General features: G+C 40.6%; 4 protein-coding genes across 5 annotated transcripts; 1 reads left to right on the top strand and 3 right to left on the bottom strand.

The window, feature by feature from the left end:
• The first annotated feature begins 11763 nt into the window (after nt 1-11763).
• Nucleotides 11764-45642, top strand: smarcad1a (SWI/SNF-related, matrix-associated actin-dependent regulator of chromatin, subfamily a, containing DEAD/H box 1 a). 2 transcript variants are annotated; one of them, XM_061901020.1, is made up of 23 exons: nt 11764-12179; nt 17543-17669; nt 17745-17859; nt 20171-20237; nt 20384-20469; nt 21363-21467; nt 22188-22266; nt 23775-24424; nt 26204-26400; nt 27725-27815; nt 29799-29898; nt 31115-31174; nt 31298-31373; nt 31458-31593; nt 31665-31796; nt 32571-32666; nt 32813-32930; nt 33018-33133; nt 33246-33434; nt 33510-33628; nt 38049-38231; nt 38331-38440; nt 44767-45642. In XM_061901020.1, the coding sequence occupies exons 1-23, from the start codon at nt 12077-12079 to the stop codon at nt 44826-44828; spliced, it is 3117 nt and encodes a 1038-aa protein (XP_061757004.1). In that variant the 5' UTR covers nt 11764-12076; the 3' UTR covers nt 44829-45642. The 2 variants fall into 2 exon arrangements, with proteins under 2 accessions (XP_061757004.1, XP_061756998.1); XM_061901014.1 differs by having other exon boundaries at nt 21360-21467.
• Nucleotides 45643-45683: 41 nt separating this feature from the next.
• Nucleotides 45684-48303, bottom strand: prf1.5 (perforin 1.5). The gene is made up of 5 exons (XM_061901040.1): nt 47984-48303; nt 47539-47802; nt 47190-47461; nt 46922-47063; nt 45684-46846 (listed from the first exon to the last, which is right to left on the bottom strand). The coding sequence occupies exons 2-5, from the start codon at nt 47794-47796 to the stop codon at nt 45959-45961; spliced, it is 1560 nt and encodes a 519-aa protein (XP_061757024.1). The 5' UTR covers nt 47797-47802; nt 47984-48303; the 3' UTR covers nt 45684-45958.
• Nucleotides 48304-48704: 401 nt separating this feature from the next.
• On the bottom strand, nt 48705-51347 carry LOC133553151 (macrophage-expressed gene 1 protein-like). Its single transcript, XM_061901027.1, has 2 exons — nt 50850-51347; nt 48705-50742 (listed from the first exon to the last, which is right to left on the bottom strand). The coding sequence occupies exons 1-2, from the start codon at nt 51306-51308 to the stop codon at nt 49066-49068; spliced, it is 2136 nt and encodes a 711-aa protein (XP_061757011.1). The 5' UTR covers nt 51309-51347; the 3' UTR covers nt 48705-49065.
• Nucleotides 51348-64525: 13178 nt separating this feature from the next.
• Nucleotides 64526-65406, bottom strand: LOC133568516 (protamine-like protein). The gene has a single exon (XM_061920538.1). It carries the CDS (start codon nt 65204-65206, stop codon nt 64637-64639), a length of 570 nt encoding a protein of 189 aa, XP_061776522.1. The 5' UTR covers nt 65207-65406; the 3' UTR covers nt 64526-64636.
• Nucleotides 65407-72089: the final 6683 nt, after the last annotated feature.

Raw genomic sequence — 72089 nt, 5'->3', positions numbered from 1 at the left:
GTCCACCAAACTATTTATGCCGTGTGTGAATGCACAAATGTGAGCTTTGTTGATGTTATTGACTTGTGTGGAGTGCATGACTTCAAGCGAATCAATGCTAACATGCTATTTAGGATAGCTTCATGTACATATTGCATCATTATGCCTCACTTGTATGTATATTTGAGCTCATTTAATTTCCTTTGTCCTCAGTTTATTTATTTTATATCTGCATTTCTCGTGACACATTGTCAGTATGTAATATTGGCTGCATTTCTTACAGTTGTTTGTGTGCCATTTTGTTCCAGACCACAGCAAACGTTACCCAGCTTGTGTAGATTTTTATAAATCCATTCAAAGAAGACAGCCCGCCATTTTCTTTAACTTGGACCTTTGGCCAGTCTAAGCCGGTAATATCTAAACATTACCTCACCTTTTAAGAAGCCTCTGTTTTACTAATGTTTTCCAATTTTGTAAAAATAGGTTGAATAAATATTATATTTCAACATTTCTGTCAGCCTGCGACACAGTCATTTTGACAGTAGGTTAACATAGCTAATATAGACACTTACGTAATGTGTTGCCTTCATTATAACACTTACAAACGGCTTTTCATTTTTTGCGGCTCCAGACAGATTTTTTTTATTTTTTTATTTTTGGTCCAATATGGCTCTTTCAACATTTTGGGTTGCCGACCCCTGTCCTATGTTGTACATAACAGAATAGACTAACACTATTCTACTCGCAATTAAGTAACACTTTAAAGAAAGTTGCACCCATCGGACATCCGTTCATCGTTTTTTGTTTTTGTTTGTTTGTTTGTTTGTTTGTTTGTTTGTTTGTTTTACCATAAACGTTATCGCTCATTTTTGGTATGTGTGCATGTGTGTATATTCCTCAGTGCGGGTGAAGGGTGTTACATCCCAGACAGGTTGCTGTGGTGACAAGGTGCTCCCTGCCGCCGTCGGGTCTCGGCCAAGTTGGGCGCCATGGTGACTGGATGGTGACAGACTTTCTGACGAGTTTGCAAGGGGGGGGACGCGCTACGTACATGTGAATACACGTTGAATACGAGGTACGGTCTCAGTCTACTGTACTTCGACGTAGCGACATATTCACATACTAATAATGTGTGTCCTTACAAGGCTTCTGCAAAAACACACACAAATATGCAAATACAAAAAGCCTATTTCCTTGCAGTCTGTGTGCAATAACCAGAAAACCTTGACCAAGAGCACTGGAGAAGAAGGCAAGGAGCCACAGTTTAAGCACCCTGTTGTGTCGGGTCACGACCCCTATCAGATTCATTGTCACTCTGCCTATTGTTGCTGGAATACACACACACAACTTATAGGGTCTCCATGACGATGACGGGGCGACAGTAAGGCGTCACGGTGGGTCCTGCACTGGATGCTCACATCATCATAAAACATATGTACTGTATGTCAAGTGTGTCTGTAGGTACATCTACTGTATGTACACCTCCAGATGTATGTACAACAAACTTCTGATTGTATCTATGTGTGATATTGACTTTGACCATCAAAAGACATAAATTAAGATTATTTATTGCCTTTGACTCAGAGCGGTCATTTGCGACTCGTTTTCAAATTCCTCAAACACTTCATTATTTAAAAGTCATATCGGGAAATTCCAATTTTTAACCCCAGAAAAAATGTAGTTCATACCTGCCAGCTCAAAAAGTGTTTGTTTGCTATTTGGAGGTTTAAGTAGAGTTTACAAAACAAAACAAAAAAAAACGATTTATTTTACTGAAATCAGGATGTGGCTGCCCCCTATTGTTCACTTGAAGTGTTACACTGGTTTTCGCTCACATCTAGGGTAGCGGTTCTCAACCTTTTTTCAGTGATGTACCCCCTGTTGAACATTTTTTTCTCATTCAAGTACCCCCTAATCAAAGCAAAGCATTTTTGGTTGAAAAAAAGAGATAAAGAAGTAAAATACAGCACTATGTCATCAGTTTCGGATTTGTTAAATTGTATAACAGTGCAAAATATTGCTCATTTGTAGTGGTCTTTCTTGAACAATTTAGAAAAAAAAAGAAATAAAAATAACTAAAAACTTGTTGAAAAACAAACAAGTGATTCAAGTAATCAACTTAAAGTGCCCTCTTTGGGGATTGTAATAGAGATCCATCTGGATTCATGAACTTAATTCTAAAAAAAATGTTCACAAAAAAAGAAATATTTAACATCAATATTTATGGAACATGTCCACAAAAAATCTAGCTGTCAACACTGAATATTGCCTTGTTGCATTTATTTTCACTGTTTATAAACTTACATTCATATTTTGTTGAAGTATCATTCAATAAATATATTTATAAAGGATTTTTGAATTGTTGCTATTTTTAGAATATTTAGAAGAAATCTCACGTACCCCTTGGCATACCTTCAAGTACCCCCAAGGGTACGCGTACCCCCATTTGAGAACCACTGATCTAGGGGAAATTACAATAGACATAAACAATACACATTAAATAAAGGAGACCTCAGACCCTGAGGTTTCCATTTAGCGAGTGATCAAAATATTTATACTGCATCGCTGAATACTGATATATTTATAAACACTTGTCACTAATATTAATTACCAAAATGTGTCATATAGGTTTGTGTGGCGTGTTATGTTTTGCATATGTTTTATAAATACTACTATGAACAATGCATTTAGTGCGACTATTTTATTTTCGGATGCAAACCACGACGAACCCGGAAGTGAATGGCAGAGAGTCATCTTGACTGATTTTCAAAGATCCCGCCTGCTCTTCATCTTTGTGGCCAATGACAGAGCTCAACCGTCAACCTGGCAGCCAAAGTTCACAGCGTTCAAGCAGAAACATACAACTCGAAATTTATTTTTTTACTAAACTGCCAAGAAAAAAAGGGAAAACGTCTCAAAGTTGTGGATGGGAAACCGAAGATCTAATAAAGGTAATAAACATCTAAAATACCACAGTAAACCCAAGAAGTTCAATTTCTAGTTTTCCAGGTGACCTGTGGAAATCCAAATAGTATTAAAAAAAAAAATTGAAAATGTTATTAATCATCAGATTGCTAGACATATGGAGGGGAAATATTTACATTATATATAGTGATCATTTATCACTATATATCAAAAGCAAATTACTCAACAGTTAATTGGATCGAAGTAAGTACGCTAAATAAAACCATGTTGTATGAATGGATTCGTTAATCATTCTAAAATATATATACAGAGTAGAATCTCAATTTACCAGCTTAATTGGTTTTGTGACACTTGTATCACAAATCAACATCTCCCATTAAAATGTTTTTAATTGGTGCTTAGACACCCCAAAACAGTCAATCAATCAATCAATTACGATTTACTTATATAGCCCTAAATCACAAGTGTCTCAAAGGGCTGCACTAGCCACAACAACATCCTCGATTCAGATCCCACATACGGGCAAGGAAAAACTCAACCCAGTGGGATGACATTGAGAAACCTTGGAGAGGACTGCAGATGTGGGTAAGCATTCTTTAACATGTACAAGACACATAAAAACTGAAATTACATTTGAAATTACATACCCTTTAAAAATAAAAACTGTCTTTAAGATAAGAAATAGTGTAATAAAATAAGACAATGTAATGTACTACTAACAACAACATTAGTTTTACAGTCTTCCAGCTGCTTCGCCGTCAAACACACCATCATCATCTTCTCCAGATTTTCATGGATAAATGTGCGGCGTTTAGATAATATTTTTACGTCTTTGGCTAGTGTCGGAGTCGTTCTGCTTTATTATGGCGCAGACGTGATACGCTGAAATTATTTCGCCAAGTTGTCATGTTGTTGATGAATTCTCACTGTCTTTTACTCTCACGTCTTCCTTCTCATGCTTGGAGAAGCAAAGTTGTGTCCATCTTTAGCTATAAGCCAATGCTAGCGAGAAAGACCAGATTTTTTGTGTGGCTCTTACGGGGTTTACTAGGGCATTTGGAATGGTGGGGATTGTTGCAACTCCAATTTTTGCTGGTACCCTATAAGGGAAATATTATGCCAAACCAATCTTTTTTATCTATTGGTACATGTTTTTTATGTATTTGGTATCTGCATATCCATCCATCCATCCATCTTCTTCCGATTATCCGAGGTCGGGTCGCGGGGGCAGCAGCCTAAGCAGGGAAGCCCAGACTTCCCTCTCCCCAGCCCTTTCTTCCAGCTCCTAAAGTCGGATCCCGAGGCGTTCCCAGGCCAGCCAGGAGACATAAACTTCCCAACGTGTCCTGGGTCTTCCCCGTGGCCTCCTACCGGTCAGACGTGCCCCTAAACACCTCCGTAGGGAGTTGTTCAGGTGGCATTCTGACCAGATGCCCGAACCACCTCATATGTACCGTAAATTTGATATCAAAGCATGGAAGCATGGCGCAGATATGTATATATTTTGCCTTCCGTAAAACAAACCCCGTTTCCATATGAGAAATTGTGATACAATGATTTGCAAATCCTTTTTGACCCATATTCAGTGGAATATGCTACAAAGACCAGATATTTGATGTTAAAACTCAAAAACTTTTTTTTTTTTTTTGCAAATAGTAGAATAATAGAATTTCATGGCTGCAACACGTGCCAAAATAGTTGGGAAAGGGCATGATCACCACTGTGTTACATCACCTTTTCTTTTAACAACACTCAATAAACGTTTGGGAACTGAGGACACTAATTGTTGAAGCTTTGAAAGTGGAATTATTTCCCATTCTTGTTTTATGTAGAGCTTCAGTCGTTCAACAGTCTGGGGTCTCCGCTGTCATAATTTATGGTTGATATTGCGCCACACATTTTCGATGGGAGAAAAGTCTGGACTGCAGGCAGGCCAGTCTAGTACCCGCATATTTTTACTACAAAGCCACACTGTTGTAACACGTAGCTTGGCATTTTCTTGCTGAAATAAGCAGGGGCGTTCATGATAACGTTGCTTGGACGGAAACATATGTTGCTCCATAACCTGTATGTACCTTTCAGGATTAATGGTGCCTTCACAGATGTGCAAGTTACCCATGCCTTGGCCACTAATCCACCCCCATACTGTACCATCACAGGTGCTGGCTTTTCATCTTTGTGACTACAACAATATGGATGGTTCTTTTCCTCTTTGATCCAGAGGACACAACGTCCACAATTTCCCCCAAAAAATTGAAATGTGGACTCGTCAGACCACAGAACACTTTTCCACTTTGCATCAGTCCATCTTAGATGAGCTTAGGCCCAGCGAAGCCGGCGGCGTTTCTGGGTGTTGTTGATAAATGGCCTTCACTTTGCATAGTAAAGCTTTACCTTGCACTTACAGATGTAGCGACCAACTGTATTTAGTGACAGTGGTTTTCTGACGTGTTCCTGAGCCCATGTGGTGTTATCCTGAAGAGATTGATGTCGGTTTTTGATACAGTGTTGTCTGAGGGATCGAAGGTCACGGTCATTCAATGTTGGTGTCCGGCCATGCCGCTTACGTTGAGTGATTTCTCCAGATTCTCTGAACCTTTTGAATATATTATGGACCGTAGATGTTGCAATCCCTAAATTTCTTGCAATTGCACTTTAAGAAACGTTGTTCTTAAACTGTTTGACTATTTGCTCATTCAGTTGTGGACAAAGGGGTGTACCTCGCCCTATCATTTCTTGTGAAAGACTGAGCATTTTCTGGGAAGCTGTTTTTATGTTCCCAATTAGGCTGCACACCTGTGGGACGTTCCAAATAAGTGTTTGATGAGCATTCCTCAACTTTATCATTATTTATTGCCACCTTTCCCAACTTCTTTGTCACGTGTTGCTGGCATCAAATTCTAAAGTTAATGATTATTTGCAAAAAGATAAATATTTATCAGTTTCAACATCAAAAATGTTGTCTTTGTATAATATGAATATGGGTTGAAAATGATTTGCAAATCATTGTATTCCTTTTATTTGTACATCCAAACACAATTTCTCAACTCATATGGAAATGGGGTTTGTACTTCCTCTAACTGAGCTGTTTGGAATTTGCCCAAATTATGACATTTTTCCCATGTGTGACGTCAGTAGATATTTCCTTATATAGTAGAAATATACCCAAAGTGCTTGACGTATTGTAATCCGGGCTGTAGTGAATAAGTTCTTAATTTTCTCTATCCTAGTGTTACGGGACAGACTGGTTACTGCTTGCACATGCATCCTCCGCTGTTGCCTTTTTTAATACAAAGTGCCGTATATATAACTTACATTTGCCAGTACACACGCTACAGAAGCACCAAAAACTACAACATTGATGATAGGGAAAAGACGCTGTCGAATTGGAGGCACATAAATAAGAAGGAAGCTTGAAGAAGGTCTGTAAAACATAATCTATGGCACATTTTGACCAAAGAACCAACGTTACATGTAACAGTGCATCCGGAAAGTATGTACGGGGCTTCACTTTTTCCACATTTTGTTGTGTTACAGCAGGGGTGTCAAACTCATTTTAGATCGGTGGCCACGTGGAGACAAATCTACTCCCAAGTGGGCCGGACTGGTAAAATCATGGCACAATAACTTAAAAATTAAGACAACTGCAGATTGTTCTCTTTGTTTAAAAATAGAACAAGCACATTCTGAAAGTGTACAAATCATAATGTTGTTGGGGTCTTCTTTACACTTACATGTTGCGGTTAATAGTATTCTATCTTTATTTGATTTTATTTATATTTTCAGAATAAATTAAATAAATGATGTGATAATCAGTCAACTCATTGGTGTTAATTTTCAATCCATCAAAATTAAAAAAAAATATATCCAAATCAAATTACAGGATGTTATTTATTTCATTTGATCATTTTCCTCGACTGATGTACATGTGGCATATTTTCTATATATTTAGCATCATCTACAAAGATACAAAGAATTGCTATTTTGAAATCCAGTGGACATATTTAGAAAACCTGTTTCTTTCATACAAAAATTTCAGGTACATTTTTATACTTAGCAAACTCCTCCTGCAGGATGAATAAAACCTGTTTGCGGGCCTGATTCAGTCCACGGGCCGCATGTTTCACACACCCCTGTGTTAATGTGCTGAATATATATATATATATATATATATATATATATATATATATATATATAATTCATATTCTCTTCATGTCATATTATGTTCCTTCCAGTGCTGTTTTTTTTTTTGTTTTAGTTTGTATCCAATCAGAATTCAGCTAGCTTATGTTGCCATGCTCAACCAAAATCTGCCAGAAGCCTTCAGAATAATCAATGCGGGCACCGGTGCACTGTAAGTGCAAGGGCACATACAGTTGATAGACAATTGCTATAACCAATCAGATCACAAGTTGTTGACAGTTGCTGTTCTGTTACAACTAAAAGTTGTAAACTCTTGTAGTTAAAGTGTGTCATGCTTGTCATTTAATTAACATTGTTACATGAGTATTTGTCGCCATCATGAGGTCAGGACAGTCAATATGTATTTGAGAAGTGTGTACTTTGAATTAAACTTTATTGGTGTGAATGTGAGTGTGAATGTTGTCTGTCTATCTGTGTTGGCCCTGCGATGAGGTGGCGACTTGTCCAGGGTGTACCCTGCCTTCCGCCCGATTGTAGCTGAGATAGGCGCCAGCGCCCCCCGTGACCCCGAAAGGGAATAAGCAGTAGAAAATGGATGGATGGATGATGGGAGGTTGCTTAAGCCACGCAGAGAAATTTACAGTATATGTTTTAATTGTTGATGCATTTTAATTTATTTAAAATGTGCCAGAAAATAACCTGTTTTGTATACTGTTGATGTGATTCAATGCACAAAAGTCTTTTTTTGTTTATGTGTTTTTTGTATTTTCATTTTTTTCCCAAGATGGTGCCGCTGAAGTGGCTGCTGGTGCCAGGAGCTCTCTCCTCTTGTGTCATCCTTTTGGGCTCCTAATGTTTACCTTATCTTTTCAAGTGTTTTTTTTTTTTGTTTTTTTTTTACTTTTTGATTCGGGACCCTTAGGGACTGTGTGACAAGGGGTGGGTGGCACTTTCGTGACTTCTACGGTGCTTTTTTGTGAACTTCTGGATCTGCCTCCCGGGAGCCTTTTGGCCATGTAGACCAGCTGCTGGATCTCTGCCACACCAGAGTCCGTTTGGAGAGACTGGAGGAAACGCGGAGCTGGCACTGAGCGCTGGGACGTAAATGCTTCACAGTGGTTTGGCTGAATGAGCAGGTATCGGACACCTCGGGTGTTTTGGACGTATCCTCCCTCTTCCATGCGGACTGGACGGTGGCCGAGAATTGGTGGACGGCCGTTGGTGGAGTCGGCGCTCTTGGTTGCTTTGTTGGGTCTGCTTCTGTCTCTGGCCATGCTCACCTCACCCCAGCAGACAATGTCGTGGAACACCGCAGAGGCCACCACAGTAAATTTATTGTTTTAGGTTTTTTGTTGTTGTTGTTTTACTTTTGTGGCTGTATGTAGAAGTGGCTGGTTGCATTAGCTCTGCTCTTTTAATGTCTTTGATGTCCTTTTTTTTCTTTGATGTTTGATGTTTCCCTCTTACACACATCTTTGATGGTTCCCTCTTACACACATGCGTATGTGCGCGATGGCTATGAGTTTTTTCCCCTTGGCCTCAGTCTGGACCTCCTCTCTAGGGGCCCAGGCTCGGACTGAATTATTTTTTTTACTCCCCCCTGGCACCCAGTGTTTACCTGTTTCTCACCTTTTTTTGTAAGGGCCGCCGGAAGTTGGCAGACCCGTCAGCGATCCTGTTCTGTCTCCCTGTAATGTTTGTCTGCTTTTGAATGGGATTGTGATGAAAATGTTAATTTCCCCTCGGGGATTATTTAAGTATTTCTGATCCTGATTGTGATTCTGAAATGTGTCCCTGTATAGTATTTCTCCAGCAATAGTTATGTGGTGACATCAATGATGGTATTTTGAGAGGTAACCGTTGGAAGTCGGAGATCTCTGAAGGCCTAGTTGGGAAACGCACGGCCCGCCACTGGCAATAACATAAATACATATGAGGAAATGCATTATAATAAAGTATTGATTGATTTATTGAAACTTTTATTAGTAGATTGCACAGTACAGTACATATTCCGTAAAATTGACCACTAAACAGCATGCCGCAGTGGGAGAGTGGCCGTGCGCAACCCGAGGGTCCCTGGTTCAATCCCCACCTAGTACCAACCTCGTCACGTCCGTTGTGTCCTGAGCAAGACACTTCACCCTTGCTCCTGATGGGTGCTGGTTAGCGCCTTGCATTGCAGCTCCCTCCATCAGTGTGTGAATGTGTGTGTGAATGGGTAAATGTGGAAGTAGTGTCAAAGCGCTTTGAGTACCTCAGAGGTAGAAAAGCGCTATACAAGTACAACCCATTTATCATTTATCATTTAAATGGTAACACCACAAATACTTTTTTCAATTTGTTTAAGTCGGGGTCCATGTTAATCAATTCATGGTAAAGTAGAAGTCAGACGTATAATTAATTAAGAACTCATAAAGTCGACTGACCATATCTCCTCTTTTCCCCGGACATTTCCTCTTTCTCGAGCCTGTCCGGGCGGGGTTTCTTAAATGCCTCAAATGTCCAGCATTTTGAATTTGGGTTGCATGTATTTTCAATGTATGTCCAGGGTTAAGAAGGGGTTAGAAACAAAATAAATTGTGAAGGTGTGCAGCATTTGTGAGGGAGGAGCAGAAACATAGAGAGTGAGGGAGTGGATTGATTGATTGATTGAAACTTTTATTAGTAGATTACACAGTACAGTGCAGTTTACAAATGCATACAAATGTGTTTTGTTTTTTTATATATATTTTTTTGAATGAATTAAGTCACATTTATGACAACCTTTTTCCAAAACACAATATAGAATGTGAGATATATAACACGATAATGCATACGTTTATCATTTGTTTTCAAAACGCTTGCAAAAAAGTGGAAACCCAAAAATTTACTGTGGGACCCCATTTTTATTACTTGATGGCCATTTTGAAAATTCCTAGCGCTAACACTGCTGTCAACAGAGGACAAAAAAATGCTTTATTTAAATACACCATATTTCCTTTAATTGCCGCCGGGGCGCTTAGTTATTTAAAACCTCTTCTCACTCCTGTGCTTACCAAAGGCATGCGGTAAAAGTAAGCATGCGCTATTTATTTTAAAACCTCTTCTCACTCCGGCACCTACCAAAGCCATGCAGTAAAAAATTGAGTGTGATGTAAGGATACCATCATGAAAAGCACATTTAATAAAAGAAACGTTATTATGGTCTTACCTTTACTTATAAATATAGTCCATGCCAGCTCCTTCTGATCAAAGGCATCGATAACTTGTTTATAGAAGTCTTCCTTATCTTTTTCTTCAGTTTTAAAAGTCTCTCTGTCTCGATGGAGATCTTCCTTTATTACCTCTTGCTTCAATTGAAATTCCAGTTTAGAGAACTGTTTTATTTTAATAAACACACGCAGCTCACTCTTGCTGGTCCAGTTCATGGTCGGTCGGTGTGTAGCCATAGCGCGCTCTTGTTTGGGTTGCTCCCGACGTGCAGACAGCTGCTATCAGTTAGCTCGGCTCCTCACAGGGCGACGAGAAAATTATCTTCAGAGAACTACCCCTCTCGTTCTGCTCCGTGGGTGATCTCTTTATCCCACTGCTGCCACCAGGAAGTGTTATTGTATAAATAATACACTGGGTATTTAGGACTGTAACATGCTTTATTTGAGCCTGGTTGTTTCCATAGCCAACATACGAGTGTTACATCCTAAAAGGTCCGTCATATCCGTCCCAGCACATAGCACGTCACTCATTGTAACTTCTTCTGCAGCCGAGTAGTCACAAGAAGGATCACTAGCGCCCTCTACCACCAGGAGGCGGGAGTCATTTAATGACTCATATTTGACACACGCAGCTACGGTATTGTGACGGTCTCAAACCGTCGTCTTGCGGGTTCCCAGGACCAGCAAGAAAGGACATGGCTTGAGCAGTTTGACTTTATTTATTTTTCAATAAAACCTCAGTCGAAGTCACTCTTCCGCTCCTCCTCTCCGCTTTCTTGCCGCCATCTTGCCTGTCTGTTGGACCGTCGGCTCCACCTCTCCACAGGTATATTAATAAAACATAGCTGCTTACTGTTCTTTTTAGCATACCGGTATTCAATAGCTTGGACCTTAAATCCTATTGAATAGCTCTTAATCTTCTTCCCTTTATGCGATTTCAAATTACCGGTATTGAAATTAGCCTCTTCCATTTTGAAAATGATGACAGGGGAAGTGTCACTGGTGACATCACGAGTTTGACCCGGCGGTAATACTCTAAGCATTGATTGATTGATTGATACTTTTATTAGTAGATTGCACAGTTCAGTACATATTCCGTACAATTGACCACTAAATGGTAACACCCGAATAAGTTTTTCAACTTGTTTAAGTCGGAGTTGACGTTAATCAATTCATGCGCTAATTATTTTGCGAAGCGAGTTTGACCCGCCAGTAATTCAAGGCAGGCGCAGACTATACGAAATACGGTATATTATTTATAAAGCAAGTTTGAGTATCATTGGAAAATGTTCCCCTAGTCCCGGCCTTGGCGTGCTGCCCGCCTTGGCACGCATATATGTGTCCTCTTTTTGTGATTTAAGAATATGGTCAGCCTATCATAAAGCATAAAAAGCGAGCACATTTGAGACGGACATTAGATTCAGAAAAAAACCGCGTGGTAATCATTATCCATATTCCTAACAAAGAAGAATGATTACCACTCCACTCCAGTTGGTGGCGGTAATGTGCATTAAATGTGGTTTGCCAACTGCCAAAAAGCAACAGAAGAAGAAATACACAAGTCTCAGCACTGTGACTTCATTCGCGGGAAACCGGCTGCCGTCTTTGGCCTCCTACCGCCCCACTTCGAATTAAACACGACGGTTCTTGTCGTGGAATTCAGTTTGAAATCTTACCAGCGTGTTTTAACGGCGTCCGCCATTGCTGTCTTTCTTGCACAGCCGTCTGGTTGAGCTGTCGTCGGTGTTACGTCGAGCCTCACGACACCTGGGCTAACGCCGCCGCTAGCCGGGACAAAAGGCTTTTTACGCTGTCAGAGAATGAGATAGCGAGGCACCATGAGCCACATAGACTTGGAACGTTTCCGTTTTCACAAGACAGCCGTCCAATTACCAACAAACGGCTCCAAAAGCCCGGAGTCCGAGAAAGAAAACAAGCCAGGTAAGTAAGGTAGCATGCCCGAGTCGTTAGCCGGATGTGTAAACCGGTACTATTGTTGGTCTCCGACATTAACATAATTCTTCGTGGCAATGTTCACTGACTCCATTTTGCCACAGTAATATTGATCATATTATTTACTACGTACGACGAACCACGTAACTTTGTGTTGTTTCTATATCAATAGAATTTGACACGTGACGTAACAGTTGAATAACTTCTGTAGCTTGGTTGCGACTTGTCCTGGGTGTACCCCGCCTTCCGCCCAAATGCAGCTGACATAGGCTCCAGTACCCCCCGCCAACCCAAAAGGGACAAGTGGTAGAAAATGGATTGATGGATACAGGACTGAGCGATTTTTAATATCTCTATTTTTAGGCCATATCGCGATACATGATATATGTCTTGATATTTTGCCTTGATACATATAATCACAGCAGTATGATGATTCCATGTGTCTACATTAAAACATCCTTGTTCATGCTGCATTAATATATGCTCACTTTAAACTTTCATGCACAGAGGGAAATCACAACTAAGTCATTTGACCAAAACTGTATCAAAACGAAGGTCCTGAGTAGTCCTGAGTTCAATCCCGGGCTCGGGATCTTTCTGTGTGGAGTTTGCATGTCCTCCTGCGACTGCGTGGGTTCCCTCCGGGTACTCCGGCTTCCTCCCACTTCCAAAGACATGCACCTGGGGATAGGTTGATTGGCAAAACTCAAATGGGCCCTAGTGTGTGAATGTGAGTGTGAATGTTGTCCATCTGTGTTGGTCCTGCGATGAGGTAGCGACTTGTCCAGGGTGTACCCCGCCTTTCGCCCGATTGTAGTCTGAGATAGGCACCAACGCCCCCGGCTACCCCAAAGGGAATAAGCGGTATAAAATGGATGGATGGGCTCCAAAAGCCCGGAGTCCGAGAATGAAAACAAGCCAGGTAAGTAAGGTAGCATGTACGAGTCCTTAGCCTTGTCGGTCTCTCCGACATTAATAGCATTCTTCGTGGCAATGTTCACTAACTCCATTTTGCCACAGTAATATTGGTCATATTATTTACCATGTACGACGAACCACGTAACTTTGTGTTGTTTCTATATCAATAGAATTTGACACATGTGGCGTAACAGTTGAATATCTTCTATAGCTAGGTGGCGACTTGTCCAGGGTGTACATCGCCTTCCGCCCGAATGCAGCTGAGATAGTCTCCAGTATCCCCCGCCACCCCAAAAGGGACAAGCGGTAGAAAATGGATGGATGGATGGACATAAGGCTGGGCGATTTTTAATATCTCTATTTTTAGGCCATATCGCGATACATGATATATGCCTCGATATTTTGCCTTGATGCATATAATCACAGCAGTATGATGATTGTATGTGTCTACATTAAAACATCCTTGTTCATACTGCATTAATATATGGTCACTTTAAACTTTCATGCACAGAGGGAAATCACAACTAAGTCAATTGACCAAATCTGTATCAAAACGAAGGTTCTGAGTAGTCCTGAGTTCAATCCCGGGCTCTGGATCTTTCTGTGTGGAGTTTGCATGTCCTCCCTGTGACTGCGTGAGTTCCCTCTGGGTACTCCGACTCCTCCCACTTCCAAAGACATGCACATGGGGATGGGTTGAATGGCAACACTAAAATGGGCCCTAGTGTGTGAATGTGAGTGTGAATGTTGTCTATCTGTGTTGGCCCTGCGATGAGGTCGCGACTGGTCCAGGGTGTAGTCCGCCTTCCGCCCGATTGTAATTGAGATAGGCACCAGCGACTCCAAAGGGAATAAAATGGATGGATGGGCTCCAAAAGCCCGGAGTCCGAGAAAGAAAACAAGGCAGGTAAGTAAGGTAGCATGCCCGAGTCCTTAGCCTTGTTGGTCTCTCCGACATTTATAGCATTCTTCGTGGCAATGTTCACTAACTCCATTTTGCCACAGTAATATTGATCATGTTGTTTACTACTTACGACGAACCACGTAATGTTCTATTGTTTCTAAAACAATAGAATTTGACACACGTGACGTAACAGTTGAATATCTTCTATAGCTTGGTGGCGACTTGTCCAGGGTGTACGCCGCCTTCAGCCCGAATGCAGCTGAGATAGGCTCCAGTACCCCCCGCCACTCCAAAAGGGACAAGCGGTAGAAAATGGATGGATGGACATAGGGCTGGGCGATTTTTAATATCTCTATTTTTGGGCCATATCGCGATACATGATATATGTCTCGATATTTTGCCTTGATGCATATAATCGTCTACATTAAAACATCCCTGTTCATACTGCATTAATATATGCTCACTTTAAACTTTCATGCACAGGGGAAATCACAACTAAGTCAATTGACCCAATCTGTATCAAAACGAAGGTTCTGAGTAGTCCTGAGTTCAATCCCGGGCTCTGGATCTTTCTGTGTGGAGTTTGCATGTCCTCCCTGTGACTGCGTGGGTTCCCTCCGGGTACTCCGGCTTCCTCCCACTTCCAAAGACATGCACCTGGGGATGGGTTGATTGGCAACACTAAAATGGGCCCTAGTGTGTGAATGTTGTCTGTCTGTGTTGGCCCTGTGATGAGGTGGCGACTTGTCCAGGGTGTACTCCGCCTTCCGCCCGATTGTAGCTGAGATAGGCACCAGCGCCCCCTGCAACCCCGAAGGGAATAAGCGGTAGAAAATGGATGGATGGAACCACATAACTTTGTGTTGTTTCTATGTCAACGAGTCATACGTAGAATTTGACACGTGACGTAACAGTTGAATATTTTCTATAGCTCGGTGGTAAATTGTCCAGGGTGTACCCCGCCTTCCGCCCGAATGCAGCTGAGATAGGCTCCAGCACCCCCCGCCACCCCAAAAGGGACAGGCGGTAAAAAAATGGATGTAGGGCTGGGCTATATATCGATATACGCGATATATCGCGGGTTTGTCTCTCTGCGATATAGAAAATGACTAAATCGTAATATTCGAGTATACGTTCTCACACAGTTGTTTTTAGCTGCGGGCATTACACTACAGGCTCTTCCCACTACTTCTTGTCTCTCATTCTCACAGACAGCAAGCGCACAAACTTACATACTTCACATACTGTCACGTCATACGTCACATACGTATACGCCCTCGTGGAGCAGGGAGGTAGCAGCGTGGCTAACAGTAGCTGTGATGCTAGCGGAGTGTTGCGGGCGGGAATATGAGAGAAAGAAGGTGCGAATGAAGGAAGAATTAATTCCCAAGAAAAACAGCAAGGGGTTCAAAGTCTGGCGGTGATTCTGCTTCAAGTGGGAATATGTCGAATAGACAACTTTAATTTGTCAAGTGTGGGGCACAAGCGTTGCTACGAAAAGTAGCATTACTGCTAATATGTAGCATCATCTGAAAAGTCACCTGCTAATAACGTTAATAAATACGGTTTTGATAAATTGGCTTAGTTGTGATTTCCTTCTCTGCATGAAAGTTTAAAATGAGCATATATTAATGCAGTATGAAGAAGAATGTTTTAATGTAGACACATACTATCACCATACTGCTGTGATTATATGTATCAAGTGTTAATCCAAGGCTAAGGCAAAATACTGCAATATATATCGTATATCGCCTAATGGCCTAAAACTACCGAGATAGTAAAAAAAGGCCATATCGCCCAACCCTGGATGGATGTCCCCATATACAGTCATGGTCAAAAGTTTGTAAAGAAAATAATGTCATGGCTGACTTTAGTTTCCAATCATTTCTAAAGCTCTTATTTTTTTTTTTTGTGATAGAGAGATTGGAGCACATACTTGTTGGTCACAAATAAACATTCATGAAGTTTGGTTCTTTTATGAATTTATTATGGGTCTACTGAAAAGATGACCAAATCTGCTGGGTCAGAAGTATACATACAGCAATGTTAATATTTAGTTGCATGTCCCTTGGCAAGTTTCACTGCAATAAGGCACTTTTGGTAGCCATCCACAAGATTCTGCTTGGATTTTTGACCACGCCTCTTCACAATTGGTGCAGTTCTGCTAAATGTGTTGGTTTTTTTGACATGGAATTGTTTCTTCAGCGTTGTCCACACATTTAAGTCAGGACTTTGTGAAGGCCATTCTAAAACCTTAATTCTAGCCTGATCTGACCACAGAACTTTCCTCCTTAAGGTCTTATCTTTGCCCATGTGATATCAGATGAAACAAAAATTGAGCTGTTTGGCCACAATACCCAGCAATATGTTTGGAGGAGAAAAGGAAAGGCCTTTAATCCCAGGAACACCACCCTACCGTCAAGCAGGGTGGTGGTAGTATTATGCTCTGGGCCTGTTTTCCTGCCATTGGAACTGGTGCTTTACAGAGATTAAATGGGACAATGTAAAAGGAGGATTACCTCAAAATTCTTCAGGATAACCTAAAATCATCAGCCCGGAGGTTGGGTCTTGGGCGCAATTGAGTGTTCCAACAGCACAATGACCCCAAACACACGTTTAAAGTGGTAAAGAAATGGCTAAATCAGGCTAGATTTAAGGTTTTAGAATGGCCTACCCAAAGTCCTGACTTAAACGTGGGGACAGGGCTGAAGAAACATGTCCATGTCAGAAAACAACACTTTTAGCTGAACTGCACCAGTTTTGTCAAGAGGAGTGGTTCAGAACACATCCAAACACCTCCATTAAGGTTTTATATACATGTTGTAAGCATTTACTGTATATTATGTAGTAACAGGCACATTTATAATATGTATGGGAATATTTACCTATTTTGCTCATTTAAAGCATACACGGCACATTCATTTAAAACATGCATCAGAACATTTGCTTTTTTTCAACTCCATCACTGATTACTGCTTACTGCAGACTTTGAGGGCCAACAAACATAAGAAAACAGGACTTACTGTACAGGGTCTGCTGTCATTAGGATGCAGACTGCTACAATGTTCATATACCCCCATGTATAATCCTTGCAAAGAAAAGGGGGGAGAACCAAGCGTCTTTTCGTGTTGTTCTCGCCGATCCCGGTTATAAATTGGCTAGTCGAAATACATCCGCCTTCTATTATCCAGGTGAGAGGCATGATTGATGAAGTTATTTTGGTAAAAAAACAATTCCTCTTATCAACTATGAGGTGGGACCCAATAGTGGAACACATATCACATTTCTCTCTCCTTCATTGCACTACAAGCCCCCACAATGCAGTCAGTGCTGTGCAAAGGATTCTGGGAGATGTAGTTTATTTTCAGATCCGCCAAGGCAAAGGTGCCAAAAAAAACTACTCGCCAACTTTTGTTTGATACCATATCACGTCATGGCATATTGATACTGTTACAGCCCTAATGTTCATGTATGGTGACATATTTTATTCAGTTTCAGTGTTGTCATTTGACTTACCTTTTCCCTACAGCCCATATGAAACCTGCCAAAGCATCATCAAAGTCCCATACCCGAGGGGTGGTCTTTGATGAGGTTATCGTTCTATCTGATGAAGAAGATGACCCAGTAACAAAAAATGTGTTATCAAGACACTCCAGGTTGGCGTCAACCCAAATAATGAATCTATTTGTTTTTACATTCCTTTATTTACTTCTGCTGTGTGTATTCTTCAGGGCTCCCGTGGAGAAATTGTCTAAAATTGTCACAAATGATGACGAAGAAATGGAAGAAAAAATGTCTGAACTGGCTGATATGTTCCCTCAGTTGTCGAGGCAGAAGCTCTTAGAGGTGAGATCAAAGATGCTCAGTTTTTATTAGGGGTGCACGATAAATATTGGGTCGATATTAAGAAAATATGACATTACAGAGATAAATCCGATAATAAAAAGTAGCTTTGACAACTACCGATTAAAAAAAAAATAATAATAATTAAATGAAAGACTTTAAGGTTCAGCTCCCGCGCCCTTCTATGCTGGAGTTCCACAGTCAACATCACTGAGGCCGCATTTAAAAGCAGTGGTCACATATATTATGCAAAGCAGGTCCAGGACGCACAATACGTGACGGAATTTGCTGGGGCCTTGGGATTTAGCCTTGTCTCTGCTTCGTCTGCGTGCTGTCGTCTTATCTGTGTTGAGGTCCTTGAAGTCCTTGGCTGTTAGCGGGCTAAAACAAAGATAACATCTGCGGCTGAGGCCACTCCTCAGACAAGAAGTTTTTCTCCTTGCACAAACAGAAAAAGGACAGCTTAAGCACAATAGCTAATAACTATAGCAACGGACTTTAAGCATACTAAAGTTGTGTGTTAATATATATACATGATTATTCTACTGACCTTGCTTGGTCACCAAACGCGAATTGAGTGTGGACTGTCGAGTGGCTGTTACAAGTGGGCGTTTTAAAGTCTCTTTTCCACTGCACAACACCTACAGTACTTCCGTATGTCTACTAGCTAGTCCCTCGTTTATTGCTTATGGGGGGGCCATCTGTTGTCCGTGACTCATTTGTCATTGGCCCTAGCCATATTTCATAAAACAAAACACCAGCAAAAATTGCGAAAACAGCAAGAAGCACAATGAGGGGAAAAAAAGATTGACAGCCAATAACGACACAACGCTTTGTCTTTAAAAAGAAACAAAAAAAAAAACACAAAATGTTGTGTGCGTGTGTGCGCGTGCATACCGCCAAAAGTTTACATACACTTGTGAAGAACATAATGTCATGGCTGTCTTGAGTTTCCAATAATTTCTACAACTCTTATATTTTTGTGATAGAGTGATTGGAGCACATACTGGTTGGTTACAAAAAACATTAATGAATTTTGGTTCTTTTTATAAATGTATTATTTGTCTACTGAAAATATGACCAAATCTGCAGGGTACATACGTACAACAATGTTAATATTTGGTTACATGTCCCTTGGCAAGTTTCACTGCAATAAGGTGCTTTTGGTAGCCATCCACAAGCTTCTGCTTGAATTTTTGACCACTCCTCTTGACAAAATTGGTACAATCCAGCTAAATGTGTTGGTTTTCTGACATGGACTTGTTTCTCCAGCATTGTCCACACGTTTAGGTTCTAGCCTGATTTAGCCACTCCTTTACCACTTTTGACGTGTGTTTGGGATCATTTTCCTGTTGGAACACCCAACTGCGCCCAAGACCCAACCTCCGGAATGATGATTTTAAGTTGTCCTGAAGAATTTGGAGGTAATCCTCCTTTTTCATTGTACCATTTACACTCTGTAAAGCACCAGTTCCATTGGGAGCAAAACAGGCCTAGAGCACAATGCTACAACCACCTCCATGTTTGATTAGATTAGATTAGATTAGATTAGAAAGTACTTTATTTATTCCTTCAGGAGAGTTCCTTCAGAAAAATTAAAATTTTCAGCACAATCCCATTCAAGATCAGACAAACATTACAGGGAGACAGAACAGGATCGCTGACGGGTCTGCCGGCTTCCAGCGCCCCTTACAAAAAGGTGAGATAAAGATAAAGGTGTACACCGCCTTCCGCCCGATTGTAGCTGAGATAGGCGCCAGCGCCCCCCGCGACCCCAAAAGGGAATACGCGGTAGAAAATGGATAGATGGATGGAGTGGCCAAACAGCTCAATTTTAGTTTCATCTGACATCACATGAACAAAACTAAGACTTTCTGGAGGAAAGTTATGTGGTCCGAAGTAGTAAAAATGCCCGTGCCAACTTTTTTGCAACGTGTTGCTGCTATTAAATTCTAAGTTAATGATTATTTGCAAAAAAAAAATGTTCTCAGTTCGAACACTAAATATCTTGTCTTTGCAGTTTATTCAATTGAATATACGTTTAAAGGGACGTGCAAATTATCGTGTTCTGTTTTTATTTACGAATTACACAACGTGCCAAGTTCACTGGTTTTGGGTTTTTACATATGACACACAAATATGACTTGTTTCAAGAAAAAAAATCTAAAATCTGCAATGTGGTGAAACCACGCTATTTGGAGCGCGAGGTCTCCTCTTGGATCAAATGTGTCGACTTGAAGCGAATGCTGAGAAGTCATATTTGCCTCCATTTGATTTCTGATTAATGTATGATAATACATCCCTGGGTTTTTAGGTTGTTGGTAGTACAAGCACATTGGATGGAGCTGTTGCTGCATGTCTGCTAATGCCTGGTTATAAAGGTATGAACCCAATTGTTAGAAATGTAACCTGATACACACACTTCCACTACACTTACTGTATCCATGATCTGTACATTTTAGAGTCAGCAAATAAAGTGTTTAATATGTGTAATCAGTGGATCAAATTTGGAATGTTGCTTTTTTAGACCCAGATTGTGGAAAGAAGAGAAAGCAGGATGGCTCCCTCAGCTCACAGGACATAACGCAACCCAACAAAAGAAGAAAATCAGCAGTGAGATATTTAAACAAAAAAACATATCAGGCATGTGAAATGTCCGCATTTTTAAAGATACATTTTTCACGTCAAAATATCACTTCCACATTTTTTAAAATAAAAAAAAATACAAACGCTCGCCTTAGACGCAGGGCCTTTCTGTTCTTCTTGCCTAAACGCCGCACTGTTAGTTGCAGGACGTTAAGACGATCAGGAGCACCGAAACAAGCTTGCTAGTTAGCTAGCGTGTTGTTGCCTCCGTTTGCTCTCAGTCACAACGTTGACGGGTGTCTACATTGCTACTAATCACATCTGTTTGATTAGAATCCGAACACTACCAGTTCTGAACCAGTCATAGTTCTACAGTATTTATTACTAGCCAGCGAGCGAGAAGGAATATTTTTGATATGACGGGTGTAAACATAGGTCGCAACACTGGAGGTATATTACCGAAGGGGGCGTGGCCACAGGATAGCGCTGCCAAATAGGAATCTTTCTGAGTTATTTGCATACATATTATATAATTTTACATTACATTTTCAATGATAATAATGTTAGTAAATGATATACTAAAAATAATTTGGTACATTGCATGGGACAACATGAAAGTGTCAAAAAGACAGCCTAAAAAGGTTGACAATAAATATATACGTAAAATATAGTGACAAAATGTACCCAATTGCAGGGAATGTAGTTTTGTATTTTCTGAATTTTCTTCCAGGGCTTGCGGGGCAGTACTTCAAGTCGATATAAATATTCCTCTTTTTTTTTTTTATCAAAGGGTGCTCACATGCCTGATATGTAGTTAACTTTGTTTTTTTTTTTTTTTAAATTTTAAGATCCCCAAAATTGGGATAGAGATTTACTGTATAATTTCTTTGCATTTGTCTTTCTGCTATTGAAACGAGGAGGTGTCTGAAGATGAATCTGACAATGAAGAGGATGAACCCAGTTGGGAGAAGAAGGAGTCAATGGTCAAAAAGCTGCAGAGAAATTTTCCGGATCAGGACAAAGAGGTACACACATAATTCTCATATAATTAATCAGTTCCAGAGTCAAACTACCGGTTTTCATCCTAAAACTGTATAAACAATAAAGTAACATATTACACAAGTGTAAAAAGAAGTTAACCACGATAAGTCGTAGGGACTTTTAACACAATATGCATGTTGAAAAAAAGAGACATAATGACTGTTTATGTATTTGTTTACTTATGGTATATGTATTATTGATTTATTCACTGTTCTGTTACAAACATCATACTAAGAAATGGGCTAAAACTGCTATGATGTGAAAAGAGGTAGGATTAGATGAGCTCTGCTTCTTCCTGCTCCTTTTCGGACGTGCTGTAAAGAAAAAAACTGGAAATATGTGATGCATTACATACATTGTAATTGAATTGTATGCATGTTTGAAATAAACCGAACTGACATCGGACAAAAGTATTGGGTCACTGCTGGAGTCCTATTGCTTTCATTGTGAATATTCTTTAACAGTTCCTGTCTATATTTTTCACTTCTGGAATTTAAAGCCACTTGTGGAAACGGCACAATCATTAATAATATGTGTCACAAATTAAAAACAGAACTCACTGAGTAGATCCATTTGATGATTGCAAAGCCGCGTAATAGCAGATCAAATTTTTGTTTAAATGTGTGCCGTCGACTTAAGAAGTTCCTGCTTAAAAGTACTGCCCAGACCTTAGTTATCTCAATAATCTTCTGTTGTTAATGCAGGAACTACGCATGGTGCTGAAGGAACATGACTGGAATGTTGATGACGCTCTCCAGGTTCTACAAATATTCTCCGATCCAGGTCCGGACCCATTTTCTCCCAGATGTTTCTCCTGGTGTCTACATATGTCATTAGGGCTGCACGATTTTGAGAAAAAAAGTAATTGCTTTGATTCCCTCAAAAATTGCGACTGCAAAATGTTTTGCGATTTTTATGTTTTATACATAAAAAATGCATAAAACTGAGAAAATAACGAGGGAAGGAAGACATGTTACTTTTAGACTGTCAACATATTTTCGTCTCACATTAGAAGTATATGCATTCATTTACTTTTAAAAATGTTTGGCTTTATGCAGACACTCAGCTCTTGTGTCTATATCATTTTCTTAAACTGAACAAATAACCAATAAAAAGTGATCGTAGTCCATCCATCCATTTTATACCGCTTATTCCCTTTGCGGTCGTAGTAATCATAATATATAATATTGCAAGTAATCATTTTAAAGCGTATAAACTTTTATTTATCATTACTGAATAATTTTTTATCATTATACTGTATTTGGAAAGTAACTTTCTCTGTAAGTAAAAATGTTACTTAGATAAACACTGAACATCTTAAAGTGCATTTTTCCAGTTGGAAAAAATAGGGGTAGTCTTTAATTTTTTTTGCCCTCACTGCAGTCTCACTTGCTAGACCGTGTTGATGGTCTCATGTTGCCTGTCCAGGTTGAAGCTAAAATATTCCCACAACAGTATTTTTGGCTTTGTAATCATATTGTTACCTCTTAATTTTTGTTACTTTGCGGAACTTCCTACTAGCGAGTCACAAGAAGGGAGGCGTGCATCCTGTCTGTAAACTAGAAGTCTTGCCCCGCGCCCACCGAAACAAAGATTGTGAATGACTGAAAAGAGAGCTCACTGCATTCAGTTACTTCTACTGTTAAATAAACACGCACAGGTGCTGAGCGATGCACAGAGTAAGACCTCTTGTTCCCTGTTTGAAGCGCAAGATGAAGGAACAAACACGCACAGACATAGCAATTTGTCAATGCGGGCAAAGTATTCATCATCATTTTCATTTATTCTGCGATGAGGTCGCGACTTGTCCAGAGTGTACATCGCCTTCCGCCTGATTGTAGCTGAGATAGGCACCAGCGACCCCGAACGGGAATAAGCGGTAGACAATAGATGGATGGATTTTCATTTATTGTTCAATTAATTTACTGCATTGTATTGGCTCAAACCTAGTCACCATCAAAACTTTTTTAAAGGTGCAAGTACAGTGTTTGTTATTGGCGTACTGGCTGCCTCCACTGCAGCTTACACAAACATGCTCTTTCCTTAAAACAGTTTTGATTGACCAGCAGACAATTCTGATTGGCTAACTTTACTGTCACTCAAATGCCAGTGACGGCAAAGAAAAAAAATGCCTGTGAATGCAGAGAAATTCAATAACCTCGCCTCTTGCTGTCTGGTAATCGCACCAATTAAAATATCAATGTCGATTTGATGTCAATTAATCGTGAAGCCCTTTTTGTCATTTTTGTTCACTCTCATGCTGATTGTCATTTTTGTTAAACAACATGTAGGTAGCACCAGCTCACCTGACTGCACACCACAGAAATCCCAACAAGCAAAGAGCAGCAGAGATAAGTCGCAAACCAAGTTGCACCGACTCAGTGGTTCGGACAAGAGTAAAAGCAAAATACATGCTAAGAAGTCCAAAGACCTCAATGATGTTAATGAATTGGAGGACGATTCCGACGCTACAGTAGATAGTGATGACTTTTTAGAGGACCAAAACATAGAGTCCAAAAAAGAATTGGATAATTCTACTATGTCCACATGGATTAGCAAGGATTTATCTTCCTCTTTGACAAGAACAGCTACCTCCGTCAACCAGCAACCATCCTCTTCTTCCTCGTCCTCTGCCGCCCAAATGCTATCTAGGTTTGCCAGCGTGACTAGCATTGCCCAAAAGCAGGCGGCCGAGAGGAAGAAAAAAGCCCGCGCTTCTGATGAGCGCTTCAGTTCCGACGACGAGGACTCAATGAGCAGTGACTACGATGACTCAGATGAAGAGTTGAAAACGTCGAAACCCTCAGGAACCGTGATGGATCAGGTTGTCCAGTTTTTCCAGGAAGCCACTATTGATGAGCTGGCTTTGATTTCTGGTTGCTCTATTACAAAAGCCAAGAAGATAGTGGCGCTCCGACCCTTTGAAAATTGGACCAGCCTGGTGAGAAACCTAATGGTTGTCATTTTAATGTTGGTTAAGGCTGCACTAGAATTATTGAGTATGTATGACTATTTGAGAGTTAACATAACCTAACAGATAGGTCTAAACGATTACGGCAAATATAATAATCATGATCATTTAGATTTTTTATTGTAATGAAGATTGATTACACGATTATTCTTTAATTTGAAAACGTGAGTATTTATTGCACCACCAAAACTCAACTTTAAATATATCCTCACATTTATTGGTGTAATACATCTTGGACAATTTTGACCAGTATTTAAGGTCAAAGCTTAATAATTTTGTAAATGTATAAGTAAGGGCTTCAAGTACATTATGCTTATGCAAGGTACCGTACTTTTTTGAAACCGTCAAAACATCAGTCAGACGGGATGTGGCCCACTGAGCTATATTGTGAAGGGGGGGAATTTTGCTGTGCTTATGTTTTCAGCTTAACAAGTAAAGAGGCGACTCACTTGAGGCTGTTAAAAAAAGAGTGGGCTTCTGAAGTCGCGACCACTGTTTGTAAATTGATCTTACATCGATGATGTCGTTCACAACAATACAAGCAGTGTTGAGATGTGTTGTGGGTGTATAGATTCGATGTTTCAAAGTGACTGTTTCAACATTGTTTAGTTCAGGAAAAGGCGGTTGAGTGTGTCGGGCATAAATGAGCGCTACCAGACATATTATTTTCCCAAATAAATGTTTTTTTTCCTCACAATGACAACATTTATGTAGAATTAACTGATATTATTATTGCGTTTATCAGAAGATTCTGTTTTACTGGCCAATTATATGACTTTGTCCACGGTTATGAGAACGCGGAACTCATATGGCCTCTTTTTTTTTTTTAAGTTTCGTGGTTATTGATTAGGCATACTAGCGACGTGTCAAATAAAAAGTAACAACCATGGTGATATCCCAAACTTCTCATAGACATGCTCTTTTTTTTCACTCATTAGCTCATCTGTTTCACCGTCACAAGCTGCGCAATTAGCATGTACGTTTCGGGGCCCATTAAGTTTTGTTTTTTTCCGATTTTTATATTTTCATAATTGTGAAAAGCCATATTTAAAATCTACATCAAAATTTGATGACTTGTCCAGACCTACTCATAGAGCATCCTTTGTCTACAATAAGTCATGTGCATCAGTTCGTTGTGTGCACGCTAGAATTCTTAAAGGACCCCTCTTATGCAAAACCAACTTTTATTACCTGTTCGTACCTGTTTTGGTGTATATGGGATCCCCATAATTTATGGGGATCCCATATACAAGACTTATGGGCCATAAGTCTTAACAAAATTGAAATCAAACCATGGAGTTTTGGTCGACATATTTAATAAAAATAATATTGCCTTTTTCCAAATGGGCTCCAAACAAGCCGTTTCTCTATCCTTCTTTGTGGGGCAATACAACATCAACGCAACATTTTGACCAGAGCACCACCCTTGGATGTTATGTAGGCCACAAGGAAGGGTTTTAAATTTACACTTTTAAACCATTTTAGAAAAGTGTTTTGCTTAGACTATTTAACCCAGATTTGAAGATTATTCCTATTCATTTCCCCCCAAAAAAATACATTTTGTAAAAATTGGCCCCACATTTTTTTATATCCAATTTCCGTTACATCACGTTAAACATTCCATCTGGCTTGAAAACCTTCTCTTGCACTGTATCGTAATTTTTTCTGTATAGACAGCACAGCTGTCTTATTCTCCAATTATTTTAGCGCAAATGTTTTTCATCAATCAACTTTTCCTTCATGTCTTAGACAGAACTCATCCACAAGAACAACGGGCTGCAGGAGGACCTGCTTCTGGGTTGCAAAGTGGTTCTCAAGGAGCGTGCGATCGTGAGGCGACTCATGTCCAGTTGCGAGACTATTTCCTCCAAAATGGTCAAGCAGGTCACGGCGGTGATGAGGAGCGGCATGGGGTCCATGAAACAACCCAGTTTGCTCAATAGCCAGTGAGTGGCATGTTTCCCTACTATTGTTAATCCTAGTGTTCCCTCACCACGTTGCTGTGTACTCACTGCGGTCTCAGTGCATCGCAGATTTTAAAGTACCATTAATAGTTGAAAGTAGTTGCGACCAGCGCACCCTGGGCAGCTAATAGTTTACTAATTGTTGTCACAATCTTGAATCCCACTAGAACACAAGGTACAATAATAGTGCAAAAACAAAAATTACAGCACAACACAAAGAGCAATGTCCGTTAAGCAAGCGGAAGTGTCTCTATCTCCTAGGAAACTCTACAGTGTCAAAATTAGTTCCGTCAAATAATTACGTTTTTTAATCAAATTAACTACACTTTTGAATTTGGTATAATTGGGACTAACGCGTTATTACTCGCTTGCATAATATAAATCAACTTAAAAAAGCCCCCCGAAAATTGAACCCTGTTGCAATTTTGTTGTCAGAATGTCATATAGGAACATTTTTTAAATGTTTTTGTTGAATGCTTGTCAATTATTTGTTCAAAACTCCATCCATCCATTTTGTACCGCTTATTCCCTTTGGGGTCGCGATGAGCGCTGGTGCCTATCTCAGCTACAATCGGGCGGAAGGCGGGGTGCACCCTGGACAAGTCGCCACCTAATCACAGTAGTTTAAAATTCGTTAACAGTTTGGGGTGTATTTTGTAGGATATTTTGGCAACGAGCACAACAGTTAGTCGCCTCACTCATCTTAGCACTGATTTATGCATTGACCTGATCATATAACAACAAATGCCACCTTTTTAAGTACCGGTAACCATCCATGTTTGAGGTAAAGGAGCAAGTGAACACATAATAAATTGCATTATTATGAGTATACATGATTAATGTGATATTTTTTATTTAGTTTTTAGTTAATGTCATTTTGACTGCTCTTGTCAAAATACATAATTATTACAGTTTCAATAACTTTAGCCCTACCATAGCTCAGGGCCATTATAGCTGCTAGTAGAAGTAGTCAACACATTTAGTCACATGGTTACAATTTCTAAAGCTGAGGCTCACCACCCCGAATCTAGCTCCACCCGCCCCACTTCAATTGAGTTTAAAACCCCTAATTTAAAGTGTAATAATTGTTTTAAGAGCATAGTAAATGTTTGTGAAAACTGTGTGGAATGTGTTGACTTGTAAAAAAGTATTTAAATGTATATCGTATTCATAAAAATCTTACAATAAATATTGTCCCAACTTGTGAAAATTCCCTAGAATGTAATCCCCTCTATAATCGAGGAAACGCATTAATTAGATATTTAGGGTTGTGATTGTTGTTTGTAACTTGTCTCTTGTCGTTTAGGCTCCACCTTAAACCTTATCAGCTCATTGGTCTAAAGTGGCTGCTCCTTCTGCACGATCATGATCTGAGTGGCATCCTCGCTGATGAGATGGTGAGACTTTACGTCAGTCTACTTTTTGGCCATCATTTTGGCATAATAAGAAAGCCTTTTATCTCTGATGGGTATATGATAAAATAATGTATTATAGCGATTAATTCCCTCCTTACTGTATGAAGTTTTTCATTGAGATGAACAAGATTCATAACCACATTATAATCCGAAGTCATTACATCTTGGAACTATGGGGGTTTAGTGACCTGGATTATTGACAGCAAACAGCAACAATCCAGGCCCAACGTTTTTGGGCCTGGATTGGGCCTAAAACTGCTGCCCAAAATCTAAACAAAAATGCATAAAATAAAAAAGATCATAATGGTATTATTAGATAACTATTAAAATGTGTACACTGAGCCGTTGTCTGTAAAAGTCTAGTCATTTTAAACATTTTCTAAAGTGCAAATCGCAGACTTGGCACATTTTCTGATCAAATACAGTGCAGATCTATATATGTAAGGGATTACCCATATGGAGGTGATGCTCAGCTCGCTACCAATTCATCTTTAGATGTGCAATCATCACAAACCATGATAGGGCTGGATGACTACGGCAAAAGTAATAATCATAATTGTTTTGATTGATATTGAATTTTACGATTAATAACACGATTTGAAAACATCAGTATTTATTGTACCACCAAAACTCATCTTAAAATATAATTTAAAAGAACAATCAGATAAAAATGAGTAATTATTAAACAATAGGTTAAATAATACTACTAATAATATTAACAACAATAAATTAAAATAACAATAGCAATATGAATAAAAAAACAATATTAGATTTATTTTTTTAATTGTATTTTTGTTGAATTTTGTTTTTTACTTTACTCTTATTTTACCACCATCAAGTGTCTGCTTTTTCTGTCATAAATTTAATTTGATAAAATCTTCACATTCGTTGGTGCAATACATCTTTGGACATTTTTGACCAATATTATAAGCCAAGGCATAATCATTGTATAAATGTCTCTGTAAGTGTTTTACGTATATTATGCTTGTGTAAGATACTTTTTTTAAAACCTTTATCATGTTAGCACAGTCTGCATGGAAGTTACACACATCGCTGTTATTGTGAAGGGGGGGGAAGTGCATTGTTGTTCTGAGCTTGAAGGGGAAAAAAGATAGCCTCAAGTTTCGACTGCTGTCCTGTTCGAATGTTACATAGACAATGTTGTTACAACAATACAAGCAGATGTGTTGTGTGTATATGAATTGCTCCTGCTAGCTTTAGCTTCATAGTTTAGTCGATGTTTCAAGTGGTTTAGTTCAGGACGGGGCAGTTGAGTGTTTCAGGGACTAATGAGCGGTCCGGGACACATAATTTTCCAAACAAATGTTCCTTCTCCTCACAATGACAGCATTTCACTCATTTATGTCAATTTCTGTGATATTGGGCATTGGTCAGCGTATTCCATTTTATTGCCCAATTCTGTAGTACGGTCCACGGTTATGTTAGGCCATACAATTTCTGCATTAACATGTTTTTGCAGAGTTTAGTTTTTTATTATTGATTAGGCTTGTTAGGTCTTTGTCAAATGAAAAGTAGCAACCATGGTGAGATCCTAACTTCTAGTAGACATATCTTTTTCATTCATATGCTCACTCTTGTGTTTTACTATTACAAGCTCAGGAATTTTCATGCACGTGATGCAGGCCATTTTTTTTAAATAATATTTTTAGATAAGTGAAAAGCCCAAATCTAAATTAAGATCAAAACTATAAATTTCCCAGCCCTAACCTGTGCAATGTATTTCATATAAGTGTATGACAGTTATTCTTGCAGATTCGAATAAAAATCTGCAGAGAAAAGTCATAAGGTGAGGCAGCCAGCACTGCACCTGTGTGCACCTGAAGGCAGCCTGAACCTCATTGCACTGTCACTGGTTTCAACTCCCTAAAAGTCTTTGTTTTTGACTTGTTCCTATTATAATCTGGCTGACTCGCTCAGTAATCCCCTACCCCTTTATCTGCTCAGGGTTTGGGGAAAACGATCCAGGCTATTGCCTTCCTCGCCCATTTATTTGAGAATGGAATAGAGGGTCCTCACCTCATCACTGTGCCTGCTTCTACACTTGGTAAAACCCGTCACACTCACAAAACATGCACACGTTGATTATTTGGAAGTTTTCTGGGGTTTGTTATGAGTCATAATCAGTGTTAGGACTAACACCTTTTCATACTAATTACTTTTTTTGGTAGCGAGTAATATGTTACATCACTTTATAGTTGCATTTTATGTAACTTGATTTGTACTACTATTGCTACTACTTTTGAGGTGGGTGTATGTCAACAAGGCAATATCAAAAGGACAGCAACTGCACAAATAGAAGCACACTTTTCTTCTGCAAGCAACAGCCACAACCAAACTCCAAATTAATGTGATACAGTATATAGGGAGAGTCAAAATTACACCACAATATTTAAATACACGGTCACAACATGTAAGTACACACAAACTACTACGTGGACGGCGTGGCAAAGGTGGGCGAGTGGCCGTGCCAGCAATCTGAAGGTTACTGGTTCAATCCCCACCTTCTACCATCCTAGTCACGTCCGTTGTTTCCTTGAGCAAGATACGTCCTCCTTGCTCCTGATGGGTCCTGGTTAGCGCCGTGCAACGATCATAAAACTATGAACATACTATATATATTTTATAATAATACTAATTCCAGGCAATTGCGTGCTTCTAGCTTACGTCATCACAACATCCTGTTTCGGTAGTGCTGTTTCAGTGATAAAAGTATTTTGCCCGAGAGTCAAAAATGCAGTTAGGGACATTTTCAGACGAAAATTTTCGGTGGCCTAAACAGAGCCACTGAATCACATTCAATAAGTTTTAACTACCACCACTTACAGCAGGTGCTGCTGGTCAGAGACATCTCCTTCCAGTCAGTCACTCCCCACAAAATGTCATTGCTAAGCTAACACAGCTAATGTTGCTCTGACTGCGCCCTAACTGATGTCACACGTCACTTGGCAACAGGCACCGCCTTTTAAAGACACGCACTAATGTACTTTGAGTACATGAAAGTAACGCATTTTTTTACCTAGTAATTAATTACTAGGTAAAGAAGCTAATTAGTAATATAGTTTAAGTAAACTATTTTTTTGGTAAAGTAATGAATAACTATAATTAATATTTTTTCAGTTATTTATTAACACTGGTCCAATGCAACCAAATGGGCAAAGAGTGAGCTCTAAAATAAACCATCGGCTTGATTTGTCTCGTTTCGAATCCATCATTAAACAAAAAACAAGTTTGCATAACGCAGATATTTTTCTCTTCTACAGATAACTGGGGCAGAGAGCTGAAACTGTGGTGTCCGAGTCTGAAAGTCATAGTTTATTGTGGTAGGGTGGTTGAATCCTTTTTCCTTTTTTCTTCTATCAATGAACTACTTCAACAAGTTTGTGCACCTGTTCTCACTAAACCGGTGACACCAATTTTGAAAACATGTCTTGTGTTGTGTGTAGGATCTGTGGAAGACCGTCGTTACCTCAAGTATGACATCCTCAACGGAGAGCTTGAATTTAACGTTATTGTTACCACGTGAGCATCTCAAAGAGCACATTTGACACCCACCTTGGCGCTTCAACTCCATCTCACACTTTCTGTTCGCATTACGCTCTACAGGTACAACTTTGTCACAGGGAATGATAGCGACCGAGGTCTGTTCCGCAAGCTCCGCCTCAAGTACGCAATCTTTGATGAAGGCCACATGCTGAAGAACATGAAAACACTGCGCTACCGTCACCTCATGGCTGTTAACGTGAGTTCAGTGGTGCTCTTTGATACCTTAACCACATCTGACCATCATCACATATTCTCTTTTCTGTTCAGGCTAAACATCGCTTGCTGCTTACTGGCACTCCTTTACAAAACAACCTCTTGGAGCTGATGTCACTCCTCAACTTCATCATGCCTTCACTGTTCTCCAGTTCCACCACAGAGCTCTCCAAAATGTTTTCTATGGTATGTTATTTTTTTCATACCGGGGGGGGGTGTTAGTTAAAGACCAGAAAATAAACTCCATAGCAAAGCAATTATAAATATTACAACATGCTGCTTGAGACTTGCTAATATATTGAGCTTTGGATAGGACAGCGTTACGGTTTTGACATCATCAGATGAGTACAGGCTGCATTTAAACCGTTTACACACATACGCTAAGAAGAGAGTTTTGGAACTCTTCATCTTGGCCAATTGAAAAGTGTGCATTTTTGGGGACAAAATGTTGCGTTTGCGTGTGGACAAGAGGCCTAAACGCAGAGATAACTGCGTTTATTGCCTAAATTACTAGCTTTCAAAGTGGTGCTTCTCATGCTCGCTCCCCGCACCATGAAATGAACTGCCGCTGTAGCTATGGACCAACGTAAAATCAACTGCACCGCGGCCGTATGAAGTAAATCCTGTACGTTGTATAATATTACTTTATAAAACTACTGTCTACTAGTTTTTGAGGTTTTTTGGAAGGTATGTTGCACTTTAAAATTTTAGGGGGCCAATCACAGTTTAAAATTGGTTATTGTTAATTTCAGTGGGGGTGACGTTGATTTAAGATACGTGTTTTGACTTCCAAGCTCCGTCATTGAACCTATTAAGCTTGACAATTGGGGTACCACTGTATAAAAATTAAACAAATTTACAAAGTTGCTGAATGACAGCAAATTTAGAAAAGATGAAGCCTGAAAACTTAGTGATAAATGACTATATGCTTTCTGCCTCATCTAACCATATTCTCTGTAGAAATCTCACGAGGAGCAAAGTCGTTTTGAGAAAGATCGCATCTCTCAGGCCAAACGCATCATGAAACCCTTCATCCTCAGAAGAGTCAAGAATGAGGTGAGTCAATCAACATTGCTTTAGCATCCAAATCTGTGGTGTTGAGTTCTAGATTACAGCAAGTGTCTTAAACCCCAATGTTATTTATTACCAAATTACACAACTTCCAGGGTTTCGAGTTTTCATTGAATTTGTACTATTTCCAGGTCCTCAGGCAGTTGCCTGCCAAAGATGAGAAGGTGGAGTTCTGCCCCATGAGCGAGAAGCAGCAGGTTCTCTACCAAAGTCTTTTGCAAAAGCTCAAAGCTCCCGCCGGATGCGAGAGTAAGCCACATTTACCGCACCAGTTTGTGTGCCAAAAGGTTATTGAAGCCCATATCTTGACCTTCTTTTTTTTTTTCTCCCCCGCAGAGCGCGAGCTTAGTAACATGATAATGCAGTTAAGGAAGATGGCCAACCACCCACTGCTTCATCGACAATACTACACCACAGAGAAGCTCAAAACCATGAGCAAACTCATGCTAAAAGTTAGTGAAAGTGTTGAATATTACCCATAATATAGTCTGAACTTTTTATTGATTAGTGAAGATATAATTCATGTTACCCAATTTATAAGATGATGTTCTTCCTCTTGCTCAGGAGCCAACTCACTTAGAAGCAGATGCCGCGTTGATCCAAGAGGACATGGAGGTCATGTCAGATTTTGAGCTGCATCGTCTTTGCCAGCGGTACTCATCCATCACCTCCTACCAGTTGGAGAACAATCTGCTCCTCGACTCTGGGAAGTTCCACTGGCTCACAGAGACGCTGGTGTCACTCAAGGAGAAGGTTAGCTGCACACAATTGAGCACAACAAATTTGTTGTTTAGGTCACGTAAGATGGCGTTTGACTCATTCTTGCAGGGTGATCGGGTTGTGCTGTTCAGTCAGTTCACCATGATGCTGGACATTGTGGAGGTACTGCTGAAACATCTCAAGCATCGTTACGTTAGACTGGACGGGTCTACACCAATAGCGGACAGGTCAGCTAGACAGGCACTCGAAGCATTTGCGCTTCTAGGCTTTTTAATTCCTTAAACATTCTATTTTTACTAAACCCAAAACCAGTGAAGTTGGCACGTTGTGTAAATCTTAAATGAAAACAGAATACATTGATTTGCAAATTCTTTTCAACTTATATTCAATTGAATATACTGCAAAGACAAGATATTTAATGTTCAAACTGAGAAACTTGTTTTTGTTTTTTTTTGCAAATAATCAGTAACCCATTCTTGCTTGATGTACAGTTTAAGTTGTTCAACTGTCCGAGGTCTCCGTTGTCGTATATTCTGCTTAATAATGCGCCACACATTTTCAATGGGGGACAGGTCTGGACTACAGCCATGCCAGTCTAGTACCTGCACTCTTACTACGAAGCCATGCTGTTGTAACACGTGTTTAATGTGGCTTGACATTGTCTTGCTGAAATAAGCAGGGGCGTCCATGAAAAAGACGTTGGTTGGATGGCAACATATGTTGCTCCAAAACCTGTATGTACCTCTCAGCATTAATGGTGCCTTTACAGATGTGTAAGCTGCCATGCCTTGGCCACTAATACACCCCCATACCATCACAGATGCTGGCTTTTGAACTTTGAGCCTAAAACAATACGGATGGTTCTTTTCCTACTTGGCCAGGAGGACACAACGTCCACAGTTTCCCAAAAAAATTGAAATGTGAACTCATCAGACCACAGAACACTTTTCCACTTTGCACCAGTCCATCTTAAAGGAGCTCAGGCCCAGCAAAGCCAGCGGCGGTTCTGGGTGTTGTTGATAAATGGCTTTCCTTTTGCATAGTAGAGTTTTAACTTGTTCTTACAGATGTAGCGACCAACTGTAGATACCTATAGTGGTTTTCTGAAGTGTTCCTAAGCCCATGTGGTGATATCCTTTACACTGATGTCGGTCTTAGATGCAGGATCAAAGGTGCAGTGATTTCTCCAGATTCTCTAAACCTTTTGATGATATTATGGACTGTAGATTGTGAAATCCCTAAATTGCTTGTAATAGCCAGTTGAAAAATGTTGTTCTTAAACTGACAATTTACTGACGCATTTGCTCACAAAGTGGTGACCCTCACCCCATCCTTGTTTGTGAATGACTGAGCATTTCATGGAACCTTCTATTAGCCTGCAGCTGGGGAGAGTGCCCACGCTCTGGAAGACGTCGTGCATCGTTCCAGTTCCCAAAAAAAACTGCCCCAGTGAGCCGAACGACTACAGACAATTGGCGCTCACCTTTCATATAATGAAGACAATGGAGCGGCTCTTTCTCGGCCTCCTCAGACCACAGGTGCAACATGCCCAGGACAGCCTGCAGTTTGCGTACCAGGCAGGTGTTGGTATGGAGGATGCTATCCTTTACCTGCTGCACCGAGTCCAGTGACACCTGGATAAGGGAAATAGCACTGTGAGGATCCTGTTTCTGGACTTCTCGAGTGCCTTTAATACTATCCAGCTCAGCCTTCTCCAGGACAAGCTGGACAGAATGCGAGTGGACCCCTGCCTGGTTGCCTGGATTTCAAACTACCTCACCGATAGGCCGTAATACGTCAGACTGAAGGACATCACGTCAGACACTGTGATCCGTAGCACCGCAGGGAACGGTGCTGGCCCCTCTTATCTTCACCCTGTACACCACTGACTTCTGCTACAACTCAGAGCTGTGTCACATCCAGAAGTATGCGGATGACACAGCAATCGTCAGGTGCATCAGGGAAGGCATAGAGGAGGAGTTTCGGAGCCTGGTGAGGGACTTTGCTGTCTGGTGTCACAGGAACCTCTTGCAACTCAATCTGTCAAAGACCAAGGAGCTGTTCATTGACTTTGGGAGGTCAAGTCCAAGGTCACAACCTATTTTGATCAATCAATCAATGTTTATTTATATAGCCCTAAATCACAAGTGCCTCAAAGGGCTGCACAAACCACGACATCCTCGGTAGGGCCCACATAATGGCAAGGAAAAACTCACCCCAGTGGGACGTCGACAATGATGACTATGAGAAACCATGGAGATGACTGCATATGTGGGCAACCCCCCACCCCCTAGGGGACCGAAAGCAATGGATGTCGAGCGGATCTAACTTGATACTGTGAAAGTCCAATCCATAGTGGATCTAACGTAACCGTGAGAATCAAGTCCAAAGTGGATCCAATATAGTAGCGAGAGTCCCGTCCAAAGTGGAGCCAGCAGGAAACCATCCCAAGCGGAGGCGGATCAGCAGCGCAGAGATGTCCCCAACCAATACACAGGCGAGCAGTCCATCCTGGGTCCTGACTCGGGACACCCAGTACTTCATCCATGGGGAGGGGGTGACATAGGACAAAAAGAAAAGAAACGGCAGATCAACTGGTCTAAAAAGGGGTTCTATTCAAAGGCTAGAGTATACAAATGAGTTTTTAAGATGAGACTTAAATGCTTCCACTGAGGTAGCATCTCGAACTGTTACCGGGAGGGCATTCCAGAGTACTGGAGCCCGAATAGAAAACGCTCTATAGCCCGCAGACTTTTTTTGGGCTCTGGGAATCACTAATAGGCCAGAGTCCTTTGAACGCACATTTCTTGCCGGGACATATGGTACAATACAATCGGCAAGATAGGCTGGAGCTAGACTGTGTATTATTTTATACGTGAGTAGTAAAACCTTAAAGTCACATCTTAAGTGTACAGGAAGCCAGTGCAGGTGAGCCAGTATAGGCGTAATATGATCAAACTTTCTTGTTCTTGTCAAAAGTCTAGCAGCCGCATTTTGTACCAACTGCAGTGTTTCCCACGGGTCAGGCATCTATTTGTGGTGGTGTGGTCGGGCGGCTGGGGCTGGGTAGGGGGGCGGTGTCAGCGGCGGCAATGACCAAGAAGAACGCGGTGTTGGAATATAATTACAACACTTTATGTACATATTTATATAATTTTTACATATTTATATAATATGTAACTACAAGCTCCATTCACAGACAAGAGTCCCATTGCTTTTATGAGCGGTTGAGCGAGTCAAAAGCCGGAAAAAAAAAATATATATATATATATATATATATATTTTTTTGGCAGCCGTAATTCTTTCGTGGCGGGCCGCCACAAATAAATTAATGTGTGGGAAACCCTGAACTGTAGTCGTTTAATGCTAGGCATGGGGAGACCCGAAAATAATATGTTACAGTAATCGAGATGAGACGTAACAAACGCATGGATAACGCATGGTACAGCGTCGTTAGTGGACAAAATGGAGCGAATTTTAGCGATATTACGGATTATGATCAAAGGAGTCGCGGTACAGACCGTGGACTCATTCAAGTACCTTGGGGTTTGGGTGGACAATAAGCTGGACTGGACTGTTAACACGGACCAATTGTACAGGAGAGGACGGAGCAGGCTGTACTCCTTCAACATTTGTTGAAAACTGCTGTGGATGTACTACCAGTCTGAGGTTGCCAGTGTTCTGTTCTACATGGTAGTGTGCTGGGGGGGCAGTACATCTAAGAAGGACAGTTCCAGACTTGAGAAACTGATCAGGCGGGCCGGTTCTACAATCGAAATGAAACTGGACTCACTGGTGACGGTGGCAGAGAAGAGGACTGTGGACAAACAACTGAGCATCCTGGATGATGCCAGTCACCCTGTGCATAGCGTTATCAGTAGCCAGAGGAGCCTGTTCAGTGCTAGACTGCTCCATCCCAAGTCCAGGATTAATGGACTCAAAAACTCCTTTGTCCCACGCGCCATTAGACTGTACAACTTCTCTCTGGGGAGAGGGGTGGGGGGTACTCGGATGACAGGGGATGCAAAACAATAACAGTGCAGTACGTTTTCATAACATGGTCACTACTGCCTAGTTTCTCTTGTTATATTCTTATTTTACTGGTATATTTTTATTCTCATTGTTGCTTTTTATTTTTATTCCTATTGTAATATTTTTCTATTTTGTTTCTATTACAACCCCATTATTTACTTTTTACTGTTCAATTTATCTCAACTCTGTACACTGCTGCTGGAATTTTAAATTTTCCTGAAGGAACGCTCCTGAAGGGAATAAAGTACTATCCATCTATTATACCCAATCATGGAACCCACTGTTCCTAATTAGCCTGTTCACCTGTGAGATGTTCCAAATAAGTTTTTGATGAGCATTCCTCAACATTCTCAGTTTTTTTTGCCACTCCTGCCAGCTTTTTTGAAAGATGTTGCAGGCATCAAATTCCAAATGAGCTAATATTTGCAAATAATAACAAAGTTTACCAGTTCGAACGTTAAGTATCCCGTCTTTGCAGTGTATTCAAATGAGTATAGGTTGAAAAGGATTTGAAAATTGTTGTATTCTGTTTTTATTTACGTGCCAACTTCCTTCACTGGTTTTGTGTTTTTTTAGTTTTAGAAAATATGTTTCATGATGCCTTTTGTCCCGCAGGATCTTTCTTATAGACGAGTTCAACACAGACAGCGATATATTTATCTTCCTGCTGTCAACCCGCGCCGGTGGCCTCGGCATCAACCTCACATCGGCCAACGTTGTCATCTTGCACGACATAGACTGGAACCCATATAACGACAAGCAGGCCGAGGACCGGTGTCACCGTGTTGGTCAGACCAGGTACAAAAAAGCATTTTTACTCAGTTTTTTCTACACAATATCACTGTTGGCCAAATGAAATATTTACAACACTAAATGCACCCGTTTGATTTGTGCCAGGACTGTAAAGGTCATTAAGATGATCAGTAAGGACAGCATCGAGGACGGTATACTGCAGCTGGGTCAGAAGAAGCTCAAATTGGAGCGGGACATGACAGCTGCTGAACAGAGTAAGCTTACACACACAATTTTCACCTCATATTTCCATGGTAAAGCTTAGTCAAAATCTACATTGCAGCTGAAATACCATATTTTCTCAAATACTGGCCTCCACTCAAGAAGACACAATCACCGGATTTGTTGTTCACTTCAACTAATAAACGCTTTCCAATTAGGGCTAGGCGATATGGCTTTTTATTAATATCTCGATATTTTTAGGCCATGTCACGATACTTGATATATATCTCGATATTTTTGGTTCAGCCTTAAATTTACACTTGATGCATATAATCACAGCAGTTTGATGATTCTATGTGTCTACATTAAAAACATTCTTTTTCATACTGCATTAAAAGATGCTAATTTTTAACTTTCATGCAGAGAGGGAAATCACAAATAAGTCAGTTTTTCCAAAACTCTATTTATTAAACAGTTAGTAAACAGTGGCACAAACATTAATATAATTTTCAAAACAGACATTGCAAGATTGTCTGAGACATTTTAAAACAAGCTATAAGTGCACTTTTGTGCATGATGTCATTAAACTGCACTTTTTGTACAGAACGCCACTACAATAGTTAAAAACAGAAAAAGTGCACTTTTGTGCATGATGTCACACAAGACATTTCAATAACTGTCAAATAAAAATTAGCTGAATAATAGGAAATAAAATAGTGTATGTCCTTCGCTATGTGGTAGGTTACTGCGGACATTATCTCCTTCTGTTGTTGACTATTTTTTTCATACGGTGTTGATCTGGAAATAGTTGCTTTGGCATTTTGTTGGTGTGGCACCGGGCAGAGATGTTGACATGCGGAGTTTCAAGCACTCTTAATTCTCTAGCGGGTGACTTTTCAAATGATGCTACATTAGTAATGCTGCTACTTTTTGTAAAAACGCTTTTTCCGCCACATATTCCCGCTTGAAGCCAAACCACTGCTAGACGATGCACCCCGTGCTGTTTTTCTTGGGAATTAATTATTTTTCCTTAATTTTTACCAGATTCGCACCTTCTCTCTCTCGTCTTATCACTCTCTCCACACCGCTAGCACAACAGCTAATGTTACCATGCAGCTACCTCTCTGCTCCGCGAGGGCGAGTGACGTTGCATGCGCGACAGTATGTGACGTATGTGAGAAGGTGCGCTTGTTTTACCTCTCTGTGAGAAGCAGAGACAAGAGAGTGAGAAACGCCTGTGGTGTAATGCCCGCAGCTAAAAGCAACTGTGTAAGAACGTATACTCGAATATCACGATATAGTCATTTTATATATTGCAAAGACAAACCCGCGATATATCAAGTATATTCGATGTGCCCTATTTCCAATACAATATTTTCTTATATTATTATTAGGTATTTTATACAATTTGTGTTCGCAATGGAACCGCTTTAGGGCCTGACACGATTCAGAGTATGTGTCGTTCGGATAATGTTTTTTTTTCTTCGTGTTACTCATCAGTTTGGACCGTAGGACCCTAAGATTTCAGTGTTAACGAAATGGTGGACAGAATTAGCAAATAAATATGGAATCTACTATTTTAATGCGGAACAACGCGGGTATTGACGTAATGTGACTGAAAAATTTGGTGAAATTTACAGGGGGACACACAACTGCTCCCACCAAAACTAAATGTTTTACTTACTTCCATGGAGCAGCGCCCTCACTTGAGCCGCCCGTCCTGCCCTATTTTCAAATGGGCTGCCTGCATGCCTCCAGGACTCATGGTGCGTTACATTAACCTCAGAAGTTGGAAGTTGAAGCTTGGAATGACGTCACAGCAGGGTTATGAGTCCATCCATCCATCCATCATCTTCCGCTTATCCGAGGTCGGGTCGCGGGGGCAACAGCCTAAGCAGGGAAATCCAGACTTCCCTCTCCCCAGCCACTTCGTCTAGCTCTTCCCGGGGGATTCCGAGGCGTTCCCAGGCCAGCCGGGAGACATAGTCTTCCCAACGTGTCCTGGGTCTTCCCCGTGGCCTCCTACCGGTTGGACGTGCCCTAAACACCTCCCTAGGGAGGCGTTCGGGTGGCATCCTGACCAGATGCCCGAACCACCTCATCTGGCTCCTCTCGATGTGAAGGAGCAGCGGCTTTACTTTGAGTTCCTCCCGGATGGCAGAGCTTCTCACCCTATCTCTAAGGGAGAGACCCGCCACACGGCGGAGGAAACTCATTTCGGCCGCTTGTACCCGTGATCTTATCCTTTCGGTCATGACCCAAAGCTCATGACCATAGGTGAGGATGGGAACGTAGATCGACCGGTAAATTGAGAGCTTTGCCTTCCGGCTCAGCTCCTTCTTCACCACAACGGACCGGTACAACGTCCGCATTACTGAAGACGCCGCACCGATCCGCCTGTTGATCTCACGATCCACTCTTCCCTCACTCGTGAACAAGACTCCTAGGTACTTGAACTCCTCCACTTGGGGCAGGGTCTCCTCTCCAACCCGGAGATGGCACTCCACCCTTTTCCGGGCGAGAACCATGGACTCGGACTTGGAGGTGCTGATTCTCATTCCGGTCGCTTCACACTCGGCTGCGAACCGATCCAGCGAGAGCTGAAGATCCCGGTCAGATGAAGCCATCAGGACCACATCATCTGCAAAAAGCAGAGACCTAATCCTGCGGTTACCAAACCGGAACCCCTCAACGCCTTGACTGCGCCTAGAAATTCTGTCCATAAAAGTTATGAACAGAATCGGTGACAAAGGACAGCCTTGGCGGAGTCCAACCCTCACTGGAAATGTGTTCGACTTACTGCCGGCAATGCGGACCAAGCTCTGGCACTGATCGTACAGGGAACGGACCGCCACAATAAGACAGTCCGATACCCCATACTCTCTGAGCACTCCCCACAGGACTTCCCGAGGGACACGGTCGAATGCCTTCTCCAAGTCCACAAAGCACATGTAGACTGGTTGGGCAAACTCCCATGCACCCTCAAGAACCCTGCCGAGAGTATAGAGCTGGTCCACAGTTCCACGACCAGGACGAAAACCACACTGTTCCTCCTGAATCCGAGGTTCGACTATCCGACGTAGCCTCCTCTCCAGTACACCTGAATAAACCTTACCGGGAAGGCTGAGGAGTGTGATCCCACGATAGTTGGAACACACCCTCCGGTCCCCCTTCTTAAAGAGAGGAACCACCACCCCGGTCTGCCAATCCAGAGGTACCGTCCCCGATGTCCACGCGATGCTGCAAAGTCTTGTCAACCAAGACAGCCCCACAGCATCCAGAGCCTTAAGGAACTCCGGGCGGATCTCGTCCACCCCTGGGGCTTTGCCACCGAGGAGCTTTTTAACTACCTCAGCGACCTCAGCCCCAGAAATAGGAGAGTCCACCACAGATTCCCCAGGCACTGCTTCCTCATAGGAAGACGTGTTGGTGGGATTGAGGAGGTCTTCGAAGTATTCCTTCCACCTGTCCACAACATCCGCAGTCGAGGTCAGCAGAACACCATCCGTACCATACACGGTGTTGATAGTGCACTGCTTCCCCTTCCTGAGGCGGCGGACGGTGGTCCAGAATCGCTTCGAAGCCGTCCGGAAGTCGTTTTCCATAGCTTCCCCGAACTCTTCCCATGTCCGAGTTTTTGCCTCCGCGACCGCTGAAGCTGCACACCGCTTGGCCTGTCGGTACCTGTCCACTGCCTCCGGAGTCCTATGAGCCAAAAGGACCCGATAGGACTCCTTCTTCAGCTTGACGGCATCCCTCACCGCTGGTGTCCACCAAGGGGTTTTAGGATTGCCGCCCCGACAGGCACCAACTACCTTGCGGCCACAGCTCCGATCTGCCGCCTCGACAATAGAGGTGCGGAACATGGTCCACTCGGACTCAATGTCCAGCACCTCCCTCGTGACATGTTCAAAGTTCGTCCGGAGGTGGGAATTGAAACTTTGTCTGACAGGAGACTCTGCCAGACGTTCCCAGCAGACCCTCACAATGCGTTTGGGCCTCCCAGGTCTGTCCGGCATCCTCCCCCACCATCGCAGCCAACTCACCACCAGGTGGTGATCGGTAGAAAGCTCCGCCCCTCTCTTCACCCGAGTGTCCATAACATGAGGCCGCAAATCCGATGACACAACTACAAAGTCGATCATGGAACTGCGGCCTAGGGTGTCCTGGTGCCAAGTGCACATATGGACACCCTTATGTTTGAACATGGTGTTTGTTATGGACAAACTGTGACGAGCACAAAAGTCCAATAACAAAACACCACTCGGGTTCAGATCCGGGCGGCCATTCTTCCCAATCACGCCTCTCCAGGTTTCACTGTCGTTGCCAACGTGAGCGTTGAAGTCTCCCAGTAGGACAAGGGAATCACCCGGGGGAGCACTTTCCAGTACTCCCTCGAGCGTTCCCAAAAAGGGTGGGTACTCTGAACTGCTGTTTGGTGCATAAGCACAAACAGTCAGGACCCGTCCCCCCACCTGAAGGCGGAGGGAGGCTACCCTTTCGTCCAACGGGTTGAACTCCAACGTACAGGCTTTGAGCCGGGGGGAAACAAGAATTGCCACCCCAGCCCGTCGCCTCTCACTGCCGGCAACGCCAGAGTGGAAGAGGGTCCAATCCCTCTCGAGAGAAGTGGTTCCAGAGCCCTTGCTGTGCGTCGAAGTGAGTCCGACTATATCCAGCCGGAATTTTTCGACTTCGCGCACTAGCTCAGGCTCTTTCCCCCCCAGTGAGGTGACGTTCCACGTCCCAAGAGCTAGCTTCTGTAGCCGAGGATCGGACCGCCAAGTGCCCTGCCTTCGGCTGTTGCCCAGCTCACAATGCACCCGACCTCTATGGCCCCTGCTATGGGTGGTGAGCCCATTGGAGGGGTGACCCACGTTGCCTCTTCGGGCTGTGCCCGGCCGGGCCCCATGGGAACAGGCCCGGCCACCAGGCGCTCGCCTGGTGGCCGGGCCTGGTTATGAGTCATAAATCAAAATTGCCACATCCACGAAAGCTATTCTTGTGCTCTACATATCTGAATTTAAACAGCTTCTGGACAATTATGCGCTCCCTTCTCCACCTTCAAACACGGTGGATGAAAAGGAAACATAAAGACGCCATTACCAGCGATGTATTACGCATTTACCACAGACCGTTACCATATATTACCATATATACTAGATGTACGTCCAACAATATTTCATTTATGGCTGATTTAGTGCGACATTCTAGTCAGAAGCGCTATTAACGAGTATTACTGGAGCTTCAATTTTTGTCTACTTAGAGCTGTGAATCTTTAGAGACCACATGATTTGAGTCAATTCGATTCTTGGGGGTATCGATTCAATTCAAAGCAATTCTTGATCCAAAATCAATACTTTTTTAAAAATATCGGGTGTCAGTTCCATGATTAACTACATTCTTCTAAAAAACAAACCGCTCTAATGAATTTCTATATCGCTTTAAAAAAATCTGGTTTTGTTTGGGAAAAAATGCTTCCCAAACATTTAATAAGGTCATATACAAATAAGGCAAGAAAAGTAGCTTCTTCTTTTAAAGCAACTCTGTACAGATATGTAGATATGATCATCTTCATCAACAATATTATTTGCCCAAGGGAAAAGATTGATTTTTGATTTTGATTTTTTTATCGATTAAGAAACGTTAAATATAAGTGATTAATTCGAAAATCCTTCTTTTTTTTTTTTTTTTTTTTTTTTAACACCCGTATTGTTTACACCCAGAGCACCCATCTTTGAAAGCCAACTCCAGGGTAGTGAGGAGTCTCTCCGACTTTCAGTGTAGGAAATCCGACCTCGGCGGGCGTTCCTAGTTGAATGAGAGATTTTGACTTCCGAGTACAAATTGAACGCATTGCTCAGACCTCAAAGTGTCCACCTCAAGCACAAATGTGCAAAAAAAACTACTAAAATATATATTTTACTCCAACGAGCCGAACAGTACCCACATCACTTCTGTGTCAGGTGATATGCTTTTCTTTTCCAATATGACTACTTGTCATTCAAAAGCTGAGTGAGAAATCTCCCCCAAAATTTTTCTTTTTACTAAAGCAATGCAGACAAAGGGCAACAGTTAGTTTAGACATTCTTGGACATAGTTTGGACATCTTTTTTAGTACCGGTACATTAAAAGTCCATACTGGCTGAAGTGGAGCTTCCTAGCATTGTTGCAGATTCAGTCATTTGATTGCGTTACTGTCCCTAAAATGCAATTTCAATAAAACAATCATGAGGGATGTAAAAATGTTTTGTATACAAAGCCTTTGAAAAACATAGTTGAATGCTGTGTTGATAATGAATGTTGTGTGAAAGTTTCAAGCTTAATGCGACCTTTGTGACACAAATGTATGAAAATATGAAAACTTAATGTTTTTTAGGTGATGAGGGGACCATACCTGAAGACATGGCATCATTGCTCAAAGCCTCACTGGGACTGTGATAATTCAAATGCATGAAACGAAATGACTTGAAAGCAAACTTTTTCAAAGCCATCTCGGATCCAGGGCAGGCTTGAGTTTTAAACATACACTGAACATAAAAAAATATCTGATGACCACACTTGTGCCTGTTTGTACATGCCAACCTTGTGTTGTACAACAAATACAATTTAAATTGTGTTGAAGGCTAAACAAAGAATGTAATTTTGCTGTTTTCTGATGGTAGGCAAAAGATTCAAGCTTTCACTTTCAGACCTCAAACTGGTAGTAATGCAACTTAGAATTGTTTTAATTGGCCATGAAACTTGATCCACAGCCCAAAGCTTTGTTCAATAACTTTGGTTTCAGTCCAACAGTATTACATATGTGTACAGTTTGGAAGCATAACCTTGCAAATACTTATTGTCAGTCTGTCTTTAAGAGTGACCAACTATTTTACTCAACATGAGGTTTAACCACATTTTGGCTTTTGTTGGCCACCAGAGGGCACAATTAGTCCACTTTGTTCAATGCTTTTAGCAAGAGAACAAAGTGGAGTGACTATCCATTACTCTTAAAATTTGAAAACGGATTGATATAAGTAGTTTCTTGCAAAGTAGAGAACACCCGGTGGTGGTGGTGTTTATTGTGAAACGGAACAAAGCAAAGGTATGGAACCAATAGATAATGCACGTTTGCATAATTGTTGTACTGTATGACTGATGCCTAATATGTGGCAAGTGTTACCCTTTTTGTAAATCATTTTCAAATGTGTATGTTTGTTTTTTATTTGTCAATTAGAATTGGTTACGTTTAATAAAATAACTTTGAAGTAAATGCATAATTTTCTTTGTAATTGTATATTGACCACCACACTGTTCCATAAGAGATTTATTTTGATTACTGAAAAGACAATTTAGGCATTCCGAATCATTTTACATTGCACTATAAGCTTGTACATGTTATCGTTAAAGTGAGTCGGATGTACAGGATATGAAAGTAACTTTTAAAAAATCCATTGTAGGAATAATATGGATAAAAAAAAACATATAAGGTAAGTGTAAGGTATGTTTTGTTGTATTCCAAGTAAACCCGTTAGCTCAATATACTACTTCGAGAAGAAAGTACCAAGTCAACTCGAGAATCCAGTTAACTACTCTACATTGGGGGAGTAGCGTCCACACCTGAAGCCTGTCAAGTGAGCGTCACATTTAATGGTGTAGGAAAAGTATAAAACACCTTTGCTCAGCTGACAGCTGAGAGAATGAGTTCCTCGCTCAGGAAAGATAAGGCATCTGCCCGCCACATCGTTGTACAGAACATCTCTATCCCACACTTCAAACCTCAACTCTCGCCCAAGCTCCACCGAGCCAAAGTAATAGGTGGTGTTCCACACGGGGTCGTTGTTGTCCATGACTGTCTCCGTCTCCTCGTACATGCCGTTGTAGAAAATCTTCACATAAGCATCTGTTTTGGTGAAGGTGTCTGCTTTGAGGCCTGCCGCTCTGTGGATTTCCAGTTTGAGTGTCCCTCGGCCAGCCCGCAGAGGACAGCAGTTGTGGTCCAGGTTGGGAGTCGGGGAACAGTTCTTGAAGCCAAAGTGATCCTCCTGTAGCTTGTTCTCCTGGATGTATTCCGAGATAATCTCCCTTAGGTTAGTGCTTATCTGAGAATCCTCCACTAGGTGGTGCAAGGGGAAAATCCCGTAGGATACCACGTCTGGGTTGTTTTGGAGGCTGTTCATCCAACTGTGGTAGGCATCGGAAGGGTCCTGCTGGTAAAGGATGTCCGGAAAGTACTTCTCCCCTCCAATAACCTCAATCTTATGGGTCATGAAACCCTGATAGAAGCCCATACTCATGTTGCCCTTTAAGACGTCATCGCATTTGTTGGAGAAAGATGCATTAGCAGGGAGGAAACCCAAGGCCATGCGGAGTTCAGCATTCAGGCAGTTTTTGATCTCCGACTCGGAAAATCCCTTCAGTGTGGCAAGGCAGGTTCTGAACGCCGTGATTCGCCTAACCTTGCCACCAAGTTGAACCTTAGAAATACAATCAAACATTATTTGATTGCTGAAACAAAATCAAAACAGTCTGGGACTTTATTAGGATCTGACCTGGTGTATGTAGTGTGTGCCGTAAGTGTCGATCAGCCGTCTGTACAGGGCTCTGCTTCGGGTTGTATTAAGACTCTGTGGGAGTCTCCTCAGATGTTTTGTGAACTCTGCGCTCAGCTGGGGGTGGTCAGCCACCCTATAGCTGAAATGATAATGTGGAGGTCAGCATACTTGGAATGTTATCTATCATAAATGAATAAGCAGGAAACGGATTGCCTTGTGTCGATAAATATGCTTCGATTCCTCTTATCCGTTCATTCTCACTTACCTGTAGTAAGTGCAACTGATTTCATGAATGGCAAATGTGGCCTTGTCCACGCTGTGCTGCGAGCGAGCAAATTTGGCCATTTCCGAGCGACTCCCTCCCAGCACTGCCTTTCCGATGTTATCGAGGCTCAAACCTACGCCCCAGTTGTTGTTTACCAGCGAACTCGAGCTGCGCAGAAGTGAATCCACCGAATGGTGGAGGGCACTGGAAAGCTGCTTGCTACAGCGGCTGAAAGGACGCCAGTCAAGCACAGCAGCTGGGAGCTTCTGAATCTGAAGATGAAAATAAGGTGGGGGGGGTAAGAACAATGACACATTTGATTTGAGTTGCCCTGTTTGGCAGTAGTCACCTGTCCATCGTGGAAGCGGTTCGGACACAGTGTGCACGTGTGATTGTTGACCAGATGAGCTTTGACGTTAATCACATACGCCCCCGTCCGACGCATCCGGACCACATCAAAACCCTCCCCGGCGAGATTGTAGCCGGGAATGAAGGCGGCTTTCTCACACTCTGTCGAAGAGCCAAGTCGACAGGACCAAACGTTGCTGAGCGACAATGCCAACGCCCACAAGACAAAGCGGCTTGTATGGAATACTTTGGCAGGCATGGTTACCTAAATGTCAGGTGAACAAACTGTATTTAAAGAAGTCTTTCTTGTTTACTTTTGATTACAGTCGCACAGTGGTCAAACATCAGTCTCTAATCCTTAGGTCTTGAAAAACTGGAGCATGTAATCCTGCCACAGATGTTGTGAAAAATACCCCAAAATACTTGATGAGACTGTCCACACCTACCTCAGTTTATGTCTTATCCTCCCTTTCGACAAATCTGTGCAGAAATTCCTCCAAAGTCTCGATGGCGCCAGCCTACAAAGGGCCTGTTTAAACTTTCGGTCGTGCTGGACATAAAGCTGCAGACTGGCCGAGATTCCAGCGGATGGCTCACTTTTGTCTGTGGTCCGTTGTTTGAAAAACACCAAGGAGGGACTTTATGGGTCAGGGCTTTTTCGTGCCTCTCTCTCTCTTTCGCCCCCTGAGGCTGTTCCAATTTCCTCAGCGTGAGCTGTTTTTTTTTCATGTTCAAGATCGCCCTAGTCTCTTGCAGCTGTGTATGTGCATGTGAGGGGGGAGGGTGAATCTTTTATTGTTTGAAGAGCAAGATGGACAACTGCACATTTACTGGAAATGTGTGCGTGCAGGAGGAAGTGTCGTGTGTGTGTGTCAGTGTGTTTGTGTACCTATATGTCTGTGTGCTTTCAACCTTACCATAACCATGAGGTCACTTCAGCCAGTGTCTAGGTTGCTTTTTAAGTTAAACATTTCTCTTCACGCTCAAACCCTGCAAATTGAGTCAGTCTATATTTAAAAAAACACATAATTACTCCCCGGAAAGTGTAATTTATTTTCTAAATGACTAACAAGGTTACCTATACAGCCGCAGTTATGTTAACATTGTGGATTTGTTTTTATCATTATGGATGCACTTTATTAGTCCTTTGACAGAAAGACAGCAAGATTAAAATATGTGAAAGAAATCTCAGATTTATTTATTTAGTCCAAGACTTCAAGCCATTCACACGATTGTCTTTAATATCGGGTATGATATACAGTATAGAGTCTGAACTATGCTATTGAAATAAAAAGTGAAAGTACAGCTTTTCAAAAGTCTTTAAACAACATCCATCAATCTTCTACTGCTTGTCCCTTATGAGAGCGAGGGGGGCTGGGGTAGGATCCACGCGTGTTACACCCTGGACAAGTCGCCACCTCATCACAGTGTCGACAAAGAGAGACAGACAACCATTCACCATCACATTCACACACCGGAGCCATAAAAGAAATATGTCAACAGTTGTCACTTAACATTTCAATCGTTCTCAACCAGTAACGCTATCTCCCCCTTCATCGCTCTCAACTTCCTCTTGAAGTATTTCCACGTAACCTCGCCTCACCGTCGTCCCGGACAGCCCTCTTCGACGTCTTTTCACCAAGAACACCACTCCCACGAGCACCAGCGCCATCATGCCCATCACTCCAAATGCTACCCCTGCCTTTTCCCCGGTGGACATCTGACTCTGGTCCGAGTTAAAGCTTTTGTAAATCTCTTGAAAATCCTCCTGGTTGGCCAGTTTCCACGTCTTGGTTAGTCCGACTCTAACCCAGCTTTTTTCGCCCTCCGTCATCACCATGACCGTGTTGGTTGCTTGCAAGCTGACAAGTGGTGCTCTGGTGAAAGGGGGGAGGTTAATTGGAAGCAGCTGCCCACCGGTGAACCGTCTCGACTGGACACAGTAGAGGATTTCACAGCCATCACTGACTGCAGCAAGGTGTTGACTGAACTTGGGGGGGCAGCGACTTTGTTGCCCGGCCATGGGGTTCTCTGACTGACAGCTGAAAAAACCCCCGAATGGTACAGAATATCTGAAACCAAATTCGTAGTCATTACTCACGCAGATTACTTGGCCATCTGAGAGAAACTTTAGTGGAAGGAATTTTGATGGGCAACTTTTTGCGTTGGTGATGGGGTTCACTTGGGACGGGCTATAAACCCCTCCGAACAGATACCCAGAGTTATCAGGGGCATTGCCATTGACTGAACACCAAACGGTGTTTATGTGAGCTGTGCGTACGTGAGTGTTATCCTGACACACTTGGCGATGGCAATTGAACATGTGAAAGATCCCACATGAGTACCGCTGATCGTGACATTCATACGCGGTATAAGCTTGCTGTCTCACTTCTGATCTCAGTAAAGTGGGCGAGTAAGGTGGCTTACAGGAAAAGGCACCTGTATGAGGGTTTTTCTGAGCCAGGGCATCACATAGTGGCCCTGCGTTTTGGGAGATGGGATTACACTCCTGGTAGACACCACCAAAACTGAGGTTTGTAGCGGGGCCCTCACAAGAATCGTCATCTATGTTGGCTTGGAGGTTGAAGTTCTGGGAGTTGACGTCGATACAGCCAGGGCGAGTGTTGACCTTGTAATAGCGCTGGATGGCTTTACTGACTGATTTAGCAATTTTGGCAACTGTCGGCTGTGGCAGGTCAGGCAAGGAGTTTTCATTGATAAAGTAGTGAAGGGGTAATCCTTGCCGATCAATAGCAACCATGTTGTTTCTGGTACTTTCCTGCCACTTCTGCAGAGTGATGCCAGGATAGAAAGGTGCACCGCCGTGGCTTTGAGTAAGAGAATATTGAATATTTGACTGATATGTCTGAAGCAATGAGCTCTGTTGTGTGTTTTGGCTGCTAATGTCAAACTTGAGCTTATCGAAAAAGTTCAGGCCAGCTAAGGCTTTGACGCTGTAATTTCCTGACACGGTGTCCGACACATATGAGGAGCGGAGGTAGTCCTCCTCCACCAAAGTAGCCCCGGCGTCCACACTGGTGATGACATGGGTCCCAAAGTCCAGAACCATCTTCTCTGAAAGATAGTCTGCATTCCTGGTTTGGTTATTTTCTATAGCATCCGCTATCTCCTTGGCTTGCTGAGCAAAACGGGAATCAAGGTTGAAGTCCGGATAAGCCTTAATGGTGTAGATGTGGTTACGCACCTTAAAGTCAAATAAAATACATGTTAGAATGTTTTTGTATAATAGTTCATAACATTGTGGTATAAACCTTTATACTGCATCAACAAAAATACAAGTTTCTACGTCACCTGCACTCTGGTTCCATTTGAAGAGTCTTGGACCTGATGGATTTTCATCCTTTGATTCTCAGAGGAGTATTTTCCATTTAGCAGAGAAGAAAAAGACGCTTCAGCATTCATGCTGCGAGCTGTCGAGCTTTGCTGCACCTGCCAGGAGCTCATTATCTCTGAGTTAGTTTCCACTCTCGTCTCTTTGTTAGGTATAACAAACACTTCATCTGGGATGAGGTAGAGCCCGTCCTCGGTAGTCTGGCACTGGAAGTAGCTGAGGTTCATGACCCGGCCCATATCGATGTTTCGTAGATTATCCCAGCCGCCGCCCGGTAGCACCTCTAAGGCTGTGATGGAGAGGTTTGTGGAGGCTCGACATTGTCTTAGCCAGTTTCCCGGGCGCCCCACAGGAATTGACAAACCTAGATGAAGAAGAGAGAACCACAGGAGAGTCACTGGTGCTTTCATCTTGAACATGTCTGAAATGCATGCAAGGACTACTGAACAAAAGAGTCAAAAGGAGTTCCTTCTTTTTATTAGTCATATCAAAAAGGGGATGTTCTTTTCAGGAACTTGTGCTTGGTTATTAGGTTTCGCTTTTGGTTTGCTTTCAAGTCCAATAAAGCAGGTAATGTTTACCTGAGTTTTCTCTGACAAGTGAGGGTAAATATTTGAGTTTAGTTTCAGTTTATTTTGAACATGCATACAATTACCGTCCAATAAAGCAGATAATGTTTACCTGCGTTTTCTCTGATAAGTGAGGGTAAAGATTTTAGTTCAGTTTCAGTTTATTTTGAACATGCATACAATTACCATGTAATGCATCACATATTTCCTGTTATTTTATTACAGCACGTCCGAAAAGGAGTAGAAAGAAGCAGAGCCTATTTAATCCTACCTCTTTTCATACTTGTGGAGGTCTTGCACCTCTGGGTTCTTCGGACCACCAAGGACGGACATGACAGGCTTGACGGTTTTGTGATTTGTTTTATTTTTCAAGAAATCTATCATTCTGCTTTTCAACAGTCGCCTCTCGTGATGGTGTCGCTCCTCAGGTTGCTTTTCAGCCCTCCACTCGTGCTCGTGCTCCAGTTCTCTCTCGACTAGGGTTGGGTATCGTTTGAATTCGAACGATTCCGATTCTTTGTTTTGATTCCGATTCCTTACGATTCTCTATTCCAATTCTTCTTGTACCATGTACCGGGACCAATGTGTTTGCCAGGTAGTCCCTGGAAGGTGGTATGTATTTTGGGTTGAGAGTTTTCACCATATCCCTGCAAACATAAACAAACATGTAATGTTGCTGTTACTGTTTAGCCCAGTATCAATTAGCTTAGCTCTAACGTTATTGCTTAACTAACCTAAATGTTGGAGATTCCACCTCTGAAAAGGGATGCAGTCTTTTGACTATGTGTGCAGTTACCATTCTGTGGCACTCTTCCGTCTGTGGCACCGACATCTTCCCCATTGCCGCTACGGTGAACGGAGTACGCTGAGCACATCGCGGAGCCTGGCTAGCAGGTTGTAAATTGTCAATGAAAAAATTTGCGGGCTAATCTGTTTGCTGCCTCAACGTTGGCGCAAAACACATTATTTATTGCTTATATATTGTTTTACTTACCGGATTCGGACTGCAGTGCAGTCACCGAGGTGCCAGGCTGGGCATCGGAGCCGGAGCCAGAGGAAGAGGCAGAGGAGGACGGTCGGCGCAGCGCGTCGAAGACGGGACACGCATTTATTTGAACTCCATGAACTCGGAGGTGCTTCATCATGTTCGACGTGCACCCCCTAAGCACGAAACAGTCCTGTCGCACTTGTTAAATTTCGCCGATATTTCATTTTTTTTAGTAAAATAAATCCACACTTTTGACCGCGACGCCCGCTATCCATGCTTGACTGACTCGCTCGGCTACATAGGCTCGGCTATGCTAACACTTCCGGCGGTGGGCGCTTCTTCGTTGGTGTTCAGCGGCTTCTTCTTCCGGTCGGCGGACTTATTCTTTTTTTCCGGTCCCCGGACTGGGTATCGAAACTAGGAATCGAAATTTAATCTTTTGAACGATTCCGGGAGAATCGGAAAGTTAGTCCCGGTTCCAATCGATACCCGATACCCGATACCCAATCCTACTCTCCACCATTAATTCCAACTTCTCCAACCTCTTCCTTTCCGGCTGCTGCCCTTTTATAGAGTGACAGGTGTTCAGATAAACACGCCCAGGTGGGCTATCTACGCACCTGTCGCCGATCTCGGAGCCGGCCCTTGGCACGCCCCACCTTGCTGCAGGTCCGCAGGCCACGCCCCCACTCAATACCATAGCAATTTTATCCCATTTTCTTGTTCTCTGTAACCGAACAGTGAATCAATAAATAATGAATAAACCATAGTAAGTAAACAATTATTAAATGCATAAATGGTCTTTATCTCAAAAGAAAAAACAAGGGTTCAAGATGTTCATCATAATTCTTGTTCTGTGTTTTTTGTTAACACTTGTAGTTTGAACAGTCTCTTAAACTGAATCATATTGCTGCTTTGTTTGATTTCTTTGGTTAATCCATCCCATAATTTAATCCCATTTACGGATATGGTAAAGGTTTTAAATGTACGAGGATACAAATGTTTTAATTTAGATTTTCCTCTTAGGTGAAATTTCTCCTCTTTTGTTAAGAACAATTGTTGTACATTCTTGGGTCGCTGATTATAGTTTGCTTTATACATAATTTTAGCTGATTGCAAATGCACCAAATAATTGAATTTCAATATTTGTGATTCGGTAAAAAAAGGGTTTGTTTGTTCTTTATATCCAACATTATGTATTTTTCTAATTGATTTTTTTTGTAACACAGTTAGTGAATGAAGCGCAAATTTGTAGTTGTTTCTCCATATAACGCAAATACGGTAACAGCGAGCAGTAGAGAATGTGAATGTCAGGAATTGATCAAGAATAGGACTAAGATGCAGAGTGGAGAACAATCCGGCAGGCTTTTATTTTGAATGTTACTTTTTCACCTCCAGAGTCAGGGCAATACAACAATGGCTATATCTGACAGCTAGCCGAAAAGGTTCCACAAAAAGGGAAAAACCGAAAATCACTCTGAAAGGAGGAAACAAAAATCTCAATCGCGAACTATACTTAGCGCTGAATACAACTTTGACATTTATGAATAACAAAAAACGCTCCAAAAGGAGTGGGAAACGATGACGATACAACTTCTACACTGTTTCTGATCTACAAAAATAGTTAACAAAAATTCACTCAAAAAATTGAGGAAAAGCAGGAACTGTAAGAATAAACTGAAATTTACCACGTCGACTGCAAATTATAACAAAAAATCACACTGCAGAGGAGGAAAAAAGGAAACTCAAAATACCAACAAGGAATTCAGGATCAGGATAGTCAAAGCAAGACGAGACAAGGCTTGGGCATGAGGCTGGAAATGTACGAGACATTCTGGCACAGAACAAAGGGAGGCGTGGGCTTATAAGACATGTGGGGGTAATGGGGAACAGGTGGAAACAATCAGGTATCAGGGACGACATCAGACTTATGACACAAAAGGAAGGGCAAGTGACCTGAAAGGAGAGGAGAGTTACTTTTCAAACTAAAACATGAAATTCACAAAACAGAAAAAACCCAGACAAAACATCCCTCACCACGTTGTGACAATGAAGTGATTTTTGGTCCAGAACATGTTATGCTTTATTCATTATTGACGTGTTTCTTGCTACTTCATGTTGTATTTTTTATTTTTCATGAGATTTCCAGTTCATGTTATCATCCATTATTACACCCAAAAATGTGTTTTCGTTTACCCTTTATATTTACTATTACTATTTGTAATAGTTTGCTTTCTCTTCTACTATTATCAAGTAGAATTGTTTTAGTTTTACTGAAATTCAAAGAGTCCGTTTTTGTCACACCAGCTTTTTAAATTGTTCACTTCTTCTATTGTTATTTGTATTATCTTCTGTGTGTTTTCTCCTGAACAAAACACAGTCGTATCATCTGCAAATAATACTTACTTTAAAGGCCTACTGAAATGAGATTTTCTTTTTTAAACGGGGATAGCAGGTCCATTCTATGTGCCATACTTGATCATTTTGCGATATTGCCATAGTTTTGCTGAAAGGATTTAGTAGAGAACCTCCACTATAAAGTTCACAACTTTTGGTAGCTAACAGAAAAGCCCTGCCTTTATCGTAAGTCGCAGACGGTGACGTCACATGTTGATGGCTCCTCACACATTCACATTGTTTTTAATGGGAGCCTCCAACAAAAACAGCTATTCGGACCGAGAAAACGACAATTTCCCCATTAATTTGAGCGAGGATGAAAGATTTGTTTTTGAGGATATTGATAGCGACGGACTAGGAAAAAAAAAAAACCGCGATTGCATTAGGACGGATTCAGATCTTTTTAGACACATTTACTAGGATAATTCTGGGAAATCCCCTATCTTTCTATTGTGTTGCTGCTAGTGTTTTAGTGAGTTTAACAGTACCTGATAGTCGGGGGGGGGGGTGTCCACGGTTGTTTTGACGCCAGTGTCTCAGGGAAGTCAACGGCAGCTTCATGGACGTCGCAAGCTCAGCTGATCTCCGGTAAGAAGAGACTTTTACCCACGATTTTCTCACCGAAACCTGCTGGTTGACATTCGGTCGGGATCCTTGTTCGCTGTGATCCATAGTAAAGTTTTACCTCCAGGAATTTTAAACAAAGACTCACCGTGTGTTTGTGTGGCTAAAGGCTAAAGCTTCCCAACTCCATCTTTCTACTTTGACTTCTCCAATATTAATTGAACAAATTGCAAAAGATTCAGCAACACAGTTCTCCAAAATACTGTGTAATTATGCGGTTAAAGCAGACGACTTTTAGCTGTGTGTGTGTGCAGCGCTCATATTTCCAAACAGCCCGTGACGTCACGCGTACACGTCATCATTACGCAACGTTTTCAAAAAGAAACTCCCCGGAAATTTAAAATTGCAATTTAGTAAACTAAAAAGGCCGTATTGGCATGTGTTGCAATGTTAATATTTCATCATTGATATATAAACCATCAGACTGCGTGGTGGGTAGTAATGGGTGTCAGTTGGCCTTTAAGTCCTTTGTAATTTTACAAATGTCGTTTGTATAGAGATTGAACAATTTTGGTCCAAGTATTGATCCCTGAGGTACGCCACAAAGTATTTTCTGCGAGAATCAGGACCCGACTCCCTTTCATTTGACCTGCCCTTCTCGGGCAGTCGCCCATCCCTTAGGACCGACTGACCCATGTTAAACTGCTCTTCACATTGTTCCTATTCTCTATAAACAAGTTGTATAACAGGAGCATTCATAATGCGCTCCTCATGTCTGTGACCTTTAAGAAGCATAAGTAAAAGTGAAACCAGAAAAAAGAAGGATGTGTTGCCGCACGCCACGCACTTGTCACATGGCTTAAATAATCTGCACTTTTGCAAGAAAACCCAAAAATACATTGCCCTGCCAAACAAAGTTTTGATTTTGATCAGTTGTTTTAACCTATTTTTAAACTCAACCAACCAAAATAATTTTAAGCAGCCCATCTAACAGCGACTAAATATTTGTGTAACCTGAAAGTGCAACAAGGTAAATGGGATGGAAGGCTTTAGTTAGCTTGACAGCAATAAAAACACTGAACTCCGGACCAATTGAATGTTCCAGACCAGTGTTTTTCAACCACTGTGCCCCGATGCTCTAATGTGCCGTAAGACAGTGGTCCCCAACCTTTTTGTATCTGCGGACCGGTCAATGCTTAATAATTAGGGAGGTTTTTGTGGTTGATGCACTAATTGTAAGTGTATATTGTGTTTTTTATGTTGATTTAGTAAAAAAAAATTATATATATATATATATATATATATATATATATATATATATATTTATTTTTTTTTTAAATAAAAATTAATAAAAAATTATTCTGCGGCCTGGTACCAATCGGGCTACGGCCCGGTACCGGGCTGCGGCCCGGTGGTTGGGGACCACTGCGTAAGATATTGTCTGATGTGCCGTGTGCAACTTCACCTAATTGTTCCAAAAAATATATGTCTGTGCTGTATAGAGCTCTGGTCCTGGGCATGACGTTAAAGTGCATATGGCAGTGGAGGCTCCTCTTGGGGCACTGGGAGTTTAACCCCTTTACGACTGTTACCCCAGATGGCCCTTGGCAAAGGCCTAGTACCTGACTGCCCCCTAGCCAGGGATACGGTGAAGACCTCAACGGCGGAGCAGGCGGGAGACGATAGATGGAAGAACCACCACAACGGCTGCAATGGCAGAAGAAGGCACCCCCACATCCATGCGGGCCCAGTTATGGGGAAATAACAACCCAAGACTTCAATGGTGGAACAGGTGGAGGATGATTGCTAACCCTATGGATCGTCACAACGGCTGGGATGGCGGATTAAGTCATCTTGGACTCCATGCCACAGGGCCACAGGATCTGTCAAGGATCGTGTGGTGACCGTCTGTGCACCAGTCTCCCCACGTTAAACAAAGTCACGCACAGGCATCTTCCATAAAGGAATACCCCCCTACCAGGCGGACTGTCATACTCTCTTTGAGTGAATGCCGACTATGGTGATGATAGAGCTCGGCAGGGTAACCATATAGGACTCCATATCAGTAAGTGGCAGCAGCTAGTTCAGTGCTTTGTGGAAGTCGGAATGCTTCGAGGATGGTTTGTTGTGATCCCAATATGCAGAGCACATCGGGAGACGACGTTCAGGTAAAATAGTATGCAATGATTAAACCAAAAATGAACAAAAAGAAAAGGCACTGAAGCTTAGGGATATATATGCAGAACGAAAGTAAAACTGAACTTGCTACAAGGTAGACAAAAACAGAATGCTGGACGACAGCAAAGACTTACAGCGTGCGGAGCAGAGATGGCATCCACAAAGTACATCCGTATATAACAATCAACAATGTGCCCACGAAGGAGAATAGCGTACGCACAACTTAAGTAGTCTCAATTGCTAACACAAAGCAGATCAGGCAATAGCACTCAAAGGAAGGTGTGAGGCTGCTACAGGAAAACACCAACAAAACAGGAAAGAAGGGTAACCGAAATAACAGCGCAAGACAGGAACTAAAGGAATTCACACAGGAAAACAACAACAAATTCAAAATAAGGCAAGACAAACAGATGGAGTTTCATTTAACTATTTCTGCTGGAGGTGTGCCTCTGTGTTGTCTTTATTAAAGAAATGTGCGTTGGCTCATAAAAGGTTGAAAAGAACTGTTTCAGACCATGCAATCGAAGTCCTTCCTGCTTCCTTCTTGCTATGACTAAACTGCATTTGACAGTTGATCATGTAGTCTTACCACAGAGGGTGGAAAAATGTTATGCTGCTCTGAAAAGGCTGAAGTCTCATCCCGGACAAAGGATGTACTTTGTTGGAACAGATAACTCTGTCTCAAACCAGGCAACCTGTGGTGTTGCTCAGGGTTCAACCTGGCATCCTTAATGTTCATTGTGCACACTGTAGCTAATATGCAGCTACGACTATACAGTTAACGCTCGGATCGATGTGTCATGAAGGCATGAGAACCTTGGCCTGTCGCTGGGTTACTGGTGAGCACGAGTATTAGAACTCAGCAGTTAAGAAGTAGAGGGAATTTGTTAGACTCATAAGTGGCAAGAAAATACATAAAATGTTTTGTACATTTGCAATAAATGAGCTGGGTTAAGCTCCAGTCCCTCAGCAATGCCAAAAGGGTCAAACGTTAGAAATTGGATGGAAGGATGCCAAGTGATCATTTAAATTGAAATGTTTTTTTAATTCAGTTTATCCAATGAATTAATCTAGTGTACATATACACAACTTGTATTTTAGGCTGCATTTAATATTTATCAGCAAACTACAACATTGCATATATATATATATATATATATATATATATATATATATATATATATATATATATATATATATATATAAACGTATGAGTATATATATATATACGTATGTGTATATATATATATATATATATACATATGTGTATATATATATATATATACATACGTATGTGTGTATATATATGTATATGTATGTATATATGTATGCATATGTACATATATACATATATATATATATATATATACATATATGTATACATACATATATACGTGTATATATATACGTATATATATTTGTGTACTTATGTATATATATATATATTATATATACATATATTTTTTCTATATATATACATTTTTATATATACATACATTTTTATATATACATTTATATATATATGTATATATACATATATATATACATATATATATATGCATATACATATGAGTATATATATATATATATATATATACGTATGAGTATATATATACGTATGTATATATATATATACATACGTATGTGTATATATATATGTATGTATGTATATGTATGTATATATGTATGCATATGTATATACATACATATATATATACATATATGTATATGTATACATACATATATACATGTATATATATGTATATATATGTGTACATATGTATATATATATATATTATATATACATATATTTTTTCTCTATATATACATTTTTATATATACATTTATATATATGTATATATACATATATATATATATATGCATATACATATGAGTATATATATATATGTATATATATACGTATGAGTATATATATATATACGTATGTATATATATATATACATACGTATGTGTATATATATATGTATGTATGTATATGTATGTATATATGTATGCATATGTATATACATACATATATACATATATATATATATACATATATGTATATGTATACATACATATATATACGTGTATATATATATATATTTGTGTATAGATGTATATATATATATATTATATATACATATATTTTTTGTCTATATATACATTTTTATACATACATTTATATATATATATATGTATATATACATATATATATTCATATAAACATAAATTATATATATATACATTTATATACATATATTTTATATATATACATATACGTATGTATATATACATATATATATGTATATATCCATCCATTATATAATATATATATATATATATTTAAATGTATTTATATATTTTTTATATATATATATATGTAAATATATACAGTATATATATATGTGCATATATATATATATGTATATAAATATATATATATATATATATATATCTATATATATATATATATACTGGACTGTCACACTATTATCGAGATCTACTCGACGCCCATTGCAACGGTCGCCCAGCGGGGTCCCCTCCAAGGTTTCTCATTGTTTCCCATTGGGTTGAATTTTTGTCTTGCCCGGATGTGGGATCTTGTGCAGCCATTTGAGACACTTGTGATTAAGGGCTGTGTAAATAAACGTTGATTGATTACTTAAATGTTTCTAATGGAGGTATATTCATCATATTCACCTCTGACATTTTCAAATATATTTAAAAGATTTGGGTTTTGTTTATTTCGGCATTCATTCTGAAGCCGAATTTCCTTGTAGGTTGAGAACCACACCAGGCTATTTATGGTAAAACAATCAATCAAAGTTAATCTATACAACCCTTAATCATGAGTGTCTCAAAGGGCTGCACAAGGCACATCAACATCCTCGGTTTATATCCCACATCAGGTCAAGTTCAAGTTAAGTTAAGTAAAGTAAAGTTAAAGTACCAATGATTGTCACACACACACTAGATGTGGCGAAATTATTCTCTGCATTTGACCCATCACCCTTGATCACCCCCTGGGAGGTGAGGGGAGCAGTGGGCAGCAGTGGTGCAGGTCAAGGAAAAACTCAACCCAATTAGATACAATGAGAAACCTTGGAGGGGACCGCAGATGTGGAGATCCCCGCTGGGCGACCAGTGCAATGGACGTCGAGTGGATCTAGTTAATAGTGTTAGAGTCCAGTCCATAGTGGATCTAACATAATATTGAGAGTCCAGTCCATAGTAGATCTAACATAATAGTGAGAGTCCAGTCCATAGTGTGGCCAGCAGGGGATCTTATTGAGTAGAGACAAGTCAGCAGCATAGAGACGTCACCAACTGATGCACAGATGAGCGGTCCACCCCGGGTCCTGAAAAATCTAACAGCTAGCGCTTCATCTGTGGTCACCTAATAACCCCTGGAGAGGTGGGCAGAGCAGAAAAGAGACGGCAGATCAACTGGTCTAAAAGGGGGGTCTATTTAAAGGCTAGCGTATACAAATGAGTTTTAAGATGGGAGTTAAATGCTTCTACTGAGGTAGCATCTCTGTTACCAGGAGGGCAGGGAAATACCAACACAATTCTGGGCCCCCTTACACATGACTGCAATAAAGGCCCCTATTGCACCCCGAAACCCAACATACATTACATTACTCGCAGGGGTGTCCAAACTTTATTCACTGAGGGCCGCACACTGAATAATCAAAGCAAGTGGGGGCCATTTATTTTAAAAACCAATACAATGTATTTATAAAAAAATATACATTTAGGCCTCCACTCAAGCTTGATCCCGGGGACCCCAAAGGGATTTGTTTTGTTAAAATGTTAAAAATATGTCATTATTCAGTATTATCATTTGTATTATTGTTCAAGTTTTAAATCTCTAGATCAACATTAGGTCTATCCGTCAAAATGACGTTTTTAAAGATTTAAGTTGTATGCTCTTTTTGTCAATGAGAACCATGATTTTTTATTGAAAAAAAACACAAAATATGCAATATTTTTACTCAATAACATTTTTAAGTAGAATGTTTGAGATTATATAATAATTGGAGCCGGAAGAAGGTCAACAACTCATAACACCATTGATTTTAATTCACTATTATTTTTTGTGCGATGACACTTAAAAACAAAACACACTGATCCAAAAGGGTCCTACTCATAAAAGTGTTAAAAAATTATTTGTACATTTTTTTTACTGTTTACTTTTATCACAATGTTCCCGAGATCAACTTCAGATCCATCCGTCAATTTTTAAGTTTTTTTTTTTGTTTTTTGTTCAATCGTTTTAGGCCGTTCTTTAAAAAAAAACAAAAAAAAAACAGCTGTTTTGTATATGGCAAACACAAAATATCCAACATTTGCCCCAAAAAATATCTCAAAGTGGAATATTTAATGTGACGTAATTGGAGCCTTGAATTGGTCAATAATTCATAATTGATTTTGATTCACTTTTTTTTTAAAGAAAGTAACAGCCTGCATGGCAGCTTTGTGTTATTAGAGTGAACATTGCAACATGTTCTTGTTACATTTCTACTGTTTGCTCTTTTATACCACTTTTTTTGTTTTTAATTTTTTTCCATAATACCGTATTTCCTTGAATTGCCGCAGGGCATATAGTATGCGCCTGCCTTGAACTCGCTTCGCAAAATAATTAGCGCATGCTTAATTTTACCGCCTGGTCAAACTCGGGACGTCACAAGTGACACTTCCCCTGTCATCATTTTCAAAATGGAGGAGGCTGATTTCAATACCGGTAATTTGAAATTGCATAAAGGGAAGAAGTTTAAGAGCTATTCAGTAGGATTTAAGGTCCAAGCTTACATCACACTCAAATTTTTACTGCATGCCTTTGGTAAGTGCCGGAGTGAGAAGAGGTTTTAAAATAATTAGCGCATGCTTTCTTTTACTGCATGCCTTTGATAAGCGCAGGAGTGAGAAGAGGTTTTGAATTAATTAGCGCCCCGGCGGCAATTCAAGGAAATACGGTATTTTTAAAATGTGCCTTAGGGCCGTTGAAAAATTACCAGCGGGCCGCACTTTGGACACCCCTGCATTGCTGCATGGATTTGGCACTACGAACAGCTAGCGCGTCATCTCTGGTCACCTAATCTGTGCCCCTCATCTCCCAGCAGAAAAGAGACGGCAGATCAAATGATCTAAAAACAATTATGTCAAACGCGTTTAATAGCAATTAAAGTGTTTGTTTTTGTTTTTTATTGTTAATAACACAACATGGACATTGTGAAAAAGAATTAAGTGCTGAGACAGCAGGATTATTATTCACTTTTTTTTTTTTTAAAGAAAGAAACAGCATCATGGCAGTTTTGTATTAGAGTAAACATTGCAACATGTACTTGTTACACATTTCACCTGTGTGCTCTTTTATACCACTTTTTATGTTTTAAATTTTTTTCCATAGTATTTTTATAATGTGGCGTGGGGCCGTTAAAAAATGACCTGCGGGGCACAAATGGCCCCTGGGCCGCACTTTGGACACCCCTGCATTGCTGCATGGATTTGGCACTTTAAACAGCTAGCCCGTCATCTCTGGTCACCTAATCTGTGCCCCACATCTCCCATCAGAAAAGAGACGGCAGATCAACTGGTCTTATAACAATGACGTTAAATGCGTTTAATAGCAATTAAAGTGTTTGGGTTTTTTTTTTATTGTTAATAACACAACATGGACATTGTGGAAAATAATTAAGTGCGGAGACAGCAGGATTATTATTATTCACTATGTTTTTTTTAAAGAAAGAAACAGCATGCATGACAGCTTTGCGTTATTAGAGTAAACATTGCAACATATTCTTGTTACATTTCAACTGTGTGCTCTTTTATACCACTTTTTACGTTTTTAATTTTTTTCCGAAGTATTTTTCAGATGTGCACTTTGGACACCCCTGCATTACTGCATGGATTTGGCTCTACGAACAGCTAGTGCGTCGACCTCAGGTCACCTAATATGTGCCCCCCATTGATTGATTGATTGAATGATACTTTTATTAGTAGATTGCACAGTTCAGTACATATTCCGTACAATTCTCCCGTCCAAAGGCAAAACCTAGTAACTCACTTCTAGCTGATTTTGAGAAAACAAACGAAAACCAATCCATCTTGATGCTGTCTTACAAAGATCTCCAAAGTCATCAAACGTGTAGATGTTTTCTTGAGCTTTCATTTTCTTGCCGATTGAGCCATGGATTGAATCTGCTCTTATGAACGTGTGCCCTTTCTCCAGATATTTTATCACAATCTCGGGTGGGCCCCATTCTGCGTTTGCACATTGGGCAAGAGCCGTGTACAGCGTCCAGTTTTTATTTTGACCTCCACAGTTATCTGCCCAAAAGAGTATGCAAGGGGAAGAATCAAGAACAATACATTTAATGAAGGTGCTTGCAACGTCCTGGGCCAATCTTCCAAATATCCCCTCGTGCCATAATATCACATAATCAGGTTGACCGTCGGCCCCCATTCGTGCAAATGTCTCATTAAAGACAATAAGGCGACTGACAAAGAAGCTCCGATTGGTCCCTTGAGATACTAGGTTTTTCTGTTGTATCTACACGGTTATGTGGTAGTTGCTAAGTCCTGCCATGTGCGTAACAGCTTACTCACGTAACAAATTAAAATATCGCATACACTAATGTAAAGCATATCACCTAGGAACTCCAAAATTATTATCAGCTCAGTTTTGACCAAAATTGAGTTACTGGGTTTTGCCTTTGGACGGGAGAACTGACTACTAAATGGTAACACCCGACCCGAATAAGTTTTTCAGCTTTTTTAAGTCGGGGTCCACGTCTCATCTCCCAGAGCAGAAAAGAGACGGCAGATCAACTGGTTTAAAAACAATGACGTTAAACGCGTTTAATAGCAATTAAAGTGTTTGTTTTTTTATTTTTAATAACACAACATGGACATTGTGGAAAATAATTAAGTGCTGAGACAGCAGGATTATTAGTCCTTATTATAGAAGGAAAAATATAGCTTCATTATCAATACATTATTAGTCCATATGTGCCGTCTGGATGCCAGGACCACCTTTTTGGGGGTCCTAATACACCCTCCTCCTCCTCCTCCTCCTGCTGCGGGTGTTGGTGGGTTGAGGCCTCCTGCGTTTGACCACCCTAGGCTTCCTGGATCTTCTTCTCGGGGCTCTCCTACTCCTCCTCCGGGCTGGCCTCTTTTTCACCGGAGGGGTGGTCCTCCTGCGCCTCCCCCTGGAGCGGCCCCTCCTGGGGTTCCTCCTCCTCCTCCTCCTCCCCCCGGCCGCTCCGGCTTCCCTCCTCCGCCCCCTCCTCCTCCTCCTCCTCCTCCGCCGGCCCTTCCTAGCGCCGCGTCGCGCAAGCGCCTTGGCGTTGATCTTGAAGGAGCCGGAAACTCCTTTGCCTCTGGTGCGCCGGATGTACTTCTGCGTCACCAGCCTCCGGATGGTGAGGCGGATCCGGCCTCTGTTCCGGATCACGTCGTAGCCGCTGGCCTTCAGCACCTTCTTGAGGGCCACCAGCGACACGCCGCGCGGGCCCTCGTGGGAGGAGACGGCGTTGAGGATGAGCGTGGACACCGTGGGGCCGCTCCTCTTTCTGGCTCTCCTCGGACCTAAAGGTGCAAGTGACGCCGACATTGTTCAATTCCAACTAGAAATCACTGAGTGATGTCTCGACTTGTCTTTTTTTTTGTTTGTTTGTTTTTGTTTTTCGAAACTGTGTCGTTTGCGCTCCAACACCACAGCGCGTCTCTCTCAACTTCTTGTTAGGCTTTAAAATGTTCTCATAAAATGTTGAGCGTGTGGGCAAAAGGCATTTCGTAAGGTTTTGCGGGGTCTCATCGCTCTGTACGTGCAGGTTTGAGAGAGCGCTGAGCCTTTAGCACAAAGTGTGATGCGTAATTACGCGCCGGCACCCGGTGACGCATAAATTGAGATGTCGTAATCTTTAACTAATGACGTCACCGTGACGACATAGCACACGTCACCGTTCGATTATTTACACGGCCGGTTCATTTGAATGAATCCAGATTATACAATCATTTGTAACCATGTGCAAAATGTTCCAAATAAAACATGTTTTATCTATACGGCTCATGTTTCTGTGCACCTATGAGTACATGTTGATGTTTATTTGTGGTGTATATCTGAACACTCATAATATATTCATTACCATCATTCAATATATGTATTACCATAAATGGATTACCGTGCACCCCGATTGAAACAACTTGAAAAACGTATTCGGGTGTTACCATTTAGTGGTCAATTGTACGGAATATGTATTGATCTGTGCAATATACTAATAAAAGTATCAATCAATCAATTCATGTGTGCATATATATATATACATATATATATATATATATGCACACATGAATTGATACACACACATATATGTAATTATATACAGTATATGTACATATATATACACACATGTATTTTATTGTATGTATCTATACATTCTGTATATATATATATATATATATATATATACATATATATATATGTATATGTACTGTATGTATACACATATATGTATGTATATGTATGTTTATAATGACCAACATTAAAGTATTACGTATTGTAGCGTATGTATATATGTATGTATGTATGTATATACATATACATATATATATATATATATATATATATATATATATATATATATATATATATATATATATATATATACATATATATATATATATATATATATATATATATATATACATTTTCTACCGCGTATTCCCTTTGGGGTCGCATATTTATATATATATATATATGCATATATATGTATGTATGTATGTATGTATATATATATGTAGGTGTGGGAAAAATCACAAGACTACTTCATCTACTACTTCAGTAGTCTTGTGATTTTTCCCACACCTACACATTGCGCTCTACCACGGTATCGAGCACTATTCTCTGGATAATCCAATCAAGACATATATATATATATATATATATATATATATATATATATATATGTGTGTGTGTGTGTGTATGTATGTATGGGCATGCATATATATATGTATATGCATGCATATACATGTGTATATTCTGTGACTTGTGCCGATGGCATCATTGTGATTGTGTACTTGATACGAGCAACCAACTATGCTCCAGCCGAGATCGGTTAGCTGTGCATAGGGTTGGTTTTCTTTGCCTGCAAGAACTTCTCTTGGTAGAAGGGCTTGTTGACAGTTATAGCCGATAAGCAGACCAACTCCACATTTGAGCATTGGTGGTAACTTATCTGCTAGCTTTTCCAGATGAGGCCACTTCAAAGCGGTTTCAGACGTTGGGATATGTGACCTGTTAACTGGGATAAACGCTCTAGTAAAGACTGGTGGTAATATGATTTTCTTTCCCCACTTATATCCTCTGACTTGAAGGTTTACCAGCTTCTCACATGGTATAACTGTTGACTTGGCGGACATAGTAGATAGCTGCAGACTGGCTTTGCTTTTATCTGTGTTGAGATCTTGAGCTACTTCATCCAAGATGAAAGATGTATCGTTCTGTGAGTCGAGAAGCGCATACACTAAAACTTCTTTCTCTGGGTGGTTTATGGATGAGACCCAGACAGGAAGTATAGAGGATGTCAACGTGTTTGAGGTGTCTTGAATTACCCTGTTAGAGTTTGCAGTAGATTTGTCTTCATCCTTTGTGACTTTAGTGTCTACTTTGTCTTGAGAGTTATCCTCACTCTTTGCAGGTGTTGCCCTTTTACGTTCCATGAACTTGTCGTCATGCAGACATGTAGGATATCGCACTTCTTTGAATGATGTCTAGTCTTTAAACATCCGAAACACAGCTTTTCTGTCTGTGCAAACTTGACACGATCTTGAACCATTTTTTCCATGAACTTGAAACATTTATCAAGAGTGTGGCCATTCCTTTTGCAGAAGAGACAGGTTACAGTATTTGCGTGACCTGAGCTTGTTGAGTGACTTGACTTTGTAGTAAACGTTTTTGCTTGAATGACTTGACTTCGTGAATGTTTGGGTTTACTTGTGTCCAAACCTTTGAGTGCTTGCATTTAGGCTATGGGATCGCACGCTAAGTCAGCTTCCATAGTCACAAACTCCACAAACATGCGGAAGGATGGATACTCTCCATTATTTGTTTGTCTTATTTTCATGGCTGTGCGGTTCCATCTTGTAGTCAACCAATCTGGAAGTTTCAAGAAGAGTCTCTGAATTTCCATACAATTATTGAGAACTTCTAACAACCTTTATGTGTGGTACCGCAGCTTCGCAACTTCCAAGAAAGTCAGCAAATTCCCTTAACTCACTTCCATCTTTGTAGCTTATTTTCGGCCAACCATGAAGCTTGTCTCTGAAGCATTTTCCTATGGTGAACAGATCTCCAAAACGCTTTTCCAGCAATTTCCAAGCTGAGTCGTACGCTTCATCTGTACCTACTAGGAGGAATCCTTCTACTGTTCTTTTTGCAGATCCAGCAAGATACTTCCTGAGATAGTAAAGTTTCTCATTCTTGGGAATGTTCATTCTTTCAATTAAGGTTTCAAATGACAACTGCCAATCTTTGAACTTCAGTGGGTCTCCAGTGAACAATGCAGGTTCTGGAGTTGGAAGTCGATTTGCACTTATTGCTTCTGCTAGTTTGCCAACTAGATCAGAATTTGCTTGTGGTTGCGTTACAACCGTTTGAACTTGTGTGGCTTGAGGGATGAATGGTGGACTTGATGCTTTGAGTGTTTGACTTGTGGCCTTTGCTTGTATGATAGGAGTTTGTTGAATGCGTGGAGCAAACGCATGGCTTGTAGCATGAAAGACTTGGGTTGTGTTTATAGCTTGAAAGGGAATGCTTGGTGTGATAGGGATTGCTTGGGTTTCACTTGCTGCTTTAATACTGTGTGACAAACTTCGACTTTCAGCAGTACTTTCAACTTCATCGTAAACCTTTACGCGAGCTTTAGCAGAATTCATTTTCTTAACTTCTTCTAAGCGGTCGATCTTTTTACGCCGCTCTTCCATTGCTTGTTGCCTTGCAAAGTTCTCGCGTTCCAATTTTTGTAGTTCAGCCTTTTCCTTTTCCTGCTCGTCCATTACTGCCAGTATTTCTTGAGATGCAGCTGCTTCAGCTTCAGCTTCCATTCTTTTTATTATTTGTGAGCGGGATTGTCCTGAACTACTTTTGGACCTTTGTGATATTGACCTTGATTTAGAACTTTCAGATCCTAAGCATGATCCGACATCTGGCCACGATTCTTCGTCATCCTCAATGTCTCCTCCAAGCCATTTTTCAGCTCTGTTGACTATAAATCTGGAGAGTGACGTGCATGAATCAACTTTACGCCTAATTTCTGCTTCAGGAGATTGTATTTGACGTATCCGGTCATAAACAACTTGCACATCTTTACAAGTGATGTTTACGTTATTGATTAATTCCTTTAATTCACTTTCTGAAGCTTCCTTTCTCAGCATTACTCTGCTCAATCTTGCTTCATATCTCCATTTTTCAAAAACAAGTGAATATTTGTGTTTGAGGCTCTTTAGTTTCTCCTCTTGAAGTTCTTTACCCTTTTCGGTTAATGTTCTTAGTCTTTCACTTCTACGAACAGTTTTTTGTTCTGCAGCTTGCACTTCATCATGTTCTGCAATTTCGTTAAGTGGTAACTCTTCTTTATCTTTGTCAGTCATCTTTAGCGTTTGGTTAACACACTGTTTAAATTCCAAAAATACTTCTTCAAATTCGCTTAGTTGGACTTTACCTTGTAAGTATCTTTTTAGAAACTTAAAATGCTGTTTTGACCTTAAGCAAAATGCACAAAACTCTTATTTTAACAGCAATGCATCACTTTGAGGTACAGTAAAAATTAAGTAACTTTTGACAAATATGCTGTAGAAACTTATAGTGGACCTTTAAACTTGACTTAAACCACTCGTTTTTCCTTTAGCAAAGTCCTTTCTTAATTTCCACTTTACTCATTCTTAATACATTGCTTAGTTGCTTGTGTGTGATGAGCTTTGGTACTGTGGCTGTGGCTCCGAAATGACAACACTGGCTCGATTTCTTAAAAACGGGCTCTTTACTTGAGTTTTAAGTCGTGAAAACTCGTGGCCGCCTGCCACTTCGGAGGTTCTTGGGCAGCAAACACTCCAGTGTTGTACAACTTGTTCAGCTAGCCAAATGTTCCCCACTGCTGCTGATGGCCCAAAGTCCTTTGCATGTCTGCAACTCCAAACACCACACCAAATCTCGCGAGAATAGCAGTGTGACAAAGAAAATAAATTGCCCTTTTTATAGTACACCAAATGTGTCTTATTTACAAAAAATATAACATGACTTCAGAACCATAATAATTTACAACCAAAAATGTTAACCCTTAAAACAAAAAATATTAAGTGTGAGTTTTCAACAACACTTACAATATATATATAAATATATGTATGTATATATATATATATATATATATATATATATATATATATATATATATATATATATATATATATATATATATATATATATATATATATATATATATACATATATACACACATATATATATGTATATATATATGTATATGTGTGTATATATATATTTATATATATATACACACATATATATATATATGTGTGTATATATATATATATATGTATATATATATATATATATATATATATATATATATATATATGTGCATGTACATACATACGCTGGTTACAGCACCTTAATGTTGCTCATTATACATACACATACATACATAATGTATATGTATGTGTATGCATTGTATATATATACACATATACATATATACATGTATATATATATATATATATATACAAATATACATGTATAAATGTATATATGTATGTATGTATATATATATACATATATATGTATAAAGATGTACATACATACATACATACATATATATATATATATATACATATATATGTATAAATATGTACATACATACATACATACATATATATATATATATATATATATACATACATATATACATTTATACATGTATATTTGTATATATATATACATGTATATATGTATATGTGTATATATATACAATGCATGTACATACATATACATTATGTATGTATGTGTATGTATAATGAGCAACATTAAGGTGCTGTAACCAGCGTATGTATGTACATGCATATATATATATATATATATTTATATATATATATATATATATATATATATATATATATATATACATACAGTGGGGCAAAAAGTATTTAGTCAGCCACCGATTGTGCAAGTTTTCCCACTTAATGTGATGAAAGAGGTCAGTGATTTTCATCATCGGTACACTTCAACTGTGAGAGAGAGAATGTGAAAAAAAAAAATCCAGGAATTCACATTGTAGGAATTTTAAAGCATTTATTTGTAAATTATGGTGGAAAATATGTATTTGGTCACTTCAAACAAGGAAGATCTCTGGCTCTCACAGACCTGTAACTTTTTCATTAAGAAGCTCTTCTGTCCTCCACTCGTTACCTGTATTAATGGAACCCATTTGAACTTGTTATCTGTACAAAAGACACCTGTCCACAGCCTCAAACAGTCAGACTCCAAACTCGACTATGGCCAAGACCAAAGAGCTGTTGAAGGACACCAGGAAAATAATTGTAGACCTGCACCAGACAAGGAAGAGTGAATCTACAATAGACAAGCAGCTTGGCGTGAAAAAATCAACTGTGGGAGCAATTATCAGAAAATAGAAGACATACGAGACCACTGATTATTTCCCTCGATCTGGGGCTCCACGCAAGATCTCATCCCTTGGGATCAAAATGATCATGAGAATGGTGAGCAAAAATCCCAGAACCACACGGGGGGATCTAGTGAATGACCTGCAGAGAGCTGGGACTAAAGTAACAAAGGTCTGTAACACACTACGCCGACAGGGAATCAAATCCTGCAGTGCCAGACATGTCCCCCTGCTTAAGCTAGTGCATGTCCAGGCCCATCTGAAGTTTGCCAAAGAGCACATGGATGATACAGCAGAGGATTGGGAGAATGTCATAAGGTCAGATGAAACCAAAATAGAACTGTTTGTTATAAACTCAACTCGTCGTGTTTGGAGGAAGAAGAATACTGAGTTGCATCCCAAGAACACCACACCTACTCTGAATATGGGTTGAAAATGATTTGCAAATCATTGTATTCCGTTTACAAACCCCGTTTCCATATGAGTTGGGAAATTGTGTTAGATGTAAATATAAACGGAATACAATGATTTGCAAATCATTTTCAACCCATATTTAGTTGAATATGCTACAAAGACAACATATTTGATGTTCTAACTGATAAACTTTTTTTTTTTGCAAACAATCATTAACTTTAGAATTTGATGCCAGCAACACGTGACAAAGAAGTTGGGAAAGGTGGCAATAAATACTGATAAAGTTGAGGAATGCTCATCAAACACTTATTGTGTTTGATGAGGCTAATTTGTAACAGTTGGGTGCCGTGATTGGGTATAAAAGCAGCTCCCATGAAATGCTATAAGTA

The sequence above is a fragment of the Nerophis ophidion genome, linkage group LG01 (assembly GCF_033978795.1).
Source record: "Nerophis ophidion isolate RoL-2023_Sa linkage group LG01, RoL_Noph_v1.0, whole genome shotgun sequence".
NCBI classification, from domain to species: domain Eukaryota; kingdom Metazoa; phylum Chordata; class Actinopteri; order Syngnathiformes; family Syngnathidae; genus Nerophis; species Nerophis ophidion.
Note: the sequence above shows the minus strand (reverse complement) of the source record. Positions and strands in the feature narration are given on the sequence as shown.

Bases quoted from the DNA above. Each gene is read 5' to 3' on its own strand.
- LOC133568516 (XM_061920538.1), bottom strand. From the start codon at position 65,206: ATGTCGGCGTCACTTGCACCTTTAGGTCCGAGGAGAGCCAGAAAGAGG.
- smarcad1a (XM_061901014.1), top strand. From the start codon at position 12,077: ATGAGCCACATAGACTTGGAACGTTTCCGTTTTCACAAGACAGCCGTC. The intron at 24,425-26,203 runs GTGAGAAACCTA...TTCATGTCTTAG, and splicing joins TTGAAAATTGGACCAGCCTG to ACAGAACTCATCCACAAGAA. The intron at 31,374-31,457 runs GTGAGCATCTCA...TACGCTCTACAG, and splicing joins TTTAACGTTATTGTTACCAC to GTACAACTTTGTCACAGGGA.
- LOC133553151 (XM_061901027.1), bottom strand. From the start codon at position 51,308: ATGTTCAAGATGAAAGCACCAGTGACTCTCCTGTGGTTCTCTCTTCTT. The intron at 50,743-50,849 runs GTGACGTAGAAA...TTTGACTTTAAG, and splicing joins CAAATGGAACCAGAGTGCAG to GTGCGTAACCACATCTACAC.
- prf1.5 (XM_061901040.1), bottom strand. From the start codon at position 47,796: ATGCCTGCCAAAGTATTCCATACAAGCCGCTTTGTCTTGTGGGCGTTG. The intron at 47,462-47,538 runs GTGACTACTGCC...TTTCATCTTCAG, and splicing joins ACCGCTTCCACGATGGACAG to ATTCAGAAGCTCCCAGCTGC. The intron at 46,847-46,921 runs GTCAGATCCTAA...TGTATTTCTAAG, and splicing joins GCACACACTACATACACCAG to GTTCAACTTGGTGGCAAGGT.